The sequence below is a fragment of the Gossypium hirsutum genome, chromosome A05 (genome assembly GCF_007990345.1).
Source record: "Gossypium hirsutum isolate 1008001.06 chromosome A05, Gossypium_hirsutum_v2.1, whole genome shotgun sequence".
Taxonomy (NCBI): domain Eukaryota; kingdom Viridiplantae; phylum Streptophyta; class Magnoliopsida; order Malvales; family Malvaceae; genus Gossypium; species Gossypium hirsutum.
This window is the reverse complement of record NC_053428.1, coordinates 30,310,725-30,382,813: the sequence shown is the minus strand read 5'-3', so window position 1 is coordinate 30,382,813 and position 72,089 is coordinate 30,310,725. Positions and strand designations below refer to the sequence as shown.

Genomic DNA, 72,089 nt, shown 5'->3' with positions numbered 1-72,089 from the left:
CTGCTAAAAATCTGAAGGGTCGTCCTTTAGTCATGCCAAAGTCCGGCTTAGTGATCAGTAAGAGAGGCCGATGATCAGACTTGATACGGGTAAGATATTGGACTAAGGACTGCGGGAACGTTAGCATCCATTCATCATTTGCTAGAGCTCGGTCTAATCTTACAAAGGTACCACCTCGTTGCCAAGTGTAGGAGGGTCCATTAAACCTTAAATCCTGCAAGGCACAAGAATCAACGAAGTTACCTAATAATTTACAACGTTTACCTATTGAAAAGGGACTACACTTATCCGAAGGAGATAAAATGGTGTTGAAGTCTCCCATAATAAGCCAATGAGTGGACTGGACAGAGGAGACAGCTTTTAACCCTTCCCAAAGATGCTTTTGTTTCGACCTATCAGGGCTACCATAGACAAAAGAGATAAGACAAGGCTTATTTAAAATAAAATTATCAACATGAATAAGAATAAATTGAGGGTGGCTACTAATAATTTGAATTCGAGTAGAATCTTTCCATCCCACCCAAATACCACCTGAAAATCCAGCAGCTTCAACCCGATGAGAAGAATTAAAGCTCAGTTGACCAATAATAAAGTTAGCTTTTTTACCGCTTACTCTCCGTTCAACCAAACAAACTATGTCCGGACTATGTTCTGAATTGTATTCTCGAAATGCCCGAATAAAATTCCTGCTAGCACAACCTTGACAATTCCACGAGAAGATTTTTAAGGACGGTTCCATAGAAATATAAATAAATAAAAAGAAACAAGAAACTAATCAAAAGAAAAGTAACAAAACCCAAATAAATAAAAAGCAAAAAGGCCAGAAACCAAACATAAAAGCTTTACTGACTAGGGGTATTCAACCCCTCTATCTGCGCATCATTTTTGACAAAATTCTCAGCAATCAAAATCACCCGAAATGTTATTGACTAAAAGTTCCATGGATTTTTTTAACGAAATTCGTTGAGAGCCAGTATTCTTGAATCGCGCATTGCTGCCATGAAAGATTTTATTTTGTTTACTGATTTTGCCATTAAGTTTATTCCGTTTGCCCAATCCAGAGAACCTCACTGGAACCAAAGAGCCGTTTGAAGGCTGGACTTCTTTGTTTTCAAAGAAAACCACTGCCGAATGCTTGCCGGAATCAAGGCTGCCAACGTCCAAAATTACTTCGCCTCTGTCAACCCCCTTTAAAATCAGGTTTACCCGGTGCGTTGAAGGCTCTCCTTCGACATGCAGTGTCGCCCCATCGATAGTTTGCTTTGGCATATTCTCCGCCACTGAGGCTCGGCTACAGCTACTAGGAGCACCAGGGCTCTGTTGCATCCCTTCGATCTGGGCATTACAGTCCATCAAATTCCAGGCTTGTTTGGGCACAGCATCTTCTAAGCCCAAAGCTGTGGTAACCTTTTCATTAATCTGCACAATGTTATTAGTGTTCTTTTGGATCAAGCTAGGGTCCAATTGAGGTCCATTCCCATATTTGAAAACTGGTCCTAGAAGCATGTTTGAGCCTACCTCTTTGAATTTTCCTTTATTTATCATCTTATTAAAATCGGGCTGTCCGTTATTCTAGATTCCCAAATCTCCCCTGCAATCTTTCCCTTTAGTACGCCTAATATCTTCTACATCTCTGGCTTAATATTATTGATTTGAATCCCTATTCTTAAGGCCATTGAATCTGGAACCTACCTTTTCTTTCTCATAATTTGCAGTTAATTTTTACATATTCTCCATTGATTTACGCCTTGATTTCCTTTCTAATATCATCCAAGGTCTGGAATTTGCTTCTTTCTTCTCCGCTTCTTCAACGGTCATTTTTTGGTTCTCTGGTATCGACATAGATGAGTTAGCGTTCATCTCTACAAATGTTTTCCACATGCCCATACCTTCCACAATGAAAACAAATAGTAGAAAGAGATTCATATTCTACCTTTTGAATTCGCCCATTAATCAAGATTTGGGACACTAGTGGCTCTTCCAGGTTGACATAAACCGCCATTCTAGCAAATCGTCCCTGCGTTCTATTGTCAGTATTCATATCTAATTTAACCACCTTACCCACAAGTTCTCTAATTTCTGTGATTATTTTGCGGTTGTATAAATAGCTAGGTAACGCAAGGAATCTAATCCATGCCATTACAACACTTGGGAAAGCTTGTGTAGGATCAAAAGCCATTGTCCAAGGCTGAACGGTCAAATACTGACCAAAAATAGTCCACAGTCCTTCGGAGAGAACCTTATCACAATCCATCTTATTTTGGAATTTGACTAGAAAATAGCCATTTTCAATGTCCATCATATGAATAGGTGCTGATGGTCTCCACATTATGTAAAATTTATTCTGTAAAACTGAAAAACCAATGTTACGGCCTAGAAGTTTTACAATCACAGTATTATCCATACCTTGGATAAAGATTTGGTAAATCCGTTCTGAGAAAGTGATAGAAGGCACTCCATTCACAACAGTCCTCTGAATGTCTCCTTCCAAAATATCAAAAGCTTCCTTTTCATCCAAACCATTAGAACCATTCTTTGAGGATTGACTGACAAGCATGTCTCTCCATGAAGTAGGTTGATCTGAGGACAGCTCGATCATCATATCATTACTCGGTTCTTCCACCTTTTCTCTGAACCTAACCTTCTTAGGGATCAACTCTTCCCCAATGGGTTTTCCAAGACCATCGTTTTCACAGAGAGAACTCGACATATTGTCCCTCACCATCCTTTTAGTTTTCCCTAATGTATTTTCTATTGAGAATAATTTGGTTCATATTTTCCTGGCAAATCACGCAAGTAATATAGTAAAACTCGATTTGAGTTAAATAAATTGAATTATTCGAGTCAATTTAAATAAGTAGTTCGAGTTTTGAGTTTGAATTGAATTAAATTTTATAATTCGAAAAACTCGAATAATTCGAATAACAGATTGGTATAAATACCCTTTTGGTCCTTGTGAAGTTTGAAAATGAAAAAATTGGTCTCTCTCAACAAAAATTACAAAATAATTCAAAATAATTTTTGTAATTTAAAATTTTATAATTTTAAAAAACTATAAAAAAATTCTAAGAAATACATAAAAATTTTAAAAAATTAAAAATTTCTAGAATAATAATTTTGGGATCTAAATAAGTTAATTAATGATTCAAGTTTATCATACTAAAGTATTTTTTTTTATTTTTCTTTGAAAAAGTTTTCAAATATATATTGTTTTAATTTTATGTGTTATAACATGAAATTAGTTATACTGTAACAAGATTTTAGTTTGACATATTTAATTTTTAAATTTAACTCAAACAATTTCACTCGATTCGAAAAAAAATTCAAATCGAGTTAGGATGATAAAATAGGACTCGTCAACTCGAAATTTTTTCACTTAATTTGACTCAATTCAATTGAACGCTTACCCCCTAATTGTATGTGTTAAACTACTACAATTTTTACAAATTGGAGAAGGAACGTAATAGAGAGGACTTGAAACTTGGATCTTAGAGCATTAATCCAGCTTTAATTAAGGTATGGATGCATGCCTTGGTTAGTGGTTCGAACCTCCATGAGTGTAATATGTATAATTAATGTTTTGTATAACATTAACATTTTGTTCCTTGAATTTATAAATCATATCTTCACCAATCAAGATACTTTTTAAACTTAATAAACCTCTCTGAGTTCTCCTCAAAATACGGAAGATAAAAGCTCTTATAAAAACAATACCTTTTATTGAGGGAGTAAGACACTCCAAAGTAAATACTCACTCTCAATACATATGATAGCAATAATTTATATTTGTATTTATACGGTAAGAATAACATATTAAGTGAATGATGATAGTAGATTTAGAGAAAAGTTTATATTTAAGATTTCAACATTTATACTTTAATAAAATATTCCAATAATCAGAAACATATTTTAATTATGAACAATTTTTTTATAAATAATTATAAATTATGCTTTAGTGAATATTTCAAAAGTTAATTATTTGGTTAAAATTAAGAAAATTTAAAATATATATATTAAAAGTTTAAAGATCGATGTTATTAAATTTTTCTAAAAACAAATATTTCGCAACATTAAAAATATTCTTTAAAAATATATAAAAAATAATGTTATAAAATTTTTTAGATTATTTTTTTTACTTTTTAATATTGTTCAAATTTTAAAATTTTTATTGCTTAAAAATATAAAACTATTTATTTTGCAAGTACTATTAAATTGATTTAAATAAATATATAATATAATTTCTAAATAATATTATATTCATTTTAATATCAATTATTATTATTTTATGAAAAGTTGATTTGTTAATTATTATGTTTTCTAAATAATATTAGGGTAAATTACACCAACAGTCACCAAACTTTGGGGTAAATGACAAAACAGTCACCTAGATTTCATTTCAGTCACTTAACTTTCAAAAAGTAACAAAACGATCACTAACGTTATAAAAAAGTGACAAAACAGTCACTAACTAACAGCTACCGTTAGGGTATTAACGGGATTGTTGACGTGACAAGTTAACCGCTAATGTGGCAAGTTAACTTGCCACATTGGCGACGGCTGATGGGTTTGGGACGGGTTTAGGGAAAAAAAATTGAAGGGTTAATGGGTTAATGTTTTAGGGTTAGAAACAGATTAGCTTTAAGGGGATTGAGGGGGAAAGGAAAATCGATTTGGGAAATTTCGATCGTGATTTAGGGTTTTTTAGGCTTTAAACTGAATTGGGAATCGATTAAAAAGTTTTAGGGTTAAAAATGAGTTCAATAATCGATTAACAGGGTATAAGTTTTAGGGTTTAGGGTGGTTTATTTTGTTTAGGGAGAAAAGAAGACGAACCAGAAGTTTTTGATTGTCAGAGACAATAGGCAATAGAAGGGAAGCTACTAGTGTTGTTACATCCATTTTAACGGGTAAGTTCTTGCATTTAGTTTTAAATTTTTTGGATTTCAATGCTGTTATTTCGATTTAGGGTTAATTAGGGATATTTCGATTTCAAATTTAATTTTGATTTTGATTTCGATTTCTATTTCGATTTTGATTACAATTTTGAAACACTCACTGATTCTGATTTAGATTTTGATTTCAATTTCGATTTTGATCTCAATTTAGGATTAGAATTTGATTTTGATTTCGATTTAGATTTTGATTTAGGGTTATTTCGATTTTGATTTTATTTGTTATTAATGTGCATAACAGATTAAGGTTTGGTTTTTAAAGATTATGACATATAATGTGTAGTGTATTGTGTCTGCCATTGTTTAGGGTTATTTCGATTTTGATTTTGATGTTTATTGTTTGTATCTGCCATTGTATGAATGCCATTATCAAACTGATCTTTATTGTGTATATATGCCATTGTTTGTATCTGTCATTATATGAATGTCATTATCAAACTGATCTTTATTGTGTATATCTGCCATTGTATGAATGTCATTATCAAATTGATGTTTATTGTGTATATCTGTCATTGTTTGTATCTGCCATTGTATGAATGTCATTATCAAATTGATGTTTATTGTGTATATCTGCCATTGTTTGTATCTGCAATTAAATTATACATTATTAAATTGATGTTTATTGTGTATATCTGCCATTGTTTGTATCTGCGATTAAATTATACATTATTAAACTGATGTTTATTGTCTATATCTGTCATTGTTTGTATCCAAGCTCCTATTGTTATTTACCTTCTTTATTGTACTGGTTATTGCCTATTATTGTCTGCCATGTGCATGAGAAAAATGGTTGTGTTTGATTAAATTAATTTTTTTATTCGTTGTTGTCTGTCATGTGCATGACAGAAGTGTTTGTATTAAATTATTGGGTATTTTGTATTGGTTATTGTCTGAAAAAAATGGTTAAAGTGTTTGCCTATGTTGTCTGCCTTTATTGATGAGTACTTTGTTTGACAGGTTTAATTGATGACAATTTTAATGAGAATGAAGAAAACGTGTCTGGTAGTGATGTGTCTGGTAGTGATAGTGATGCATCTGAAAGAGTTACTTTAGATGGTTTAAACATGGATGGTATAGAAGTAGATGAACTGTATGATAGTGATGATTCTGGGAGGTTAGATAGTGCACATGGATCTGACTCAGATGGCCAAAATTGGCCTGAGTTCAACCTAGAGAATGACATGAGTAATCTTAGACTTAAGGTTGGAATGTTATTTAAGTCTAAACACAGTCTAAAAGAAGCTGCCAAGCAGTATGGTAGGTTGAATAGTTATTTTATTAAGTTTCCCAAAAATGATTTAAGAAGGTTAAAGGCAGTCTGCAATGAAAAATGTTCTTGGTTCACATGGGCTTCTAGACCAGACTTGGCAAATTAGGAGTTCAAACCCTAACGATACTTGTTCTAAAGTCAATAAAAATAGGAATGTAACCTCAGCTTGGATAGGTGAACAGTATAAAAAAATTCATTACCGATTTTGTAACACCCCTACCCGTATCCATTGCCGAAATAGGGTACGAGGCATTACCAGAGTTTACTGAACATTTTCAGATAATTCTGAGTCATTTATTATTCATATTTTGAAAATAATCATAACGTCTCTCTATTGGGCCCTCGAAGCCCCAAACATACATTAGAAACCAACCGGAATTAAATCGGGATTATAAAAAAAAATTCACAAAATCTTAAATTTTATTTTCATCTAAGTACTTACTATTTCAATGCTCCTTATAATTAAACATGTTACCATTCAATCAATAGTTTGGCACTTGTCTAAGCGTCAAACAACATCATTGTTAGTATACTTGCACATATTTCATCTAAATTCAACATTGATATACTTATTTTCTCTACATATCGCACTTGAGTTTAATAATAGTCTCAACTTACATAATTTCCTTGTATCAACATATCAAAGATAATCATATATGTACATGTCATGAAACATATCATGCTCTTACCATTTCTTCATAAGCATATATCATTCATTTCATTATATCAATATTTCATGCTCCATCATTTCCATATATTTTATGTATATTTATTCTGGTAATAGTTTATATCAAACTTAACATAAATTATATTCCATGTACTTATACTTATTTCGTTTATCTATCTTCATAATTATTTCATACAACTATTTTGTACATATATTTCCATATGACCAGTCCCTTTAAACATTTCACACAACCATTTCGTATAACCATTCGTCATCTGATACGTATTACCTGAATATCAATTGTTCAATAGATGTCATAGTGTCTCCCATCCACGGTATTATTTATCTTTGACATGATGCCATATTGTTTTTCAACTATGGTCTTACTCCTTTTCTGTCATGTTGCCATGGTATCTTTCAACCATGGTCTTATTCTTTTCATGTCACGTTGCCATGGTATCTTTCAACCATGGTCTTATTCATTTCATATTGCCATGGTATCTTTCAACTATGGTCTTACACATTTCATATCAGGTTGTCATGGTATCTTTCAACCATGGTCTTACACATTTCATATCAGGTTGCCATGGTATCTTTCAACCATGGTTTTACACATTTCATATCAGAGAGCACACTCCCGCGAACCTCATCCTTATAGTGGGATTACCAGTCCAGGCTAAATCCCCTGTAATATAAACTCATAAAGTATTGTCGGGATTACTAGTCCAGGCTAAATCCCTTGCAACGACAATTACTCTAATGAGCTTGGATCTGAATTACCAGTCTAAGTTCGAATTACCCGTCCGGGCTAAATCCATTTTACACGTATTCTTCGGGAGGGCTATATCAGGATAGGATCACCCGTCCGGGCTAGATCCTTTTTACCGTCAATTCCTTCTCAGAGATCCATCGAATTTTCCTTTCATTCAACCGAGATTTCTTCCCCTTTTTATCAAATATATCAATGTTTCATAAATTTTTTATATAATGAACATTCAAATCATATTCACATCAATAACATACATTTCAAGTATTTAAGAATATAATTCAAGTTACACGAACTTACCTCATTGCTTGTTTGTGTTTATAATTTCATTAATCTGATATCTTTTCTTTTCCACGATCAAGTCTCATATTTAAGTCGTCCGGATATTTATAAATAAATTTGATCATCATTTTCATTCATTTCATATTCTAATGCATTTAATTAATGCTCTAGGAAAAATTACCATTTTGCCCCTAAACTTTTAATTAATGACGATTTCATCCTGAAGGTCAGGAAAATAAAATTATTGCAATTTATTCCTTATTTCCAGATATTATTCTCATACATATTGATAACAATCCATGAATTCTATAAAATATCAGAATTTTCCATAATTTCAACACTTTTCAATTTAATCCCTAAAACATGTTTTCCCCCTATCTTGAACTAAATTAATAATTTCATTCAATTTTGTAATTTAAATAATAAAATTAATCTATTTCATGTAATTTGGTCATTTTTTACATTTTTACAAAATTACCCATAAAGTTTTACTTTTATTCAATTTAGTCTCTAAGCCTAAAATAAGAAAATTAGCCATGCTAAATGAATATTCATATATGTTTTCCTCCTCCTCCTCTCCATTCCACATCCTTAATGTATATAACACACTTGTAAGTAACATTATCTATATTTTTTTATTATTTACTTTTATGAATATTTAAGTTATCCATCTGTGTCATAGTCACTAAATTATTCATATCTGGAGCTATAGAACTCCAAATTAAGATCCTATAATTTTCCCTGAAACTAGACTCATATATATTCTTGCCATAAAATTTTCATAATTTTTTGTTCAGCCAATAAGTACAGTTTATTCTTTAAAGTTACCCCTGTTCTGCTGTCTGACAGTTCTGACCCTTCTTCACTAAAAATTAATTATCTCCTTGTACAGAATTCAAATGATGTTCTTATTGTTTCTATTAAAAATAGACTCATTCAGGATTCTAAAAATATAAATTTTAGCTCATAATTATTTTTATCCAATTTTTTGATGATTTTCCAAAGTTAGAATAGGGGAACCCGAAATCATTATGATCTTGTCTCATAAAATTTATTATATCTCATGATTTATAATTCCGTTGCTTACATAATTTATTCTATAAGAAACTAGACTCAATAAGTTTTAATTTCATATTTTATTCATCCTATAATTCGATTTATACAATTGTTGGTGATTTTTAAAAATTAGACTACTGCTGCTGTCCAAAACTATTTTAGTGCAAGATATTATTTACCATATTTATAACACCCTTATTTTCTTTCTCTACACTATTTCTCACCACTTTCTCTTGTTTTCTCTTCACTAACATATCAAGAACATAGGACCATATGTAAGGAAACTCTACATTAACATTAATCCCATACTTTTTCAATAATATCAAACTTAAAAATATATTGAAATCATGATGTTCTTACCTTGTTCTATTGATTTCAATCTTCATCTTGATTTTCTCTCTCCTTCAGCTTCCATTTCTTGAATCCAACTTGATATTCTAACTTCCCATAGTCTCCTTAACATTTTTCTCTCTTGGTAGCAATGGAAATTCTTTTGATTTTTGGGTGAAAATGGTGAATTTTTTGTAAAAGGACCAAATTGTAAAGAAAGTAAAATTTTCTTTCTTTCTCTCTTTCTCTCACGTTAATGCATGGGAAATATGGATAAGAATTTCTCATCATTCTTTCTTTATATACTAATAAAATAATAATAAAATAATAATAAAATATCTTATTAAAATATTAATAAAATAATATTTATCTAATTAAATAATTATAAAATATCAAAATATCTCTAGCATCATTATTACTTTCTAGATTTCTCTCTCTTCCAATTGACCATTTTGCCCTTCATTATCTTTTAAAATTCCATCCTTGAGTCATTATTTAATTTGGTAAAATTACAATTTAGTCCCTCATGGTTCTTCATCTATTCAATTTGGTCCTAATTCATCAATTTTCCTTAGTTTCTAGATCATTCCACCCTTAAAATATTTACACTATTGATCCTTCAAATTTTTCATATTTACACTTTAACCTCTCAAATTTTGAGTATTTACTCTTGTGCAATAAAACTTTTTCTCACTTTTACAATTTAATCCTTTCTTGAATTAATATACCATAATATACTTCCCAGTATTGTCATAACTCAAAATTTCCCTTTTTGTCACTTTATTTCCTTATTTTACTATATCACGGATAATATTTTACTGTAAAAATTTTCGAGATATTACAGATTCTGATTATTCTTTGAAATCATTACAGTAAGATGTCAAAAGATATTTTTGTTACTTGGTCTCATTAACCAAATGTAGGAGGGCTAAACTTAGGGCATTGGAATTAATTGAAGGAGCTCATAAGGCTCAATATGTGAGTACTTATTGGAGGTTAAGACCCAAAATGAGATAACAACAACAATCTGCTATTTGGATAACAGATTGTTTCAAAGGATGTATGTCTGTTTGCAAGCATGCAAAGATGCCTGCAAGGCTAGTTGTAGGAGGATAGTAGGTTTAGATGGATGTTTCTTAAAGGGCTACTATGGTGGCTACTTGCTTGCAGCTGTTGGGATAGATGCAAATAATGGCATCTATCCACTTGCATATGCTGTTGTCGAAAGTGAAAACCAAGCATCATGGCTTTGGTTCTTGGAGTTGCTTCCAATGGACTTGGAAATTGTGAGCTCGTACTACATATCTTTCATGTCTGACAAACAAAAGGTAAAACTCTATTTATGTATATATTTTTTATGTTGTTTCTATTTAAGGTTTGTCAAAGAATTAAATTATTTTTTTCCTAATTGCAGGGACTTTTGGAAGCAATATGTATGTTGTTTCCTAATGCAGAAACAAGACACTGTGATAGACACCTACATTCTAATTTCAAGAATGCTGGTTTCCGAACAAAGGAGTTGAAAGATTTGCTTTGGAAAGCTGCCAGAGCAAGCACTACAAGAGAGTTCGCTGATGCCATGGATGAACTGAGAAAAACCAATCACCATGCTTATGACTGGTTGAAGAAGGAAAACCCTGCTCACTGGTCAATGTCTCACTTGTCAATTAGGAGCCATTCTGACATGTTGGTGAATAATCTACCTGAATCATTTAACAAGGTAAATCCCTATGTTTTATGTTTCTTACTGATCATTAGCAATTCATTAATCATTTATGTGGTTTATGGACAGATGATGCTAGAAGCAAGAGGTAAACCTATTCTGACCATGATGGAAACAGTAAGGACCAAGATTATGTTACTTATTGTCAAGAAGAACGAAGAAGATGACAAATAGAAAGGAACTTTGCGTCCAAAGATCAAGAAAAAGCTGGATGTAAATATAAAAGATTCATTAAGGTAAAGATTCTTTCTAATGCCTATATTATGACTTAATGTTGCTGATTACATGCAGTGATTGTTGGAAAGCTATTGACTTCTTTTAATATGTATGCAATGATTATTGGAAAGTTGTTAACTATTTTTTAATATGCATGCAATGATTGTTGGAAAGCTGTTGACTATTTTTTAATATGCATGCAATGATTGTTGGTGTGTTGCCTATTTTTTAATATGCATGCAATGAGTTTTTTTTTATAATATGCATGTAGTGACTGCTTTTTTAGGGGGGTGTCATTGTATGTTTTAACCAAGCATGCTCACTGTTTTTTAGGCGTGTTCCATCACATGCTGGTGGGGACAAGTATCAGGTTGAATGTGGTCCAGGCAGCTAGTATGTGGTGGACTTAATTCAGAATTCCTGCTCCTGCAGGAATTGGGATCTCACTGGCATCCCTTGCATGCATGCATTAGCTGTCATTCATGTAAAAAATGAGTTCCTAGAGACCTATGTACAAACTTGGCACACCAAGCAATGTAAAACCCTGAAAATTTTTATAGTTATCGAAAAAGTGCATTTTCGGGTCTCCGTTTCTGAAAAATAGATTCGTAAATATTTATTAAAAATATTTACGAAGTTAAGAGAGTGATTAATTAAAGTTTAATAAAGGAAATTAGCTTAAATAAAGGATAATTAGATAAAAGGATTAAATTGAATGAAGTGTGAAAGTTTAATTATAGGATAAAGAAATTGAAAGGACTAAATAAATAAATAAGCCAAAAGAGTGCCAAGTGTATGGCAAAAATAAAATACATATGTAATAAGTATTATACATACATTTGTAATACATGTATGTATTTACTTATTATTTAAGTAAATAATTAATGTATTTATTATTATTAAATTGATATTATATGATGAATAGATTAAATAAAGACAAGTGTATGGTAATGATTTGGTACAAATGTATTAATAAAAAAATACATACATTTGTAATATATGTATTTGATATTAAATGGATATTTATTATTTAGTGAAAGATATTTATTAAATAAATAATTATATTATAATATATTTATATGATAAATAAATGTAAAATGACAAGTGTATGGTGAGGATGAAATACAAATGTAATAATATATGTGTGCCCAAGTGTAAAATAAATATTTGATATTAAGTAGATATTTAATAAAGTCATTATTATTATTGTTATTATATATTATATATATAAAGTAAAACAAAAGAAAAAGAAACAGAGAATGAGACGAAACAGGGGAAAGAAAGGAAGGAAAGAAAAATAAAAGGAAAATTGGGGTTTTTGAAGCCTTAAGCTTTACTAGGTAAGTCAATTTGATCCCTTTTCTTGCAATTTTGATGTTTATGGAACTCTAGAGAAGAGTACTAGATAAATTATATCAAAAGTTAGGAAGTTAATGAATTTTTATGTGTTGATTAAATTGAACAAAAAGATGAATTGAGGGCTAAATTGATAGAAATTCAAGTTAGAAATGAAATAAGGATTGAATTGTAAAGTGATTCATAAGTTTTATGCTTTAAGGATTGAATTGAAAGAATTTCAAAATTATGGTTTTATGATGAAAAATAGATAGTTATGTCTAAGTTTGGTTAAAAATTGAGTAGAAATAAAGTATGAATTAAGATAGAAAAGTAAGTGAATTTAGTTAGGATTAAATTGAAATTAAAAGTAGAGAATCAACATTTTGCACTAAGACTATTTTGGACAGCAGCAGTAGTCTAAGTTTGAAAAATCACCAAAAATTTTAGAAATTGAATTAGAGCATGAATAAAATATGGAATCAAAGCTTATTGAGTCTAGTTTCTTATAGAAGAAACGGTGTATAATTGAATTGTAAATTATGAGATATAATAAATTTTGTGAGACAATGTCAGAATGAATTCGGGTTCCCCTGTTCTGACTTTGGAAAATCACCAAAAATTGGAGAAAAATAATTAGAGGCTTAAAGTTATATTTTTAGAATCCATAATGAGTCTATTTTTAGTGAAGAAGGGTCGGAACTGTCAGACAGCAGAATAGGTGTGAATTTAAAGAATAAACTGTGATTATTGGCTAAACCAAAAATTCTGAAAATTATATGGTAAGAATATATATGAGTCTAGTTTCAGGGAAAATTATCGGATCTTAATTTGGAGTTCTATAGCTCCAGATATAAATAATTTAGTGACTATGACTCAGATAGACAGCTTGAATATTCATAAAAGTAAGTAATAAAAATTATGGATAATGTTACTTACAGGTGTGTTATCTACATTAAGGATGTGGAATGGAGAGGAGGAGGAAAAATATGTATGAATATTCATCTAGCATGACTAATTTGTATATTTTAGGCTTAAAGACTAAATTGAATAAAAGTAAAACTTTATGGGCAATTTTGTAAAAATGTCAGAAATGACCAAATTGCATGAAATGGATTATTTTATTATTTAAATTACAAAATTTAAATGAAATTATTAATTTAGTTCAAGATCGGGGGAAACATGTTTTAGGTATTAAATTGAAACGTGTTGAAATTATGGAAGATTCTGATATTTTATAGAATTCATGGATTGTTATCAATATATATGAGAATAATAGCTGGAAATAAGGATTAAATTGTAAAAATTTTATTTTCCTGACCTTAAGGATGAAATCATCATTAATTAAAAGTTTAGGGGCAAAATGGTAATTTTGCCTAGAGCATTAATTAAATGCATTAGAATATGAAATGAATGAAAATGATGATCAAATTTATTTATAAAGATCCGGACGACTCAAATATGAGACCTGATCGTGAAAAGGAAAAGATATCGGATTAATGAAATTATAAACACAAACAAGCAATGAGGTAAGTTCATGTAACTTGAATTATATTCATAAATGCTTGAAATGTATGTTATTGATGTGAATATGATTTGAATGTTCATTGTATGAAAATTGATAAAACATTGATATATTTAATAAAAAGGGGAAGAAATCCCGGTTGAATGAAAGGAAATTTCGATAGATCTCTGAAAAGGAATTGACGGTAAAAAAGATCAAGCCCGGACAGGTGACCCTATCCTGATATAGCCCTCCCGAAGAATATGTGGAAAATGGATTTAGTCCGGACGGGTAATCCGAATTAGGGTCTGAATTTAGCCTGGACTGGTAATTCAGATCCAAGCTCATTAGAGTAATTGTTGTTGCAGGGGATTTAGCCTGGACTGGTAATCCTGACAATACTTTATGAGTTTATATTACAGGGGATGTAGCCTGGACTGGTAATCCCACTGTAAGGATAAGGTTCGCGGGAGTGTGCTCTCTGATATGAAATGTGTAAGGCCATGGTTGATAGATACCATGGCAACCTGATATGAAATGTGTAAGACCATGGTTGAAAGATACCATGGCAACGTGATATGAAATGAACAAGACCATGGTTGAAAGATACCATGGTAACATGACAAAAAATGAGTAAGACCATAGTTGAAAGACACTATGGCATTATGTCAAAGATAAATAAGGCCGTTGATGGGAGACGCTATGACATCTGTTGAACAATTGATATTCAGGTAATATGTATCAGATGACAAATGATTATATGAAATGGTTGTGTGAAATGTTTACAAGAACTGGTCATATGGAAATATATGTACAAAATAGTTGTATGAAATAATTATGAAGATAGATAAATGAAATAAGTATAAGTACATGGAATATAATTTATGTTAAGATATAAGCTATTACCGGAATAAATATACATAAAATATATGGAAATGATGGAGCATGAAATATTGATATAATGAAATGAGTGATATATGCTTATGAAGAAACGGTAAGAGCATGATATGTTTCATGACATGTACATATATGATTATCTTTGATATGCTGATACAAAGCAATTATGTAAGTTGAGACTATTATTAAACTCAAGTGTGATATGTCGAGAAAATAGATATATCAATGTTGAATTTATATGAGATATGTGCAAGTATACTAACAATATTGTTGTTTGATGCTTATACAAGTGCCAAACTGTTGATTGAATGGTAATATATTTATTTATATGATCCATTGAATCGGTAAGTATTTAAATTTTTTTTAAGTGATCCGCAAATGGTAGTAATGCTCCGAAACCTTGTTCTGGCAGCGGATACGGGTTAGGGGTGTTACAAAGCAAACCTAGATTCAAATTTACTCCAACTTTGTAAGTCCAGTAAGGGGTCCTAAACAATGGGCCTCTTTGTCAAACATGCTACCAATACTACCTCCTCCACTAAGAAGGCCACCTGGCAGACCTACTAAAGTGAGAAGGAAAGAACCTGATGAACCACAAACAACAGAAAGGCTGAGCAAGAGAGGGGTAGAGATGAGGTGCAGCAAATGCAAAATAATAGGCCACAGTAAGAGGAGTTGCAAAGGGGAATTTGGCCAAAACATTCCAGTAAGTAATTTGCCTTAACTTATAGTATACTTCTATCTATGAATTTGTTTGTTTTTCACATTTCTTTTATTCTTGTAGGTTAAAAGACATCAAGTTGGTGTCCGAACCCAGCAACAGGCTACCCCAAGTCAGCAAGAAGGTACCCCAACTCAGTTACCTACTGCCCCAACTCAGATACCTACTACCCCAACTCATCAAGAAGTTGCCCCAAAATTAATGTTTTAAAAACAAAACATTTTATAAGGTGATCCAATCACACCTAAAAAGATTGGTGGCGACTCCCGCTTTCGTTTTTCTTAAAGTCGATTCCCCTTTTCCAATACTCTATTTAAAAAATAGTTTCGACAGCTTGGCGACTCCGCTGGGGAATAATAAGAGAGTCAAGCCGTATAATTGATTACCTTTTGTCTTAATGTCAAAATTTTGAAAAATTTTAAAATTCAATCCTCTTTGCATTACATGTGTTTGTATTACTACATATGTTGTATATTCTAATACGCATTGCATTTGCATGCCCGTTGTGGTCACACCCTTAAGTGGGAGTGAGAAACTACGCCTTCGTGAGGTTTTCGCCTCCGTGCAGGATAGTGGATCACTTTCGGGATACATCCGTACCCATGGTTTCGTGAGATTTTCATCTCCGTGTAGCCATAGGGAAATGTATTCCTCCGAACTGAACTCAATTCAAATGAGCCTATAATGGGTGAGAATCGGGGAATCTATTGGTTCGGGTACCTCAACTTTAGAACTGAAACCTCATATAGAAAAACTGTAAAAGCTTAACTTAGGTAGAATTATACATTAGATATTACCCTCACATATCATTCTTGAGTTTATTAATATTATATGATACTGATTGTTTCCTTTTTTTTTCATTGCATGTCATTTCGCATTTAAAAAGTATCGATTCACGTTCAGTTTCTAAGTTAGAAAGTTTTATTATGGAGAACAGACTTCTTGATAGAGTGGAGGACAACGCTAACATCCATAGATGGTCTGAGCAAACTCAGCTAGGAAAAGGGGATAGCATAACTGTGGGATATATGTCAGAGCTGTCAGACTACACTCGTATCAGTGTCACACAGAATAATCTGCAGGAGCTTAAGGCGATTTGGGATCAGTGGGGCAATGAGACCAAGCAATCATTCTACGGCAATTACGGAGATTTTCCCTATTTGTTTGATATTCAGGTTGATGAGCACTTGTTTCGAGCTCTCGCTCAGTTTTAGAACCCAACATACAGTTGTTTTACCTTTGGGGAGGTAGATTTAGTGCCTACGGTGGAGGAATACACAGCCTTTCTTCGGTGTCCTAGATTTCAGTGTGATAGGATTTTTTCTCGAGCTGCTTGTGTCCCAACCTTTGGTAAGAAGCTGATGACCATTACGGGGATGAGCGAGCAGTGGATCATGGCTAGTATTAAGGAAAAGGGTAAGAGTAAATGCATTCCATGGGGAGCTTTGAAAGATCTGATCCAGACACATCCAGACGAGGTAAAGAGGGTAGACATTTTTGCCTTAAGCTTATACGAATTGATAGTTTTCCTCAGGGTCTTGGGATATGTGGACGAGGCAACCACGGATCTCTTTCATTGACTTAGCAAACGAGTCACTCCTGTTCCTGCGATTTTGGCGGAGACATTCAGGTCCTTGAATGCATGTAGGAAGGCCAGTGCAGGCAGGTTTGTTGGTTGTGCTCAGTTACTTTTAGCTTGGATCTACAGTCACTTCCGATTGATAGATAATGTGGTTTTTCGGGTCTTCTTCGAGGATTACTCCCCGTTGAAGGACATAGCAGCTTCAACTAGGAAAGTTGATGTTCCTGAAAAAAATTGGATAGTGCTACTTCAGAATCTGCAATCAAAAGACGTACAGTGGAGGGCTCCATGGATGATTACTGGTGAGATTCTTTACCGATGCGGCAGTTTTGATTGGGTCCCTCTATTGGGAATTTGGGGTGCCATTGGTCATGCCCCTTTGCTTGTGCTGAGGCGACATGGATTGAGACAGTTCATACCGGCAACTTACGGTTTGGTTCAGAGTGAGTTCATGTATAGAGGAGCTGACTACAAGAGGAAGGTCAGTGAGATCTCTAGTGCTTAGAACAAGACTTGTCGATTAAAGGGAGTAGTCATTAGCTCTGCTACGACTTCGGAGTACATTGAGTGGAGAGGTAGAAGGATCAATAATAACATCCCTAAGCCAAGTGTGGAAGGAGCTCGACCGATAGAGGAATATTTGCAAGTGACGCCCTCAGAGTTAGAAATTATGAAGCAAGAGTTTGAGAGAAAGAACTTAGAGTTCGAGAAGAGGATAGCAAAGTTCAAAGAAGAAAAGATATATTTGAGCCTAGACGTCGACGTTCAAAAGATAGAGGTCGAGAAAGAGAGGAAAGAAAAAAGGAAGATCGAGGAGGACCGAGACGATTTAAAGGAGCACTATAAAAGGGCACAAATAACTTTGAAGAGAGCAGGACTATGAAGGTTTTCAGATCAGGGGCAGAAAGAGGTCCAAGAGGAAAAAACTAAAGCCGAATAGTGGGAGAAGAAGTTTCAAGAGATGCAATCGCGGAATTTGACCTTAGAAAAAGAAAATCAAGGTTTAAAGACTAAAGTAACTGAGCTCGGGCGATCCCTTCATCTACATCGAAGTCGTGATTCTACGGTTGAGGTAAAGAAATTAAAAGGCAAAGTTGAAGAGTTGGAATCAGCATTGCAGGATAGTAAGCTCCTAATCGAGCAGCTTGGGGTACGAGAAGAGCATTTGAAGGGAGAGCTTCATCAGTCTAGAGGACAGGTCAGAGAAAGGGATCACGTTATTGGAGAAGCCGTAGCCCAGATTCGAGAGGTCGCTGAACACGTGTAAGACTTAGCAATACGAGCAGATGTATTGAGTTTGATGTATGAGTCATCGTCGAATATAGGACGAGAGTTAGCCCTTTTATTAGATAGAGTTAAAACTTTGGACATTAGGGCGAAAGCGTATTTGTAATCCTCTTATATGTAAAGATATTCTTTCTCTAAATAAAGTTTTCTAAATGAGATTGAATCAGAATCGATGTCCTTTTGGCATTCATGCATTTACATCCCATAGCATTTCATCGCATCATTTGCATTCAAAATTATAGAAAAACCCTAATTAGTTAAAATTACCACAGAAGAAGTAGAAAAGAAAATCTGGAAACCACGCATCAGTACGAAACTCGTGCAAAATCTAGGAATATGGATCAAAGGTTTGAACAGCTACAAAAGGACATACGGGACTAATTGCAAGATCAATTGGCCAAGATGCAAAACGACATGAGGGAGAAAATGCTAGAGGCTCAGAGGAATATGATGACTGAGATGGCTCAGTTGCTAAGGGCCACTAATAAGGGAAAAGCCCCTATGGCAATCACTGGTGAGGAGGAAGAGGATCATCCTCTAGGCTTTACTCTGCCCCACGGGTCTACACAAATCGAGGCACTTCCTAGGAGGCCATCTGTCACTATAAGGCCTCAGCATGGACCGGTTGATGCTAGGATCCACATGAATAACCCAACTAGTTTGGGATTCAATTTGGGTGACAACCCTACCAATCCTCTCATTCCTGACTTAGACGTGGCTGAAAAGGAAGATTTGAGAGCCGAAGCTGCAAAACAGTTAGAGGAACGTTGTAGATGGTTGGAAGAGAAATTTAAAGCTCTAGAGAGTGCTGATGGGCATCATGGAGTTAATGCCAAAGACTTGAGTTTGGTCCCAGACCTGGTGCTTCCCCATAAATTCAAAATGCCGGAGTTTGAAAAGTACAACTGGACTACTTACCCAGAGGCCCACATTACGATGTTCTGTAGGAGGATGACCGGATATGTGAACAATGATCAACTGTTGATTCATTGTTTCCAATATAGCTTAGTGGGAGCAGCAGTCAGGTGGTACAATCAATTGAGCCGAGCCAGAATAAATTCATGGAGGGATCTTTCACAAGCCTTCATGCAACAGTACAATCATGTGACTAACATGACGCCGGATAGGATCACGCTGCAAAACATGGAGAAAAAGCCTAATGAGGATTTTAGGCAATATGCTCAAGGATGGAGAGAGGTTGCCATGCAAGTTCAACCACCATTGTTGGAGAAGGAGATCACCATGTTGTTCATCAACACTCTGAAGGCTCCATTCATTACTCACATGATTGGAAGCACTACCAAAAGTTTTCTGGACATAATCATGGCGGAAGAGATGATTGAGAACACCATAAGAGGTGGCAAAATTGAGGGGAAGCGGCCAAAAGATCGGCCCCAAGGAGAAAAGACAATGAGGTGAACAACACAAGTAGCTTCAACTCGAAGGCAGTCACAGTTGGTCAACCCAAAGTAGCTGCGGTTGGGCAACAGGGTTCTTAAAGGCAGGAATCGAGCACAAGGTACGAGAGGATGCAATTCACACCTATCCTTGTGACGTATCGTGAGCTTTATCAAAGCTTATACGATGCACATGCTATTACTTCTTTCCACTTGAAACCATTACAGCCTCCATATCCTAAATGGAATGATGCAAATGCCAGATGCGAGTACCACGCTGGAATATCAGGGCACTCAATTGAAAATTGTACCGGATTCAAGAAGGCCGTAGAGAGGTTGATCAAGATGGGGGTTGTGAAATTTGATAATACCCCAAATACTGAAAACCCTTTGCTAAATCATGACGATCAATGAGTGAATGCTATTGACGAAGCTAGTGAGAGAAGGATGAAGGAAAATGTTGCTGAGGTAAGGATGCCTATGAAGGTGATTTAGGAGGAGATAATGAAGAGAGAGATGATAACTTCTAGGAGAGAAAGAGAAAAAACAAGGAACTACTGTGAGTTCCATGGAAAAGAGGGTCATGAGACCCAAAATTGTGAAAAATTCAAAGCCTTGGTGCAAGGCTTTATAGATAATAAAGAGCTACAAATTTTTGAAGGTAGCTCTTATAAAAGAGAAATAAGTGTGTTGGAAGATGAACAAAAAGGAACCAACCAGCCAAGGATTTTTATTTCCTTGCAGGGGAATAATGAAGTAGAGACACAAACGGTGTCTGAGGTCATAATCCATAAACCTGTGTCCTTTCCTTATAAGGATAACAAGAGGGTACCTAAGAGTTATAATTGTCAAGTGTCAATGCCAGAGAAGGGGGATATAGCCAGCGCATCTAAAGACGTGCAAGTTGAAGGTTCCCACACGCGGAGTGGGAAGCGTTATGATACGGGGGGCGTCAGAGTGGAGCCCACAAAAACAAAATATGTCGAGGTTGAGAAAGAGAAAGAGACCGAAGTACCCATCAATGAACCGGTGAAGGAGGACGAGGCTAAGGAATTCCTAAAGTTCCTTAAACATAGCGAGTATAGCGTGGTCGAGCAATTGCGTAAGCAGTCGGCTCGCATATCAGTATTGACTCTACTTTTGAGTTCTGAAGTGCATAGGGATGCATTAATGAAAGTGCTTAATGAAACATATGTCACTCATGACATATCTGTTAACAAGTTGGATCGGTTAGTGAATAACATAAGTGCAGAAATGATGATGAAATCCCACTAGGGGGCAGGGGGTCAACTAAAGCCTTGCACATCACAACTCGATGCAAGGGGTACACACTCCCAAGCGTGCTTGTTGATAATGGATTGGCCTTGAATGTTCTACCGTTATCTACATTGAATAGATTACCCATTGACGATTCTCACATGAAAATATGTCAAAATGTGGTAAGCGTCTTTGACGATACAGAAAAGAAGGTGATGGGAAGAATTGACATTCCCTTGGAAATTGGGCCGAACATATGAAGTAGACTTCTTGGTAATGGATATCAAGCCTTCCTACAATTGCTTATTAGGTAGTCCATGGATACACTCAGCGGGAGCGGTGCCCTCGTCGTTGCACCAGAAATTGAAATTAGTAACTGATGGACGGTTAATAACCATCAATACGGAGGAGGACATTATAGCCGTAGTCACTAGCAAGGCCCCTTATGTCGAGACGAACGAAGAGTCTATTGAGTGCTCCTTCCGCTCTTTAGAATTTGTGAATGCGGCTTTCATTTCAGATGGGAGCGAGCTACTGATGCCAAGAATAGCAAGAGCTACGAGGATGGCTGTACAAATAATGGCCGGAAAGGGAGCCTTACCAAGAAGAGAGTTAAGAAAGTACCTGCAAGAAGGGACTTAAGTCCCAGAACTTAAAGAGAAGAGAGATCGCTTTGGTCTGGGCTTCAAACCAGACTATAAGTAAAGGAGGAAGGAAGTTGAGAAGCGCCATAAGGGAAGAAGGGCGTGCCTTAACAGAAGAGAAGTGGAGTGGGATCCGATGACATTCCCTCCAATATCCCAAACCTTCATATCAAGAGGGTTACCCACAGAAGGAAGTCATCAAATTAATGCTATACAAGACGAAGGATCGAAGAAAAGAAACCTTGAGGGCATTCGCCCTTACGAATCGGGAAGCTCTCTGAACAATTGGACTGCGGAGGAACTTCCTGTAGTCTTTAGGAATTTTTCAGAGTAATTCTCGAAAATTCTTGTTACTCTAGAGCCTAGGAGTAATAGAATTACATTTGTGAAATAGGCTTATGATCATCTATTATCTTTTTAATAAAACATAACTTTTATCAATTCAACGAGTATTGTTTCATTTTTATCAACCAATATTCCGTTAAAATTTTGACAATTCTTATTCTTTCATTCATAGTACATAAATAATCATTCTTAAATTCATTCATTCTTTGTATATTCTTTATACTTCACAGATCTCTAGATATCAATGACATGAGCACTGATATTACAAATCCTGATTTCTCTCATGAGCAAGACATGTGTTTAGAGGAATCTCAGGATTTTGAAGATGTCCAGGACTGTGATGTGTCTTTAGATCTTATGAGGATGGTAAAATAGGAGGAGAAACAAATTATGCCCCATGAGAAAGAGGCAATAGAGAATGTAGCCCTTGAGGAAGGGAAAGAGGTGAAAATTGGGACACTTATTACCAAGGACATAAGGTAGGGACTGATTGAGTTGCTACGTGAATTCAATGATATCTTCGCATGGTCCTATTAGGATATGCCAGGGTTAAATACCAATATTGTGGTGCATCGTCTTCCAATAAGACAGGATTGTAAGCCAGTCCAACAGAAGTTGCGAAGAATGAGGCAAGATATTATTCTAAAAATAAAAGACGAAGTTAAGAAGCAGTTCAATGCGGGTTTCTTACAAGAGGTAAAGTACTTAGAATGGGTAGCTAACATTATGCCCGTTCCTAAGAAGGATGGGAAGGTATGAATGTGCGTTGATTACAGAGATTTGAATAGAGCTAGCCCAAAGGACAATTTTCCTTTGCCATACATCGACACTTTAGTAGACAACACGGTAGGATATTCGTTGTTCTCTTTCATGGATGGCTTCTCGGGGTACAATTAGATAAAGATGCATCCAGAGGACATGGATAAAACTACCTTCATAACTTTGTGGGGTAGCTTTTGCTACAAAGTGATGCCGTTTGGGTTGAAGAATGCGGGGGCAACATACCAGCGGGCCATGGTAAACTTGTTCCACGACATGATGCATAAGGATATTGAGGTGTATGTTGATGATATGATTGCCAAGTCACGTACAGAAAAAGAGCATATTGAAGTCTTGAGAAGATTGTTCTTGAGATTGAGAAAGTTTCAGTTGAAGCTCAATCCAGCAAAGTGTACCTTTGAAGCTAGATCGGGAAAGTTATTAGGCTTTGTAGTCAGTGAAAAGGGAATTGAAATTGACGCAGACGAGGTCAGAGCCATACGAGAATTACCTCCACCACAAACTCAGAAGGAAGTTCGAGGATTTCTAGGAAGACTGAATTACATTGCTCGGTTTATTTCACAACTAACTGAGAGGTGTGATCCCATCTTTTGCCTCCTTAGAAAGCACAATCAAGGTACTTGGGATGAGAAATGCCAGAATGCTTTTGAAAAGGTCAAACAATACTTGTTGAATGCTCCGGTGTTTTCTCCGTCCAATCCAAATAGACCACTAATACTGTACTTATCATTATTCAGCAATTCCATGGGATGTGTGTTTGGCCAACATGATGAGTCAGGAAGAAAGAAGAAGGCGATATATTACCTCAGTAGGAAATTCACCGAATGTGAAATGAGATACTCACCTATCGAAAAATTGTGTTGCGCTCTGGCAGTACATGCTATATCATACTACTTGGCTTATTTCAAAACTTGACCCTTTGAAGTATATGATGGAGTCAATAGCGTTGAATAGGAGAATGACGAGATAGCAAATTTTGCTTTCAGAGTTTGACGTAGTCTATGTGAGTCAGAAAGCTATAAAAGGAAGTGCGATAGTGGAATTTCTGGCTAGTAGAGCTCTAGAAGACTACGAGTCGTTGAATTTTGATTTCCCAAATGAGGAGTTGATGTGTGTAGCAGCTACAGAGGATCATCTTTGGAAGTTGAACTTTGATGGGGCATCCAATGCAGTAGGAAATGGAATCGAGGCAGTCTTGATATCCTCAAATGGCGATTATTATCCATTCACGTGCAAGTTAGATTTTGATTGCACAAACAATATAGCTGAGTATGAAGCATGCATCATGGGACTCCGAGCGGCAATAGCGCGAGGAATAAGAACCTTGGAAGTATATGGAGAGTCTGCATTGGTAATTTATCAGCTTAGAGGTGAATGGGAGACAAGGGATCCTAAATTGATCAATTATCGAAAGATAGTTTCGGGGTTACTTGAGGAGTTCGATGACATCGCTTTCAATTATATCCTGCAAGACGAAAACCAGATGACAGACGCTCTAGTGACCTTGGCTTCAATGATTAGAGCTAATAAAGAGGAGGAGATGAGACCCATTCAGATGAGTATATTTGAGGCACCAGCTTGTTGTTGTAACATTGAGGAAGAAGAAAAGGATGATAACCCTTGGTATCAGGATATATTGCGATATGTGAGAGATCGTAAATACCCATAACAAGCAACTGAAAATGATAAATGAACTTTAAGGAGATTAGCTTGGGATTATGTTTTGGACGGGGACATCTTGTACAAAAGAAGAAAGGACCAAGTACTATTGAGATGTGTTGATGCCGTGGAGGCTAAGTTAATTTTAGAAGAAGTTCACGAGGGTGTTTGTGGGACACACGCTAATGGTTTCATGATGGCTAGACAAATCATGAGGTTTGGATATTATTGGTCTACCATGGAAGGGGATTGTATCAACTACACCAAGAAATGTCATAAATGTCAGATTTATAGAGACAAGATACATGTACCACATTCACCTCTACATGTTATGACTTCTTCATGGCCTTTTTCTATGTGGGGCATGGATGTCATTGGGCCAATATCACTAAAAGCTTCAAATGAACATTACTTTATTTTCATGGTCATTGATTACTTCACAAAGTGGGTAGAGGCTGCTTCTTACGCAAATGTTACTAAGTCGGCTGTAATTCGATTCTTGAAGAAAGAGATCATTTGTCGATATGGAATGCCTGAGAGAATCATATCAGACAATGCATTGAACTTGAACAACAGAACGATAGCAGAAGTTTGTAGTCAGTTCAAAATTAAGCATCATAACCCTTCTCCGTATCGCCCAAAAATGAATGAGGCAGTAGAAGCAACCAACAAGAACATCAAGAGGATAGTGGGGAAGATGACTGAGACTTATAGAGATTGGCATGAGAAACTACCATTTGCACTCCTAGCTTATCAAACGTCCGTCAGAACTTCTACAGGGGTAACTCCTTTCTCATTGGTTTATGGGATGGAAGCAGTGTTACCCATTGAAGTAGAGATACCATCTCTCCAAATCTTGTCAGAAATAAAGTTGGATGAGGCTGAATGGATACAATCGCGATATGATCAGTTGAACTTGATTGAGGAAAAGAGGATAAGGGCCATTCATCATGGTCAGATGTATCAGAAGCGAATGATGCGGGCTTACGACAAGAAAGTGCGACCAAGAGAATTCCATGAGGGGGATCTTGTGTTGAAAAAGATCCTTCCCATTCAGAAGGACTTTAGAGGAAAATGGATGCTGAATTAGGAAGGGCCGTATGTCATGAAAAAGGCCTTTTCTAGGGGTGCATTGATCTTAGCAGAAATAGATGGGAAGAGTTTGCCCAATCCAGTGAATTCAGATGCAGTCAAAAAGTACGTTGTCTAAAGGAGAGAAGAATTCAGGGTGAAAACCCACAAAGGGCGCCTTGAGTTTTCGAAAAAAAATGGAGAGGCCAAGGTGAAAACTCGCAAAGGGCGCCTTGTGACTAAAGGGGTTTTGAGTTGAAAACCAGAAAGGGCAGCTCAAATTTTAAAGAGCACACGGTAATCTTGCTATATCTGATTCAACGAAGAGTGAAGCGCGTTACATATTGGGGCATCAACAAAGTACTTTGGATCTTTTAAACCACGTTGAATTCAAGAAAGACTACATGGAGCTGGTGTATAGACGTTCAAGCGGCGATATCTAGGGCATCTAAATTTTGTCCTGTTTGTTATCTTTAGATTCTATTTCTTCTCAAAAATAAGCTTTCATATTAATTTCCCTTGTATTTTGACAAATTCATTCAAATCTAATTATTCTCAAGATTAATTCATCTTCCATTATTCTTAAAGTATGTTGCATTGAAATAGTAATAGATGAACTAAATAATTTTCAAAAATGAAGTTTTGCACATTACTCTGGAAATTTCTAGAGGATACAGGAAACTAAAGCAGAACAATTGTTCGAGAAATTTACGTAAGTGAGGGTTGAAAGAACTTGAAGAATTTCTTTCTTCCAGTCTGAAATGATGATTAGACAAATCAAATGATTCGATTCTGAGAAAAGATCATCTTACAGATATTCTCAGTGGGTCGTAGCATTTGAAGAATGATACAAGCCTACAGGCTGAGCTGGAATAATACTTTGAGATAAACGAAGGAATGAGTGGTGACGTCTAGAATAGAAGTCATATTCATAACATTTTGCATCACAGCATGTCTAATTAGGAGCATTTGACTCACTTCGATTATAGCATCCTAATCATTAGGCATGAACACATATACATTCTACAGGTTATGTGGATCAAAGATGATGCGCCTTAACCCCCTAAGCAGTAGGGTAACAGACCAAAGCATAGCAGATCTGGCCTTCACGTGTTTACACTAAAGCAGATCCAAGATAACAAGATTTGGCTTCTCTATCTTCGACGAGGAGTAAATCGAAGACATAGCAGATTTGACTTCCAGATGTTTTTCACATCAAAGTAGATCCAAGATAACAGATCTGGCTTCTCCATATTCGACGGAGGGTAGACACATAGCAGATCTAACCTTCAGGTGTTTATACTGAAGTAGATCCAAGATGATTTGGCATTCTTGTGTTTACAAGGAACAAATCGAAGACATAGCAGATTTGACTTTCGGATGTTCTCACACTAAAGCAGATCCAAGATAACAGATCTGGCATCTCTATTTCGACGGAGAGCAGATACATAGCAGATCTAACCTTCAGATGATTTTACTGAAGCAGATCCAAGATGACAGATTTGACGTCTCCATATTCGACGGAGAGCAGACACATAGCAGATCTAACCTTCAGATGTTTATACTGAAGCAAATCCAAGATGATTTGGCAACCTCGTGTTTACAAGGAGCAAATCGAAGACATAACAGATCTGACCTTCAGACGTTTACGCTGAAGCAGATCCAAGATGATTTGGTATTTCTGTATTGTCAGGGAACAAATCGAAGAAGCCGATTTGGCGTCTCTGTGTTCGATGAAGAGCAGATCGAAGATATCAAACATGACAGTCTTAAGTTTGCAATGAGCAAAGTAAGGACTATGATTTGATGAGACCGGACAAATTTGGTCTTTCTATAAGTCTTTGCTCGATTCCCGTAACACAGCAATGAGCAAAGAGGTAGCCCAAATTTGACCGCGCTCAAATAAAACAAAAGAAAATAAATAAATAAATATCTATTTATTAAACAGTCCATTAAAAGTCCAGGTTACAAAACCCAAACATTGGGGTCCAATGTCTAAACATAACAGACCGACCCAAACCCCACATCGGGCCCAAATTTTAAAACATGTTACACAGCAGACCCCTAAAAACACTTGATCCATCTATCAGGCTAACCCAAATCTAAAAGAAGCCCAAAAGGCCCAAATGACTTAAGAGAAACAAGAAACCCTAGGGTTTCCTGAAGACTGCAGCGCTGCAGTATCTTCTGGAAGCCTCGGGGAGCATCTATTCAACTCCTCAAATCGAGGCCATCAATGCACTGTTGACACGCCATTAATGCGCTGTCCAGAAGCTTGTCTTTCTCAAAACAGTCCAGCTCCTGAATCAAGGTCCGATCGACTCTGTTCCAGCGACCTTTTCGCTACCGAGGTCATTGCCCCCGATTGTGCCACCATCGGCGCTTTAGCATTCATCACGCCGGCGACCTTTGAATCACCGAGATCCTCGCGGTCACTTGCAGAAAAAGGAAAGAAATCAAAGTAAAATTGCAGCAAATAGATTAGAACAGGGTTTGGAAAGAAATCTTTCGATTTCTTTCCAAAATAGGCAGTAGATTAAGGCTATAAAGCCTTTTCTCAAATCTGTAAGAGGGGAAACAAGAAAAAACGTACACACGCATAGAGAAAAAAACACCAGAGAGATATACCAAAAATACTGTATACAGAATATTTTTGCAATAATACACCAGAGATTTTTACAGGAAACAGAGGTGATATATCTTTGCTTTTATTTTTTTTTCTCTTCTAAATAACATGCAAACATTATTAAAATAGATCAAGATAGAGTTTACCGTTGAAATCTCTTCGTGAAGTCGAAACGTTTCGAATTCTGGCCGCCGTACATGACGGCATTGACGGTGGCGCGTGGGCGCGTGAGCTCGCCCGAACCCCTGGACGGAGGTCTCGTGACACTCCGAGAGCCCCTCCCCAACTCTCTTTTAGAGAGTTTCTTTCCTTTTTTAAAAAAAAAAAAGACTTCAGAAATGATTTTTAAACTTAAAATTTGGCTTATATAGCCTAAACGGAATGGTGCCGTTTTGGTTTAATTAAATAAGCACAAAACGACATCGTTTTCAGACCAGGATCCACGTGTTGACCCGATTACCCAGGGAGGATCCGTGTGTTTTTGAAGATTGGGTTAATTACTCAATTGATCCTCCCACATTTTTTATATTTATAATTTTATTTTATTTATTTTTTAATTTAGCTCTAATATTTTAATTTTGTTTCAATTTAGTCCTCACAGTGATTTTAAAACAGTATTTGGGAAATGGTGTCGTTTTGTGATTAGGGCTAAATTGCCCAGTGAGTCCTCTGAATTTAACGCACATTTCAATCAGGCCCAGAATTTTTATTATTTTGCAAATTAACCCCCAAATTCATTAATTAAATTTAATTTTAATCCTTATATACCTTTAATTTAATTTATTTAAAATACTTTATATATATATTTTTAATAAACATTAGTTATGTATATAATAATTATATTATTCTATTTCTATTATTTGTAACATTATATATAAATTTTATTATATGTTATATATATTTTTTATATTACTTATTTTATTATATTTTTATATGTAAAATATTTGTTACATTATTATTATACATATTTCATATTATATTTCATTATATTTATTTAAGTTTTTCATCACATATATATTATCTATATTATTATCATGCATTATTAAATATTGTATTTTAATTATATATGTATATTTTTTAAATAATTACTCACTTTATTTTATATTTTAAATACGTATTAAATCTTTTATATATTGTTATATTTTATTAAATGCTAGTTTTATAATGTTATTAAGTGTTGTTTGTTTGATATATTTATGTTACTATATTATTATTTTTTTTATATTATTATCACATTTGATTTGTATATGTATTTATATGTCTAATTGTATATCATGCATCGTTTTTTTTAATTATTATTTTGTATGTTCGTATATTTTGCTTATCCATCTTCAATATATGCTATGTATATCTTAATATGTATGTTGTTATGTAACTAAGATTTGCTATATTTATGTATGTGTCTAGTATAGGACCTTTATATGCATGTTTTAGCTACCTATTATTGTAATATGCTATCTTACATGTTATAATGTATATATATGGTTCTTCATGCGTTAATTAAAAACGAGATTCAAAAGTTTTCAAAAAATAAAAAGGCAATACTAGGTATTTGGAAACTTCGAGAAAGGTAGTGCCCTAACTTACTGGGTTGCGACTTTTCTCGTTGAGTTCGAATAGTCAAGCACCCTTCTAAGTTTTTAAGGTTTTCTAAATACGAGCAACTGTCTTGGAATTTCAAAGCGTTGTGTCCTAACTTACTGGATATGTTGTTTTGTCGTTTTGAGATAGGGATTTTCAAAAAAGGGCTAGCTTAGCTTCGAATGTCTTAAAAATATTGCTTCCTAACTTATTGGATGTAATATTTTGATTCATTTGATACAAGTGAACCCTAATTTTCAAAATTAGAATATCCTAAAGAGGATTGCATCTTAAAACTTTCAAATTTCCGACATTAAAGACACTTGATAATCAATTAGGTACCAATTTTTGGGCGTTACGAGGGTGCTAACCCTTCCTCATACGTAACCGACTCCCGAATCCGTTTTCTCAACTTTCGTAGACCAAAATTAATGTTTTAAAAATAAAACATTTTATAATGTGATCCAATCACACCTAAAAAGATTGGTGGCGACTCCCGTTTTCGTTTTTCTTAAAGTCGATTCCCCTTTTCCAAAACTCGATTTAAAAAATGGTTTCGACAAGGACCATTTTGTTACTTTTTGAAAGTTAAGTAACTGAAATGAAACCTAGGTGACTGTTTTGTCATTTACCTCAAAGTTTAGAGACTGTTGATATAATTTACCCATAATATTATATAAAACACAAATATATCTGTCTACTTATAAAAAAAAAAATCACCCAAAAGCAGATTGGATTGCTTAACTCTAACATAGACATAATCTCTCCCCTATTCTCCGTCAGCTTAGAATCTTGAACCTGAATGGTTTACAAATATAAGTGCGTATTATATATAGTAAAGGTACAAGCAGTCAGTGGCGGAGCAGGGTGGCTCGGTAAAATGGAATGTTTTCATTTACATCTTTTATAATTTATAAAATATTAAATTAATAACAATAAAATTACGCTTTGACTCTATTAAAATAATAATTTAATTTAATTTTTTAAAAATTATAAAGATATAAATTATTAAAATAATAAATTTACTTTTTTATTATTTTAAAAATATATAATTTAATTTCGAAAGAAAAAATCTGACTCCCCCACTGCAAGCAATTTTAAGTTGTATTTAAAAAAGTGGTCTCGAATTCGATTAAGTTAGGCTTATAAAAATTCCAACACATCCTGTTTGATGGGTTTGGGCTTATACAAATCTTTCGAAATGCAAGTAGTATCGGCAGGTGACTCAAATCTGAAAATGATTGAGGAGGAGGGGGTAAGACTGAGGAAGGGGGACCACTAATCGACGATCAACGGGGATCGAAAATGAAAATGGCAACTAAGATACAAACAGAAGAGACGGACCACTGTCACATGGCAACCCCACCATCCTCTTTTGGAATTGGCACTCCCATTACCATCTTCTGTTGCTTAAATCCATGGTCTTATTGCACATATAGGTGCTTTAATTAATATTCCAAATATAATCATACAAAGGCTTAATACATATTTAGTACTTGAGTTTAACATAGTTTTTTTTAAACGTGGTACCTGAGTTGTTTTTTGATCCAATGTAATACATATATTTAACAAAAATCATACATTATGGTACCAAATTAGTAATTAGTTAATAATATTAGTAATTAACTATAATTAATTTTAAAATTTGAAATAAATACTAAAAAATTAACAGTATTACTTTTTACTACCAAAATATATAATTTTTGTTAGATACTGAAGCAAAAAATAATACAGACATTAAAAACCATGTTAAGAAATTCGAATATCAAGTAATATATTAAGCTTTACAAAAATTATATAAATAATTTTTTTTATTTTCTAATATTAAATAAAAAAGGAAATTGGGAATATTTAGATTAAATAGAATAAAAGCACACAATCACAATCTAAGATGAGAAATTGAAATTGAAATGTGATGGATGGATGGATGGATGGAGAAATGGGATAAAAAAAGGAGAAGCATCATAGATGACTTTTAACATTAACACAAAAATGGAATCTGAGCTTTTTTTATGAAGAAGAAAGGAAAGGTATGGGGTGGATGGCCGTCCCCTTTCAATATCTAAAGCTTCCAATGCAATCTCTCAAGTTGAGATATATGATAATATCATTCATCTAATTCTCTTTTAGAGAATCGGATGCAATCATTTTATAATTCATTCTCTTCCCATATCTCATTTTTTATTATGAAATCAATATAAATATTCGGTTTCATTTTTGTTCGTTGTTGTGTTAATCGCATTAAATTTGAATGTTAGTGGTGAAGGATAAGCTCCATCAACACAATGAAGGTTTCGGTCTTAGCATCAATTGAATATTACGGCATATTGATAATAGGCTTTGTCACAATTCAAACACAACATATTTTAAGTGATTCAAACAACTATCATGATAAGGAAATCAACCTCGAATGGTTCAAAGCAACGGGCAAAATCAGTAAAAGAACCGAACATCCACCAAATTGGGGAGGACGACGAGGAAATCTGCTAAAGTTACATACAAGACAATAAAAACTTTCGAAAGTGAAAACTTATTTAACAATGGAAAACAAACAAAAAAACATGTAAAACTTAAAGACAACACGGGTCCAAATTGACTCGTGAAATTACTTTTTATTTCAAAATAGAAGTATATTAAGAAGTCGATAAAGAACCATAATTCAAGTATCTACGACCAACACACTTTCCAAGAAAAATTACTGGTCGTTAGTGAAGGTTCAACAACAACATCATCATTTATCCATCACAACTTAGGAAGACAATGAAGATACCCACAAAATAAATCTATAAACTGAAAAACAAAATGAAGGCACGTAGAGTAAATGAAGAGCTTACAAAATTTATTTACAAACTAAAAAAATAGAAAGCACATGAAGTGAATAAAAAAAATAAGGGTTGGTGTAGAAAGAGAAAAAGGCAAATAGTAGTCAATACGGATGCTAGCATTGTGGCTGAGCAAAACAAAAAAGAGAAACAAATAGTTTAGAAAAAGGTAAAACAAATTCAACCATTTTTATTTAAGTAGATAATGTAAAAGAAAATAAAGAAATAAAGAAATGATGTTCCTTTCTCCTGCTTCAACCCAAACATCAGGTTGAGATATCTCATTTATTTTATAAAAAATTATATAAATGGAAAATATTGTTATAATAAATCATTTCTTTTTGTCTTTTCATAAGTTACCAAAAGAAAAAGAAAAAGAAAGCTTGAGGTACCTCATTTACTTTAATTTCTTTTATTAATTTTAATTATTCAAATAATATATAAATTTTCTTTTACCTTTATAATTATTTATCAAACATAATGTTTGAGTGATTTGCATGCAAGTTTTTTAAATTTTAAAAGTTTTAAAATACTAATAGTTTAAAATGAATCATTTCAAAATGCTAATATTTGTGATTGTTGTACTTGGATAAATATTTTTTTTATAAAATTTACTCATTAAAATTTCTTTGATAAAAAAGTTAATTATAAAAGAAAGAAAGATGAAAATCGAAGGTTGATAATGATAATGAATCGTAAAGAAATAGAAAAAAAATAGAATACACAGATTTTATTATGTGAAACCCTTTCGAGAAAAAATTATATATGAAATTTACTTGTGCAATCTATACCATATCGTAGGGGCTTCCGCTCACACAGATCTCACTATCTTATTATTTTTTTAACAAGAATTTAGATTATACAATTTTAACACTTATCATACATTTAAAATTTTGAACTGATCTATTATTTGTATCATATAGATAGAAAAAAGTGTGTATATATTAAAATTAAATAAAAACCATGCTTAAAGTTTCAAGCTTTTTACTGATAATGTTAGTATTACCGTTGTACTAACTGAGAGCTATTTAGATGAAATAAAAAGAATGAATTTGAGTCACTCAAATTACATATAAAAATTGAAATTTGTATTTACATAAATAAATTGAAAAATTAATAAAAGAAATTCATTTTTGGAGGTCTTATTCCAACCTGAACCCATTTACAATCCAAATAAAATTTATTCTCAAAATCAATCATTTAAATTTGAGAATAATAAAATCTGATTCAAATTAAGAATGGTGAAAATGAGTTTTGAATATCTTGAAATTACAAAGTATATGATACAGAAATAAAGCGAAGGAAATAATTAGAGTGGTGGGTGGGTTTTTGTTTTTGTTGCAAAGGATAAACAGTAAATTGAAAATCTTGAATAAAAATAAAAATAAAAAAAGTTGTGGCTGCAAATTGCCTATCAATTTTCTTGTGTGTCCCCCCATTTCCATTAACCAATCCTCTTCACTCAGGCTTCATATATAGAAGATATTCAATAAAAAAAAACAGAGGGAATAATCTTTACAAAATAATTAGTCATTTGCACTATTATCCTCCATTAATAATGCTTAAAACCTCCTTTGGTTGACAAAATAGCCAGAAAGATAAAACTTTACACTTAGAAACCAAGAATTCCGAGCCTTATGGTATATAGTTAAGCAAAGATAAAATCTGGGTTTTTGTTTCGGGAGTTATGTCGAGCATAGTTTGGTTTAGAAGGGATCTTAGAGTTGAAGATAATCCAGCACTCTTAGCTGGAGTTAGGGCAGGCCCTGTTTTTGCAGTTTTCATATGGGCACCTGAAGAAGAAGGCCATTATCAACCTGGAAGGGTTTCAAGATGGTGGCTTAAACATAGTTTGGCTCTTCTTGATTCTTCTTTGAGGAGCCTGGGAACTTGTCTCATCACAAAGAGATCAACTGATAGTGTTTCATCTCTTCTCCAGATTGTTAAATCCACTGGTGCCACTCAGCTCTTCTTCAATCACTTGTATGGTTAGTTCCCCCCCCCCCCTTTTTCTTGTAAAACTGAACAAAACTATGATTATATATAACAATCGAGGCTTGCATCAATCCAGAGATAGATTCTTATAATTGTGATTGTTCATTAATTTTGTGTTTCTCAGTATGTTCCCAGTAGTTCTCATTGATGGTTTCCACTTTCTTTATTTGTTAGTTTCGATACAAAAAGATGATTATATCAATATCTAATATATAGATATAGTAATTGAGTGTTATGAGGTTCGCATCAATGGAGAAATAGATTCTTATAATTGTGGTTTAAATATGCCTTGGCTTTCTGCAATCTTTGGTTTCTGATTATGTTCCATTTTAGTAAGCAATGGAAAATGAAAGTCTATGTTTAACATAAGTGGAAACTTACTGCCTTTTTCTTTGGGGTTCAGATCCTATATCTCTGGTTAGGGATCATCGAGCAAAGGAAGTATTGACGGCCCATGGCGTAGCAGTTCGATCGTTCAATGCAGATTTGCTTTATGAACCTTGGGATGTAAATGATGATAATGGCCGCCCTTTCACTACTTTTAATGCTTTCTGGGAAAAATGCCTTAACATGCCATTTGACCCTGAGGCTCCTCTTCTTCCACCTAAAAGAATAACTTCAGGTTATTCTCCTTTGAATGCCCCTTCCTTTCGTCATGCATATCTGGTTATGGGTACAGGATAATGATCCCTCAAAGACCTTACAAATAAACCATGTTGATTAATATAGCTTTTCCATATTGTTAATGCATTACAGTGGTCTAATATAATTGATTTATACTTGTATTGCAACTGAGGCTGACCTTAAAACTGTACATGTTTATTGTTCAATCTGTGTGTAGGTGATGTGTTAACTTGCACTACGGATGTGTTGGTGTTCGAAGATGAATTGGAGAAGGGAAGCAATGCGCTTTTAGCTCGAGCATGGTCACCAGGGTGGAGCAATGCGGATAAAGCTTTGACAACGTTCATTAATGGACCTTTAATTGAGTACTCGAAGAACAGAAGAAAAGCTGATAGTGCAACAACTTCATTTCTTTCCCCCCATTTGCATTTTGGGGAGGTTAGTGTCCGAAAAGTCTTTCATCTCGTCCGAATGAAGCAGGTTTTATGGGCTAATGAAGGGAACAAAGCTGGTGAAGAGAGTGTAAACTTGTTTCTGAAGTCGATTGGCTTGAGGGAATACTCAAGATACTTGAGTTTTAACCATCCTTACAGCCATGAAAGGCCTCTTCTCGGACATCTTAAGTTTTTCCCTTGGGTTGTCAATGAGGGTTATTTCAAGGCATGGAGACAAGGAAGAACAGGTTATCCATTGGTGGATGCTGGCATGAGAGAGTTATGGGCCACTGGTTGGCTGCATGATCGTATTCGAGTTGTTGTATCGAGTTTTTTTGTCAAAGTTTTGCAGCTCCCATGGAGATGGGGTATGAAGTATTTCTGGGATACTCTCTTGGATGCAGATTTAGAAAGCGATGCTCTCGGTTGGCAGTATATATCCGGTACTCTCCCGGATGGTCGTGAGTTCGACCGCATCGATAATCCGCAGGTTTGGCTGCAGTTGTTTTTAGCTCGCTTTCATCAAGTGTTTGATATCTAGTGTATGCATTCTCATCTAGTTAAAAGTATTTTACAGTTTGAAGGTTACAAATTCGATCCGAATGGAGAATATGTCCGTCGGTGGCTTCCAGAACTTGCAAGACTACCAACTGATTGGATTCACCATCCATGGAATGCTCCTGAATCTGTACTCCAAGCTGCTGGCATCGAGCTCGGGTCAAATTACCCTCTGCCTATTGTAGGAATAGATGCTGCAAAATCCAGGTTGCAAGAAGCACTTTCAGAGATGTGGCAACTAGAAGCAGCTTCAAGAGCTGCAATCGAGAATGGAACTGAGGAAGGCCTCGGAGACTCTTCCGAGTCAGTGCCATTTGCATTTCCGCAAGACATACAAATGGAGGAAAACATTGAACCAGCTAGGAACAATGCTCCAGCTACAACACGGAGATATGAGGATCAGATGGTTCCTAGCATCACTTCTTCCTTGTTGAGAGGTGAACATGAAGAGTCTTCTTTGTATCTTAGAACTTCAGCAGAAGATAGCAGAGCAGAAGTTCCAGGAACTGTAAATATAAATCGAGAACAACGGAGAGACATTTTAAACCAAGCGATTCCAGAAACAGCACGCAACCTGCAACTTAACTTCCCGATCGGGTTGAGAAATGCTGAGGATTCCACAGCAGAATCATCTAGTAGTAGTAGGAGAGAAAGGGATGGCGGAGTTGTTCCAGTTTGGTCCCCGCCATCTTCGAGTTACCCCGAGCAATTTATAAGTGAGGAAAGTGGTATCGGTGCAAGCTCATCTTTTCTTCAAGGGCATCCACAGTCCCACCAAATCATAAATTGGAGGCGATTATCTCAAACCGGGTAAATTCCTCTGAATCATCGTTCCATATCGAATCCATATCAAACCGATCAATAATCAATCCAATACCTGTGTAACCATGACTACTTCCACAATATGATTTACAGGTAAAACGAATGCACGCCAAAGGCAGGGACCTAGTACTTGCAGAACGCTCAGTCTAGTGGCCGGATTGGACGATAACATGGCATGTTATCAACCCCATGTATTGTCCACCAATCTAACTCGATCTGCAGCCAACTCGGGAGTTGGGTGAATGATCAGCTATCCAATGTTCTACCATACGCATAGCTCTGCTGTATAGTGTTTTGTCTCCTTTATATAAAAGGGTAGATGAGATTCATGGTAGAAATGTTGTAATCCTGGAATAAAAACAGGCTTCTGTGTATTTACTTTTTAACTGACTAGGAAGTTGTATTGTATAACTCATTCCTAGTGCTCCCTCTTTTTCTTTTCTTTTTATTTAATTACTTATGTTTGTCATTTTTACCGTCAAATTTTCGGATATAAATTTAAAAGGAGTTAGGGCTTTCCAAGAATATTAAATGATCGATGTTGTCTTTTGTATTCTGATGCTTTTGAGTCTCGAAACCATGTTTTTTAGTGTGCGTAATCTAGAGGCTTATGGCAACTTGTTCTAGGTTTGTGTGGTATCAGAAGGTCAGTTGGTACGTGGCTTTAAGAATTTAACTGGGCAACTTCTTGTTTAAAAGGTAAGTCATTCCTTGTCTGCTTGCTTAAATTGGCATGGAATGCAATTGTGTATTTTATTTGGTGTGAAAAGAATAGTAGGCTATTTGGGAATTTTTCTAATTCTGTTGAAGAAAATTAAAGATATTGTACGTTTTCGTCTCAGTGGTAGATGTCTCATTGAGTAATATCTTGTCAATAACCGATTATGTTTGCAATGAAGTTTGAGGAATGTATAGAGTAGGCTTCTGGTTTTGATTGTTGTAATCCGTTGTGTTTATAGGTTTTGTATAGGTTCTTTTGATTGTTGTGGATTGCTAGATGTAACATGTTTCCTTTTTCTGCTTCTTGGATAATACAATTTACTTATAAAATTAAATCCTCCTAAATTTTTTTATTTAAAAATTTCAATTAAATCATTAATATTATTAATAATTTCCATCAAAATTTATCAACTTAACATGTTCATGAGAATATCATTCATCTTTAAAGTTCTTTTTGTTTTAAGTTATGTTCTTTCAACGAGAAAACAAGATAAATGGTTAGATATAATATTTATCAACCATTAAGATATAAACACAATAAATTTTATTAAATGTATTGAATATTTTACACATGTATTAAACACTTGTGTCGATAGTTGTTTAAATGTATCATTTCATATTATAACTTTATATTGGGTTAAAGTGCAAATTTGCCATCACACTACAGGTAAATATTGAAAATTTCCATTATATTTTGTTTTCTTTGATATTTGTCACTATATTTTGAAAATATGAGTAAATCTGTCATTAAACTCTTATGCGATTTAATTTTACTACTCAATATTTGTAACACCCCAAACCCAGTCTAGACGTTAAGGTCAAATTTGAAGAGTTACATTAACGATATTAAAACTCCACATTTATGCTCGCAGATAAAAAGAAAATCATTCAACACGTTATAGCAATCATAGAATCAACCAACATTCAATCGTCATCAAATATCGTATTACTAGAGAATACTGAAATTTACTAATAGTATAATTAAAGGGTGATAAAGTGATTGACCGAGCTTCCACTATGCCGACCTGATAGTCTACGACCCACCTGAAATTCAATCAACACAAAATGAGTTGTAAACCCAACACATAACAATAATGGATTTAACTAAAGCACAATGATAAAAGTAGGTATCGGATAATTAGAAGACATTCAATATGGATTTATTGTATCAATCTTATAATCGAATAGTTCTAGTTCAGATACAGAACATATTAGAAACAAATGCAGTTATTCCTACCCCAATCCTTTACACACCATCTCCGTCTATCAAAACACACCATTTAGGATATAGAATACCCATCCACCCCTACACACCGCTTAGTGTCGATACGACACTTTTCAAAATGTTTGCAGCCTAGCTGCCAGATCAATAGCCTACCCGTGTGGCTCGAATTTGGTAAGCAGTGTGTTACACGGTCTGCCACACGGCCGTGTGGCATTGACAACCATATTTTCTGACTTTCGAAATTCACAAATTTGAGGTTTTCGGTATGCACCTGAAGAGATTTCGAAGCAATAACAATGTAGAGGATCTCCGAAGCCTAAAATGATCATCCAATAACTTAGTCAACCAGTTTTATCGACAATGATGCACACTTATACACAGAATACTTTATGTTGAAGATTTCGACACGAAACCTTCCAACAAAATCAAATGTACCGGAAGGTCAATAACGGTCACTTGAATTGTCGAATTGAGGTCCGCTACTCTCGATATCGCCGCCTAAGAGGAAACCAAACGAGTAATTATCAGAAATTACACAATGCGCTCAAGATGCCCAATTCAAAACATTTTACGAAAACAAGAAAAAAAGCTGCAGAATTTAGTGAATTGATGGTGAAACTTACTCAATAACCTTTCGATCGATACAATTAACGGCGTATAACTTCGTCTAGACCCATACTTACTTATGACCATGATCAAAATAAAGAAGAAAAATAGAAGAATCAAAAAGAGACAAGAAAATGAAGGAAAAGAAAAGAACAACAAAAAGAAAGAAACGAATAGAAGATGACGACAAATTTTAAATCTTTATAACTTCCAACAAGATTTGAGCGCTTAGCAAAAAAAAAATGTTTCCTATCATGTACCCCGAGATTAAAATATAGGCCCAAACACAATATAAAAACTTAACCAATGAACCAGTAAATTTATTCTTGACATAGGTTTAAATTGAATTAAACTTATTTTTGTCATTCAAGGATAGAGGTTATCTTTAAAATAAAATAGTAAAACTTCTAAAAATATGACCCAAACTCCTGACCTCAACTACATAAACAAAGCACGAAACCACAAATACAAAGACTCAATTACGATGGGAATCCAACAGTCAAACATTAAAATTTTTGAGGCATTTCAATATTAATTTTGATTATTTGAAAATAGAAAAAATTCTTTCAAATATTTTATTTTAATAATTTAACTTATAAATATTAATAATAAATTAAATTAAAATTTCTATTTAATGAAATAAAAACTTGAAATACATATATCATAAAATAAAAAATAAGTTTATTTTTTTATAAAATGATCATTTTTATTTGATTTCAATATTATATTAATTAACTTATTATTTCTAAATATTGAAAGTATAAAAAAATATTTTTATTAAATTTTGTCTAGAAATTATTTTAAAGTAAAATTGAATAGAAAAATCCAATGTGGCAAAACTTTTAAAGCAACAAAATTAAAAATAAAATTAAAGTATAATGGTAAATTTTTTTATAAAAATAATAATAAATATCAATTAAAATGAGGTATAGTAACAAATTTTAATTTTCACTTAAAATATAGTGACAATTTACATATTAACCCTTTTATATTCAAAATTACCTTCGAATAATCAATTCTTAGAATATCAAACTTTTCATTCAATTATTTTTCCCTTCACCACATTAATTTTGACTCTTATTGTTTTTTTTTAATTAAATTGTAATTAATTTTTTCAAAAAAGTTAAATTATTTTTAATAGAAATATTGAATAAAACATTAATTTTCTAATGATATTAGTGTGGCAACATGCATGACAATTCACGTATATTTCATGTTAACATAACACTATTTGTTTTATATATCACTACTACAAATAATTTTAAATTTATAAAATATTCAAAAAAAATTAAAAATCTTATAAAAAGTTCATAAAAATTTAAAAGAAATAGAGTACATGTGGATAGTTATGCGGCTTACCATTTTTAAAAAGTTTAACATTTTAGTCATTATTCCCTTTAAAAAAATAATTTGAATATTTTTAAGGGTTAAAATCAAGTTCAACTCTTTTAAAAGATTCAGAGTCAAATTTACTTTAAAAATTTTAAAGGCCAAAAAGATAAAAAATAATGTATACGTTGAAAACTAAGGGTGTGCTTGATACACCATTGAAAATAAAAAATTTTAACATTAATTATTTTAAATGTGTTTGATTTTTTTTACTTAATATAAAATTTTCAAGTAGGTAATTTTATAAAATATTAAATCGATTTTATTTTATTAAAAAATTAAAATAAATGATTTTTTTTAAAATGAGATATTCAAATTACCACATTAATCTTTTATCTAAAAATATCTAAAATAAGAATATTAATAAGATTAAATTAAAAAATAAATAATATTTTAAAATCAATATTTATTTATACTGAACAACATAATTATATTCTGTATTTATATTTACTAATTTACCGAATAATTTTTAATATACATTTAGCACTTATAAAATTTAACAGTAAAAATTCATTACTTAATTTTTTAACACTTAAATTTTCAATTTATTAAATACGCCCTAAATTTGATATTATGCCTTCCAACTATTAAAAAATTACATATTTGAAAGTTAAATTGCTAAAAGATAATTTTTAACAAAAAAAAATATCTAATTTAATCCAACCTTTTTTGATTTTTTATTGATTGATTTTTATTTTACCTAAATTGATGAGTTTTGCTATTCTAAAAGATTTGCAAGACTAAACATAAAATTTACTCTCAATTAAAGCAATCCAATAGTAGACTAAATATAGCATTAATTATCGATTAAAGTAAAATTATTTATAGCCCTCTCCAATGCATAAATAGGAGGATAATGAACTTTAATGCACTTAAACCCATATCCCTTTACATTAACATCACTATCCATACTAATTGAATTAAGATTCAATCAACATTAATTACATATCTTTCTTATTTCCTCGTTTAAAGATAAAACCAAAAAGGCATGAAGGTATCAAAATAGAATGCAAGTCACTTTTCATCTTTGCTCTTAATAAAGGCCATTGAATGTAAAGTAAACATCTTTGTGTACATCATTCATTCATCAAAAACCTACCAAAATATAGTACATCTACTTTGCCATTTCTATGTATTACTCAAATTTCATTGTAAATTTAAATATGAATTAATTTTCGATATCACATGCGTTGGACGTAAATATATAAATTTATATTATTTTTATTACAATATTAAACAAATATGCATTATATTTTATTTTTTTCAATTTAAAACTAAATAATAATGTTATTAATTAAAAAATAAATTCAAATTGTGTTAAACATAATCAAATTAAACTTTACAAATTGATAATATACTTTTTAATTTTCTAAAAATTTATTTTCATAAGTGAAACAATTATTGAGATTACATAATTTAATTGTATTACAAAAAATACCAATGGAATAAATTAAAGATAATTTAAAAATTCAACTTCTTAAAAGGTTAAAAAAAAGTCTATATTAAAAATAAATACTAATAATATTACAAATATATCAAAAAATTCTCGTTATCATCTTCCATTCTGATCTTCTTTTTCAATCTATCATCATTGTCATTTTCTTCAATCAACATTGAATTCCGGATGCAATTAATTGCTTTAGAGTTGCAAATTACTTAAACAATAATAACAAATAAATTATTTGTATAAAAGTATAATTATAATACTAATTAGAAAAATAGTATAAAATAAAATTAAAATTGATAGAAACGTACAATTATAAAGTGAAGCTTTCATAATGAAAAAGTGAATAAGGGTGAGTTAAAAATAAAATTAGTATGATATTTATTAACTAAATAAATGTATGATAATGATGAACGAATATTATAATTTTACATTATCGCTGATTAAAATGATCTTTTATATTTTTCCGATGCCATTGTCATTTGATTATGTATTGAAATTTTCTATTCAAAAACCATTACTTTGATACTCAGTTATTTTAAAGATACTTCAAACTTACCAATGTTAATAATTTCCATTTGTTGAATGATATTTATAATGATAAATCTTTAAATTTAATTGGTATACAATTGTAATACTAAGTAAATAATAATTTATTTAAAATAATATATTCAATTGTGTAGTTCAAACCAATAAAAACCCTTTTATACAAAAATTTTTATTGATATGATTTTATCTAGTATTTTTAACTGTATAATTCAGACGTTTAAAAGCTCTATTTTTTTTAAATGATTTATTTAATGTTTATTTAGTAATTCAAAAGTTTCTCTTTAACTTGATTTTTATATATAGGTTAAAATGTGCTAGAAATCTCTATATTTTTATTCATAGAATTTAGTTACTCTATTTTTTTAGAATTCAAAATTTTGGTCCAATTGTTAACCTTTTTGTTGTTAAATTCAAGTTAACTACAAAGTCATTTTTTTAATTACATGATTACCAACTAAATATTTTTTTTATTTGAAAAATATCGCAACAACCAATTTAACAAAAAAAATTAACAGTTTTAACAGTTGGACCTAAATATTAAAATATAAAAAATAGAATGACTAAATTCCATGAAATAAAAGTACAGAGACTTGTGATTATATATATCATTGTTGATACAAGTCCCATCAAGGGAAAAAGTAGGGAGGAGAAGGTGGTGGTGCAAAGGAGGTCGGTTCATATAAATAGGTTAAGAGTAGGAGAAAGGTAAGAAGATGAGGTAGATTGTTGAGGGCCAAGAAGGTTGTTTGTTGAGAATAAGTGCTCAAAGTCACTTGAGGAGGAATAAGATCTCTTTCTCTTCAAATAGGAGGATACCATTTGGTGCCATGGCAGGGTGGTTACTATCACGAAGTCTGTGAGAGACATGCACATTAAGACCCATTTTGTTATGCCTTTTGAAGGAGTACAAACTTATTACGCGCAAGTTATCTTTAATAATCCCTGAAGAAAGTGTTTACACATACTTACCCATTTATTACGATGAGTTTAAGTGTGCATGTCTCTCACATACTTCGCCATAGTTATTAAAAATTATTAAATGTTATAAAAAATTAAAAATACTTCTTCTTTTATAAATTTTATTATTTGTATAATTTTGAGGGAATTTTATATAACTCTTAAAATCCAATTAAGCCTTTTTTATAATTTAAAAATCACTTAAGCCCTATACAACAATATTTTTCCATCTAATACCATGTCAGTTGCTATGTCATTAAAATTTTCACGTCAATCATCATGTTATCACTTAACGGTCCGTCGAGGGTTCTAATGAAAATCAATATTACAAAGGCTCAATTTATTGCTAATTTTTTTTATTAAAAGTTCAATTGATTGCACTTTTCAACTAGGATATTTTTTTAAAATACCTAAGCCTTATATAAATATTTGAATGTATTAAAATATAAATATAAATATTATAATGTTGAATATTAATATAATAAATTATTTAAATTTAAATTTTATTTTAATAGTAAATTTTAACAATAATAATTTTAAATAATATTCACAAATCTATTATTGAGAAATATTTATATTAACATTTTAATAATAAATAATATTACAACCTATAAATATTTAATAAATATATTTTATAGTATAAAATATGAATATTTTAATTATATAAATATGAGTATTTGTTTAAATGATGCTTAGCTTCATTTTTCATTCCCAACTCTAACATGTCACTATCCACTCTCATAATTGTAATATATGTGTTTTAAATTAAGTTTTAATTATGTGTTGTTCATTATTGAGTTTATATAAGATATTAATTATCATAAAATATTTTTTTTGTTTCCCAAGGTATCTGCTAAAACTAGCCCATTGACTAATTGTCTATGTTCTATAGGCTCATTAAAGGGTAGGCACTGACCACAAGTTTTAAAGTTACTTCATACCCAAGGCGAGGATTGAACCCAAGGCGAGGATTGAACCCTCGACCACTAGTTAAGGTAGGAAATAAATGCTTTCAAAAAAAAATTTAAACTCATGGCCACTGGTAGACTTGTCCATGGGTCGAGCCACCCGGCCTGGTCCGAAGACCCACGCAAAAAGTGTGAGGGTTTGGAAAATAATATAGGCTCGAAAAATGGGCTTAGGTAAAAAAATAAGGCATGTTTAGAGAGTGGGTCAAGCATCGGGTAAGATTTTTTCTTGTCCTAGCCCGGCCCGAATTTACAAAAAAAATTATGCTATTTTGCTGTCGTTTTCCTACTGTTTTCCCACTCTTTTGCTACCATTTCACTATTATGTTGTTACTATTTTGTTGTTATTATTTGAATATTGTATATTCTTGTTTTATCGTTAATTTTGCTACTATTTTAGAAGCATTTACTTGTTAAATTGCACTTATCTTAGTGTTATTCAAGTATAAAGATTTTTTAAATTTTATTTTCAGTTTGTTGGGAAATATTTATTTTAATGTGTTTAGTGTCTTTGATTAATTATATTTTTAATGTTTTATATATAAAAAATAAATAAGAAATTTTAATACGGGCAGACCGGGCCAAGTTTTAATATTTTTATCTGGATATAGCTTGGGTAAAAATTTAGGCACATTTTTTGGGCGAGGCTGAGCTCGAGTGTAGAACTTTGTTAGAGCCTAGCCCGAACTCGGCCCATAGACAACTCTAACCACTAGTTAACATAGAAAATATTATATTATTATAAAATAAAATTCGATTTACAAAAAGGAATATTACAATAATATTTTGTAACAAATATATTTTTATTGTGTTTGTTTGACTAAAAACAACGTTTAAAAAATGATTTCAGTAAAATTAGTCAAACAAAGGAAAATATTTTAAGCAAAATCATTTAAACACAAGAAAATTATAAATTATTTTTTAGAAAGTTATTTTCAGTGAAACAAACGCAGTCTAAATACAAATATTAAACATGAGGAAGAGATCCACTTATACCCTTTTATATATTTTTGTACAATCAATATTCTAATGATCTAAAACTATCATATTTAATATTATATTCATATAAATCATACATGTCAAATTTAACGTAAATTAAAATTCTTTATTTGTTTTGCATAAAAAAAAACTTTCAATCGTTCACTAAATATCAATATATATAATATTTTAAATTATTATGATAGAAATATTACATTGATTTAGAAATTTATTTGCATAACAAATATAATTTTATTGATAAATTTAATGATTAAATCGTTAAATATTAATCGTATAAAAATATATAATTAATTTTACACCAATGTATATCCTCTCTAAAACATGAATATTTAAGTAAAATGAAGGGAGGGGATGGCATTTACTTACACCATTCAACATCATGGATATTTTCAACTAAATTTCTCAGTCCAAATGCATGACCTCATTGGAATGATTGGTCCAAGTCCCCATCTATTACTGCATTCTAACTTGTCATCAAAACTCAATCACATGTCTTCACTTTATGAATTTAATTGCTCTGCCCCATTGGCATATATGTAAATTGCCCCCATAAATTCATTCAATCAATTTTGAATATTTAGGTTTTAATTATATTGAATTTAAATTATTTCGAATTTAAATTTGATTTAAATTGAGATTAAATAATTATGTATGACAAGTAAAAGCATGATTTTTGGAAAAAAAATGGAAATAAAAACGAAAAATGATTGGATTGAGTTTGGGATTCAGATTAATGAATGAATTTTCTTCCATTGAATATGAATGATATGAAAAAAAAAAATCATCATCAATGGCAACTGCCGAGGAATTCTATATTTTTCCCCTATATAAATATTTCGCAGCTTACTGCTTTTGCTTATTCTTTAGATCATCATCACAATTTTAATCATGTGGGTTGTATAGTTTATAATGAGACATTACCATGAAATTTTAAATCTAATGCAATACTTGTTATCCACTTGCAATGGTGCCTCAGATTGAGTACTTACAAGGTCCTACGTATGCCTTACGGATCCGTAGGAGTCAGGTTGTTGGTTCCGTCGACTTTCGTTCTCGTTTTTCCTCCTTTTATCTTTCTGCTTTCTCATTTCCATTCTAAATATATAGTATCCCCCATTCATGGTGAAGCTTTTATGAAGATTACTTAAACATGCACAAAACACCACGGCTCGAACTTCGGGTTTCATGAGAAACTGTTCTTAGCTTGGTTGTCTCTTGAAAAAGGGTTTCTGACAGATAAGGAGTCTCTCGTCGTTGTTACTTTCGATTTCTATGACACGGGCTTCCCATTTCAACCGCCTAGTTAGAACTCTAGCTGAGTCAATAAGCAGAGCCGCATCGCGGATTATTATCCAACCCTGCAACAACCATCAAATGAATCACATCTTAAAACGTAGCAAAAGATAACAACACCATTGGAAGTATTCGAAACCATATTTGATAGTTGATAGCTTGGTATTAGTACCTCGGGACGAAGCATCCGGTCTATCTCAGTGAATATATCAAGCATGGTGCACCTCCAATGTTGACTAGACTCAAGAGATAGAAGTCCTTCTGCATGTACCATATCGTAAGTTCTAGGATATGTTGGAAATGCTTCACACCTGAAAGTGATCACGAAACAAATTAAGCACGAAACAAAAAAGGAAGACATATGTTGCTCATATTTTAGCGAACACAATCTAACAAGTAAACAGAATAGACATCCTCAGGTAGAGTTTGCTTCGGTTTAAGTCTTATGAATGTCGCAGGACGCATGCATTTTAAAAATAAACCGCACATTAGTTCATTGCCCATAATTTTGTTTACCCGAGGGAAAGCATATTAATTGCAAAACTCATTATACGGAAAATGCATGTATTAAAACAACACAACAAAAGGAATAAAGAAAAGTTTAGCTTGAGAAGAGAATCACCAATCATGTAATACACCGAAATAGCCCCGGTCAAGAATCAGGGGAAGGTACTTAGGTCCAGTTGTTGGGACTACATTCATTACCCAAACAGATTTCCTCGCTTCCAGTAATGCAGCATTTAAACCACCATAGCGAGCATTCATGTCTAACACATTCCTGAGCATGTTATAAGGTGGAGAAGGATCCTCGTCGCCAGGTCTCTTCGGATGGTCAGAGAATATTAGCGGTGATAGAAGAGACCAGTAATTACGAACAATTATCCTATAGTTTGCGGTATCCTCATTGAGTTCATCCAAATGTAAACCTGATAAAATACGAAATGATTAGAAAATAGATGATTGGAGTGGTAGTCAGAAATTTCTTTAATCATCGTCTTATCATGATGGAATTGTTACTTGTAACATAAGCATGAGAAGAACATGAAATTACCATATAAAGCTAGTTCACTTGGGTTTAAGTTGGATCTAGAAGGCCAAGTTGCCCTCTCCTCAATAGGGACCCATCGGCGGCTATGCATTCCGCCTATACAGTTCTGAAGGGGTCGATAATACGGAAATTCAACATCTTGTACTTTGCTACAGATAGAAGGACCCGAACCAGAGATCCTGGTAAAAATTATTCACATAGTCAAAATAAATTCATTTTTGAAGAAAATGGACGTAAATCGAGAAAACAGCCTTACCGGGAGTTATAACAGGTTTTTTTACTGGTCTTTTTCCACACAACAGTTTCATCTTGTTGCGACATCAATTCCCAGCATAGGTTTTCTGCAAAATCACGAACAAAGTTCCACCTTTTCTGTTTCTCTTTGTTCCGAAGAGAACTCTGAACATTGATAAGAGGTGAAGTCCACACAAAGTACCCACCCGGCCTTAGAACTCTATCAACTTCAATCAAGAAGGAACCGTCTGCAGCGCACATTTAACATAAAAGTTTAATTATGACCAGCTCAAACACAAAAACGAAGTAAACAATGTTGAAAAAGTCATATATATGAGTAGAAATATGTTTACAAATTATAATTAGCAAATACTATTGAGAGTTTGGCTAGGAAAAAGTGAAGTTGACCATGGTTTTAGTGTATTCCTTCAAATTATTCATTGGTTGGCAGGTGTGAACTTAGCAGTCAAAACGAACTTTTGGCTACGAATTTATCATCTAGAGAGCGTTTAACATTTTAAATAAGCACAGTTGGAAACTGTTAACTGATACCATTTTTATCCCAGTCAATACCACAGCGCGCACAATGCAGCAAATCAAAAGAAAGAGATGGATGCGGTAACTGTTTTGAACTGAAAGAACCAATCATTGCAGGAAGGCCCCTTTCGAGAGTGAGTTGGACTTGACTGCCCGAGGACTCATAATTCGCAATGCAAATGGTTAAGATCTGTTCGGAAAAGAGATGTGCTCCAAAGCTACCATATCCACATCCTATATCCAAGATGGTCCGGATCTGCACAAGTAGCCTTATGGATTATGCGAAAGAAAACTAATGGAATCATGGCACCGTGAAATACCAGTCTTGTTCATAGTAGCTTGTTAAGAACATTTTAAGTTAATTCAGCTTATATAGACAAAATCACAATGTGCAAGCCAAAAGGTAGCAATTAAATAAGAAATGATAACTTCAAAAAGTATGTCAACTGGGAAGCTAAACAGATATGATGTTACTACAGGAAGTAAAAATCATTGAGCAATGGAGAAGTACAAGCTCAACATTTATGTTCCGGGAAAATTCTGATTACCCCAGCTTGTATGAAGTTAGATTCATTTCTCAGTCCAATCATCTCAGCAATCTGATGGGAATAGTCTTCCACACCATCAAACATGAGTGATGCTGAACGGAAGGAAATCTGTTCTTCCTCCAACATCATCATCCTGAAATTGCATAAATCGAGTTTTAAACTACTTCTATAAGAAGAAAGTTAACTGACAAGTGAAACACTCGCTCACCTCTTGGTTAAACTGCCTGAAGTAAACACCTCTTGACCAGTGATTTTAACATTTGCAACCCAAATGATATATCTCCCAGTTGGCCACCTAAGAGGAATTTTATAGTTCATAGGTGGAAGAACTAGACAATTTTGTCTAGACCCTTGTCTGCATACTCGATCATACTCATTGCCATCCGAAAAACCCGAATCAAGATTCTCCGAAACATTAAAGCAGGGAATATAGTTCTCCAACTCTCCAGGACAAAATTCTATTTCTTTCATCCTTGAAGTACCAAAAGAAAGCTCCCCTATATCCCACAAATCAGAAACAAGCTGCTCTTGGAGTCTCCTAGAACTATGAAATATATGACCTCTGGATGATGTTGAAATGGAAAGTGTCCACCAAAATGAACCAGTAAGAGCAAGAATCACAATCACAACTAAACTTGACTTCAAAAGTAGAATTGTTAACCTATGGCGACTTCTTGGGGTTCCAACAATGAAAGGATCAGATGCAAAACCATTGTCAGTGGCATCGTATTTAGTAAGAGGAGAATTATCTGAAAAAAGTGACCAAAAAGGAAACCTGTGGGAAGATTGGTTTCTATCCAATTCTTCCTTTTCTATTTGTTCTTTCACTTGGGAGTCCAAAAGACCATTGCTGCTGCTTGTGACCCGTATTGCAGGTACACCTCGGTGCAGAGGCCTTGACATTTTTATAACCTGAAATCACCAACACTTTTAGATACTAGATCTATAAACACTGCTGAAAGTGAAATTCAAAGAAAGCAAATATTGAAGAAGTGGCTTTTGAGGAAAGTAAAGTAGACACATTGAGTTTCACAACCTGAAAGTAATGAAGGGTGAGCTCATTACCATTCAAAATCACTTGTTTTCCATTAAAATATAATTCTCTTCACTACCCAATTCTTAAATCTAATGAAAACCCAGATTAAAATGATCAAAACCCAATTTGGATCAACCATTTGAAAAACCAAGTCATAAAAATAAAAGAAATAAAAAAAAAAAAAAAAACAAACAAACAAAGTTTGTGAGATACCTTTTTGCTCGTAAGAACTGAGCTGGAAATTGAAAGATAACGTAATACAAGTTGCCTTCGATACAGTAAGAGTGTTGAGTAAACGACTTTTCTATCGATCCAATCACGACTAAGCTCGTGAAAAAATAAAAACTCTTCATATGATCGTAATAACCATTCAAAAACAAAGAAATGGTATGGTTTAAATACATGCCAATGTATTTAATAAAATAAGATAGACATTTTTTGAAAATTTTGAAACTTTTACTCATCCAAAATTTTATCTTCAGACAGTGTTCTCTGCTATAAACGCGGTAAAGCGCCACCAGTACCGCTCGAGCGGCCACCCCAACTGTAAATTATTTTATTTTACTTCCATCATATTAATCAAGTCTCATTTTAAAGTGTTTTTTTTATTTAAGTTATTTAATAATTTAGGGAACAGATAAGTCTAATTACAAATAAGGGACGGAATTTAGATTATTATTTTTTTATGGATTTGTGTTTAGGTCGGTTCAAGTCATATATTTAAATTATTGTTTAGGTTCAGATTTTTTTAATTTATTTTAATTAATTCTATTCGTATTTATTTTTATTTAAATATATTTTTATTTTAATTTATATAATGTAAAGAATTAATCACAAGCTTATCATTAGATTAAGAGATTGTTGATTAATAATATTAATTATTTTGATTATAATTATAATTATTATAGCAATACTTATATATTTTTATCGTTAAATTTAAATAAAAAAACTTAATAATTAGATAATAATCGAAAGAAATTGGTATACTAAAACAGACCAACCGTAGAGTTGAAGTTGGTGTGGGCGTAGATCTAACTGAAAAAACGACAACGCTTTTATTTTTGTTTATTGTGAAATCGAGTTTGACTTATGTTGGAAGACCTAAATTCGGACAAATCCGCCCTTGCTATTCTGTACATATGTATGAATACTATCATCGAAAAATTAATTAAATCCAAATCTTATGTTAGTATGATGATTAAAGTGTTTATCATTTTAGGTGTGATTTGGATTCGAACCACGCTAATCGTATTGTTGTTGAAATTTTTTATAAAAAAATTTAAATCTTGAAAAATAAATACATCCATTTAGATTTTTAGTGATTAAAAGATTAATAAAAACCGTCATTATTTTACCATAAACTAATGTTGACATGGTGGATGAAAATAATAAGAAGCTGACACGTGATATATTTTATAGAAGCATGCTCATATTATTTTATTTTTTAAAAAAATTTGAAAAATTAATAAAAGTTTTAGAAAATATATTTCAAGGTCATTTAAATTTAAACATTTATTAGTCTATATTTATTATAGATGTGATTATTAAAAAAAGATAAAATATCATTTGAAAATTATAAAATATTTTTTTAATTATAAAATTTATAAAGTTAGTTAAAAATATGATAAAAAAATTATTAAAAATTCAAACAAATATAAAATTACTTCAATTTTTATAAAACATAAAAAAAATAAATTATAAAAATCATAAGAATTACTACTTCTCAAAAATTACAAAAAAGAATCTAAAAATCCTCCAATTCAAAATTTGTAATATATATTTAAAAGCATGGAGTTTGAATTTTTTTTTTTTTGAATTATAGAGGATATCTTTTATTTTCCATTACATTACCAAATTCACAATTAAAAATAATTATAATTTAATAGAAGTTGTTAATGATTATCCATTTAAAAAATAATTATTCGTTTTAAAAAGTTGTGATAGTTTTAAAATAAATTTATTACTTAAATAAATCTCTAAACATTTTAATTATCACTTACTTAATATTAAAATTAGTTATCTTAATTAATTATTGTTTCGAAAAATGTTATTTTGTTTTGATTACATAAAGTAAAACTATATTTTATATTTAATATGTTAAAAAAAATTAATTATAATAAAACCAAACACATCTTCGTTATCATTTTATTCAAAATCTTATTTCTACTGAAGAAATTGTTTTGAAAGCTCTGATTCAAATGAGCAAGCTACAGACATTTTTACCAAATTGCTTCCGCAAGCAAAGCATGAACTTTTCAAGGAACAACTTGGTGTTTGTAGCTTTGAATCAAGAGGGTATTGAACGTTGATTCACCTTGATTCAAAGCATTAATGGCAACCATCACTTTTCCATCGTCGACTCAATCACTCCTACTAACAGTATTATAAAAATATAGAGAGCAAATTAAAATATAAGAATTAAAATTTAATTATAAATATATTAAAAGGATTAAAATTGAAAATTACTCATTGTTAAAATGCCAAAAAAAATAAAAATATTTGAAAACTTTTAATAAGTGTTTTTCAAAAAGAAATTGAAATATTTGAGAGAGAAAAAATGACGTTAAATAAAATGGTTTCGGGTTTATGAATGAAAATGGGTTATTTTTTTAATTATGAAAAATATGATGGGTTTAACATTATTAATGATTTGTTCTAATGTTTTGGGATGACAACAAAATAATCATCCAATTTTGTGATTAAAATAAGAAAATAATATGAATGAAATCGAATCCAACTTTCGTTTAGAGCATAATATGTTATTATCACATCTTTATGTTTCTCCACGTGGTTGCTTTTTCCTTTATTAAACCAAAATAGGTAGGAAAAAATTGTGGCCAACAATACTCAACTATTAATATTATTATTATAACAATTAAAACTTAAGAAATTAAAAGGTTTATAAATTATTTAACATTGTGTAAAAAAATATTAAATACTTTATTTTTATATATATTTTTTATGAATAATAAATCAATGATGTCAGACATGTTAATCAATTTCATTGAAAGTTACATGCATGAACACTTCCATACTTCATAGAAGGAATCTACATTTTTATAACAAAGTATACGACAACCGTATTACATAAATGAATAAATAACGATTTTCTTGATATTTGTATTAAATTATCCATAATCTTTTCCTAATCTATAAATAGTAAGATAATGCGTTTCAAGATATTTGAATTCACGTCCTTTTGTATTGATAACAATATTTATAATTGACCTAACTCAATTAGCAAAAAAATATATATATATTTGAAATAAATTTAAAAAAAGAAGAAGGTTTTTTTATGGAAAAAACAATGCAATTAGTAGACTATATATGTCTAAATGAAAGGGACAAGCAATAATTTTCAAACCAAGGTTTTTGTATTTATACGCCGACAATCGACATACGCTTTTCAAGGGAAAAAATACATGTGTAGGTCATTTGATGTCTTAAAGCTCAGATCCAAACTTATGTAATATCACAGTAGAATTCGTGATAACTGTGGGCGAAGGAATAAAATCGTATAATTTTTTATATTTTCAAATAATAAAATCTATAAAACTTGTTTTTAAACAATTACTTAAATACTAAATAATTTAGAAAATGTGAGATGGAATGTGCTTAAATGTAAATTTTTATATTTTTTTAATTTCTAAAATTTTCTAATTCTTTCGGGTTTTTTTAGTATATTAACAATATTTTATAATTTTTCTATTTTTTTAATTTATATAATTTCTATGTTTTTTCATTTTTTTCACAATACATTAATACTATTTTATACTACTTAACTTTTTTAAAAAATTAAATAAAATATATTTTTCTATAATTTTTATAATTTTCTAATTTTATTATAATATTTTAATAATTATTACGTTTAATTAATTAAAAATTTAATTAAACTCTCAAAAATAATTTAAAAAATTAATTAAACTCTTCCCATCAAATATCACATCAGCCACCATATTATATTCATAACAACTGTCATTTTAACTATTACATTATCACTTAATGATCCATCAAAAGTTACGAAAAAAATTATATTTTAGTTCTCAACTAATTACTACTTTTCAATTAAAAAAATTAATTTATTGTAATTTTTATTAAGAATTTAATTACTTTTTGAGAATTTTTTTTAACATCTAAGCTTTATTAATAATTGGATGACGTGTATATGATTTCAGTTTAAGCCAATGGTCTCACCTTTTAAAAAAAGTTATTTTTCTCTTAAAATTACAGTTGAAGCAATAAGGTTATTATTTATTAACATTAATGATTACAGTTTAAGGTTTGGCAGTTCATTCTCTTGCCTAAGTTAACCCCACTTTACCATTTCATAGAAGTGGTGTTATAAAATATTAACAAAACATCCACATTTATTATTTATATATTTATCGGTGACTTAAAATTAAACAAATGCTTCTATAAAATTATAAATCTAGATTGATGAAGTAGTAAAATTCCATTAAAGTTTGTACTATTAAATTTTTAATTTAGTTTTTTTATGTGTAAGGGATAATAACAAATTTAATCTCAATTTTTATATTTTTCCTCAATTTGATCCCTACTCTTTTATTTGTAGTAAATTAGTTCTCAATCATTCATTACTAACATGATACTATTTTGTCTACTATATCATATTAGTAAATAATTTAAATTTTTTAAATAATAAAAAAATCATAATATTTGAATAAAGACTAAATTGATAAAAAAAAATATAAATGTTAATAAAGAGGGATCAAATATTTATGAAATTCGAATTTTCAATATACTCAATGTCATCCTTCGATAGCAAGTAGTAGAATAAACCCCCATAGTTTTTTCTGTTAATCTTTTGATTAGAATCAATCAAGCACCAAGCAATGGATAAAAAGTAGGTGAAACGGGGGCCCACACTCAACAAATCTTGGTGGAAAAACTGGCTATTATTATTATTAGGCGGATGACCACTTTATAGCATGCTAGGTATATGTAAAAATGGCCCAATCAAATGGCGAACAATAATTGCGAAAATTGAAAAACATTCATTTACCTCTATGACCTATTTTAAGCCTCTCAAACAAATTCCCCCATTGCATGTGATGTGCTCGTATAAAAAACTGGGTGCTTAGGGAAATGTCAGAAAGTTATTTCATTACTCTATCCCAATAAATTTTGCATGTGAGGATGTGGATCTCTGGGTTCCTTTTTATCCCTTTTAAGCCCACTTACACTAAAAATTTAAATTTACATGTCACGCCCCGACCTATGGGTTAAATTTCAAATTAAAATTGCGAACTGTTGAATTTATTTTAATTTTTTATTTGAGCGTGCAATTGGGCTTCTGTTTGGGCTTAATCTGTCTAAATGATGAAAACCTGGCGCATTTTTTAGTGTACAAAACCTTAGTGTGCCGAAACTCTAGGTATTTCTTCCTCCTTGCCGAATCACACCTTGCTTGTTCGGATTCTATTGACGTGTAGGTCTGTCGACAATTGTACCGTTTCCAATTGCTGTAGACTGGTAAGCAAGATCCCTTAGATTGGTTAGGCTCTGTTTTCGAATGCGCAACTAAGTTGCGTTTTACTTCTTCCCGTTTTGCTTAATTGGTCTCTTTCGGATCTTGCCGAAGACTTATGTTGCCGATTCTAATGTTATGTATTTGCGCGTGCTTGCCGTTTGAAGAACCAAATCTAGGTGAACTGGATCGAAATTAAACTAAAAGAGTGTGCCGAAATAGTGAAAGTGTCGCACGGGCGTGTGGAGTGAAGTTGTGTGTTCTAACTGTGTTATGCCGTGTGGGGGTGGGGGGCTTAGGTCAAATGTGTGGGTGCTTAGAGCATGTTTAGTTGCTTTTTATTATTATTATGATTACTAAACAACCTTGATTCATGATTCTGAATGCACTAGAAACATCATATCTGAAAGGGGTACATCCTTTGTTAAGTTGTTGAAAAACTGTGAGCATTGTTTGGTTGAAAACTCAATTGTGTGACGTAAGTATGGTCGTACTATGCTGCCATTTTTATGAAATGATGTTGTTGAGTATGTATGATGATGTTTCAGTGATATTTCTGCTCATACAATTGATGCATGCCTACTGTTACTGCTTACACAAATAATTGTTACTATTCGCATGATAGTCGCATAATTAATACTGCTACTGTCACTGTTTCATGTCACTGATAGTATGTCATACTGTTGCATAGGGGTTGGGTCGTTGAAGGAGGATGTTCAGGCTTTAAAAGTTAGATTGGTTCACCAATCAAATTTACTGATTTACTGATATACTGGCGGCTCATTCGCAAAAATTTTGGTGTGTAGAGCTGGATGAGTTTTGAAGAACTCTTACCCTGGTGCGCAGAGATGGATTGGGTGATGGACTGCACTGTCATTCATGAGTTTGACATTGGATACTGTGAATTTTGTAGATATCATGATTTTGATTTGTACTTTGCATTGCATGTTTGTATGCTATTATTCATTTCTTTATATGTTAAGACCACATTGAGCTTCATAGCTCACCTTTTAATTTTTTCATCCTTTCAGATAATTCGTCAGGTTAGGACTTGGACTCGGTATTCGAAGAACCATTGTTGGATTTTATTGAAAATAAAATAAAAACGTATTTGTTTTACTTATTTCATAAACTCTATTCGATTTTGTTTTGTTTATACAGGCTGTGACATGAACTCGGTTAATCGTTTGATTTTGGAATTTATAGTACACTTTAATTCAAAAAAACCGAATAAGATTAATTATATAATTTTGGGCATGAAAAATTAATATCTTTTTTATTTATTTAACGAATAAAACTTTGGGCATCAATTTTCAATAATAAAATACGAGGTAGAGAAAATTTTTCTATTTAAACCTAAAATAAATCATGTTTATAAATGGCAAACCAACTCCGAACAAAAAAGATAACGATTTTGGTAAATTTTGATAGAAGCATATTCTGGTTGTTGAAAGATAGACAAATTGATTGAAGTAAAAATGGGTTCCTTAACTCTTATTGAAATTGAATGTTTTACTGAGTCATTTTAGTGGTTACTGTAACTTTTATAACTCGACCATAAAGTCTGGATCTGGGAGGTTACATTACAAATATTTATCGGTGAAGTGATAATTATGATTTTAATGTTTTTGGTAAAGATGTTAAATGAGAGGTGCTTTAATGGTGGGGAGCAAGCAACCAATACAGGGATAACGTGGAAATACTGGGGGATTCATGAATACTTATGCATGGGGCACCATAAGATTCAAAGTAACCCCTTCTCAACCATTTTTTCTGTATTTAGTACTTATTTATTTGCTACTCAAAAGAAATAACAAAACAAAAGTTGAACTGATTGGATCTTAATCCTGGATCTTGTGATGTAGTAATAAATTTTGGTGGATAAATGGGAGTATCTTGTTCAATTCCTTAGGGCCCAAGCTTTTAGTTATGGTTGAGATTAAGGACAATTGATGATGGCATAAAAGCTAAAGCACTTGCCGTAAGTGCATGAAGATGAGATATGGAAGAGAAGATAGTGGAGATTGGAAAGCAAATTTAGGTTATGTGAAAGAGAAATATTGGCTGTCGGATACCATAGGTCTTAGACCCCAAAAAGAAGAAACTGCAAATTTTCTAACAAGATTAGAGAATTGCTATAAGCATTCAATTTTCCATTAATAACAAAATAAGGATACCTAAAATGCAAGATTAATTTCTAAAATCTAGTTTGAAAGAATTTTTTTTTTTTTAAATGATGCCAAGCAGTGACCTATTACGTAGTCTAACGACAGTGAAGCATAACCACCTGTTTTTTTCTTGATTAATTTTAAAATGGAAAAAGATAAATGGGGTGAGAGAGGCTCGAACTCTCGACCTCAGGATAACTCAGAAGCTATGAGACCTACGCGCTAGCCAACTGCGCCACCACCCCTTGATGTCCAAGCTTTACTATAATATTTTATAACTCTTTATGAAGGAGGACCGTATCAAAAAAATTAGAAAATTACCTGAATCGTGTTGTTTTATTGCATATATGTGACACCCACGAGAGCACAAGAGAAGAAACTAAAAGGCATATTTTTTAAAATTAATAGTAATTTTTAAAAATGAATGACAATTTTCTTGTAGAAGTGGCTTTTTTCTGAATCATTTGAATTATTTTATTTAAATATATTATATAAAAAATTTAAAAGATAAAATACACTTAAAATACTATCCATAGCTCATCTTCAATCCATAAATAAGACGATAATATGTTTCAACACACTCGAATCCACATTCTCCTGTGTTAAATATGACTCCTATTTTCAGTCAAATTTGAAAAATAGTCTTTCAGTTAAACTCTATTTACTTGTTTCAATCAAACACTGATTAGTTTAGATTATTTTATTATTGTTTGATCTATGAATTTAGCCTATAAATAGGCTCTTTTACAACCTTAGAAAATACACCCATTAGAGATTAGAACTCATAACATATTTAGAGAATTTTGTGTTTACGTTTTGTGGGTTCTTTGTTTTCGGGTTTTCGGGGTTTAGTTTTTATCTCCATCTTTTGTACTCTTCGTTCTTTTGCCATTATAGTAAAATTATCTTTGCCCGTGATTTTTCATCCTCTTTGGAGGGGTTTTTCCACGTTAAATTTGTGTGTTCAATTTCTCAATTTATTCTGCTATTTTCTTGTTCGTTACTTAATCGGGTTAAAATCCTAACAAGTGGTATCAGAGCTAATTCAATTTTCATAGATCAGCCCGTTCAGAGATGGCAACAACAAGGTTTAAAATTGAGAAGTTCGATGGTGAGACAAATTTTAATCTGTGGCAAGTTCGGATGATGGCAATTCTAGTTCAATCAGGCTTGAAAAAGGTTGTTATGGAGAAAAAGCCTGAGAATCTAAATAAAACAGAATAGGAAGAGCTTGATGAAAAGGCTTTATCTGCAATCCAGTTGTGCCTCACGAATACGGTATTGCAGGAGGTATTGATGGAGAAGATCTCATCTGCCTTGTGGAAAATGTTAGAAACTCTTTATGCTACTAAGTCTCTAGCTAACCGTTTAGTGTTGAAACAACGTCTATTTACGTTTCGCATGAACGAAGGTGAGCTTCTTAGAGATCGCATTAGTCAATTCATTACTCTTTTAAATGATTTAAAGAATGTTGAGGTTCATATTGACGATGAAGATCAAGCTATGCTATTATTGTGCTCTTTACCCCCTTCATACAAGTCTTTCAGGGAGACCTTGATTTATGGCAGAGACAAACTCTCGTTCGAAGATGTGAAGGGTCATTTGTTGAGTATAGACAAACTCGACAATGAGCTTCATTTGGATAGTAAGACAGATAGGCAAGCTTCCGTTTTGGTAGCATCAAAGAAACGATATAAAAGGTGTCGCTATTGTAAAAAGTTAGGTCACGTCAAAGCAGATTGTTATAAACTGCGAAATAAAAGAGCTGCTGAGAGTAACGAGGAAGATGTAGCTGGTGCTAATTTGGCCGATGAAAATGGGGATGATTTCTTGTTAGTGTCAACAAGTGATAACATCAAGCTCACGTCCGAGTGGATCCTAGATTCAGGATGTTCTTTCCACATGTGTCCTAATAGAGAATGGCTCTCCACATCCAGTTCGATTGAAGGTGGAGTTGTGCGCATGGGAAACGATTCATCTAGTAAGGTAATTGGTATTAGTACTGTTAAAATTAAGATGCACGATGGGATGATTAGGACACTCTCAGATGTCAGATATGTACCTGATTTACGAAAGAATCTCATCTCCTTAAGTATTTTAGACTTGAAAGGATGCAAAATCAACATCGAGTCGAGCGGTATTAAAGTATCTCGTGGAGCTCTCGTTTTGTTAAAAGGCAAAAGAACCGGCAGTCTTTATATTCTGGAAGGTTATACAGTGACCGGTGAAATCGGACATCCCTCGTCCGTTACAGAGTTGAAGTCAACTTGTTTGGAGCGGAGGCAACTTGGTCTTAGGAGGGAAAAAGGTATGACTGTTTCGTTGAAGAGAGGTTCTCTTTTAGATACAGGTTTTGAAAAGTTAGAGCACTGTGTTCATGAAAATCAGACCCGGGTTAGTTTTGATTTGGCAATGTTCAAGTCGAAGGCTAGAAGTCTTCCAGTTTCTAAGCACAAATTCAACTCAGTTAATTCCCTGCATAGTTCAAGATAGGCTCGTGGCGGGCTTTGGCAAAGATGGCGTTGTGGAAATATGAGTCAAGGTGGAGATTTGTTAAATATGACTCATATTTTCAGTCAAATTTGAAAAATAGTCTTTCAGTTAAACTATATTTACTTGTTTCAATCAAACACTGATTAGTTTAGATTATTTTATTATTATTTGATCTATGAATTTAGCCTATAAATAGGCTCTTTTACAACCTTAGAAAATACACCCATTAAAGATTAGAACTCATAACACATTTAGATAATTTTGTGTTTACGTTTTGTGGGTTCTTTGTTTTCAGGTTTTCGGGGTTTAATTTTTATCTCCATTCTTTTGTACTCTTCGTTCTTTTGCCATTATAGTAAAATTATCTTTGCCCGTGGTTTTTGATCCTCTTTGGAGGGGTTTTTCCACGTTAAATTTGTGTGTTCAATTTCTCAATTTATTTTGCTATTTTCTTGTTCGTTACTTAATCGGATTAAAATCCTAACATCCTGCATTGACAATATTATCTATAGCAATGGAATTAAAACTCAATTAACCTAAAAAATAGTTTTACAAAACTTTTTGATTTAGCACACGTTTAAAAATTGATTTTATAGTTATTTTACATCTTTACTAGTCCTTATCATTTAATTTGGGTATAAGTAATCAGAAATTTAAAGTACAAAATTAATTTATGTCTAATATGTCCTTAGATATAAATTAAAGGAGTGGCATATTAAAGTATTAAGTTAAAAGTTAAGGATTCAGTGATCAACTTTGTTGATTTTGATATTGTTGTTAATGTAAGAAGATTTTGGTTCAAGTAGACTGAAACGTGTTTATCCTCTTATTGAAGGGTTCAGACAATCAGTCGCGAATGACTTGAAAATAAATTTCAAGTTGAAGTGACTAGTCCGATCTATTTTTCACATTCATAAGAGTTCTTCTATGTTTCTACTTTACAAATATGATATTTTTTGGGCATTTTTAATAATATCAAGTGCTATTCCTATTTTGACATTTCTAATTTTTGGAGTTTTAGTCCCGATTAGAAAGGGTCCAGAAAAACTTTTTAGTTATGAATCAAGTATAGAACAAATGGACGATGCTTGGTCACAATTTCGAATCCATTATTTTATGTTTGCTCTAGTTTTTGTTGTTTTTTTATATTGAAACGGTTTTTCTTTATCCATTGGCAATGAGTTTCAATGTATTGAAGGTACTCGTATTCATAGAAGCTTTCATTTTTTTGCTTCTCCTAATTGTTAGTTCAATTTGTGCATGGTGAAATGGAATATTAGAGTGGTCTCGGTAATTTGAATATCTAATTTTTTAGTAAAAAAATATAATTTATTTCAATTTTTAATAAAATAAAATCAAACTTAAACTTTTTTACATTACTTTTTTGTAAATAAGTAGTAGTTGCTCTTTAACCATTTTATTTCCCTTAAAATGATTGTGTAAAGTAATAGTTGAAGGCTTTTCTGAGGTTTTAGATCTGCCAAATGTAGGCCCAATCAAATATCCATGAAGCCTATCTTTGGTTTAAACTTAGAACATATTTTATGAATACATACCCCAAAACCTTGACAGGCCATACATCTCCGCGCCGCATCCTTCATCTACTCGTTATACGAGGTGATCATTGATCAAATTGAGTTCGAGCCAATTGTAATAAAATTGTAGGCCTATTTTATAGGCTTGGCCCTGACATAGTGCAAAAAATATGTCTAAAATTTTTTCTCAAATAAAAAGCTAAAATTCGAGTTTAGCGTAGCTTATCCGTATTAAAAAATTTATATTATTATTTTTATATAAAACTAAATTTTAAAAAATATGATACATCAAATACACTGAAAATATTAAATAAATGTTTCTCAACAAATTAAAAATAAATTAAAAAAAGTTTTTGTACTTAAATAATACTAATATAGGTGCAACTTAATAAGTAAATGACTCTAAAATGTAGCAAAATTAATAATAAAACAAGAGTTATATAATATCCAAATAATAACAACAAAATAGTAACAAGATATTAGTGAAATCACAGCAAAACAGTGAAAAAATAACAAAAAGTTTTTTTTTTGCAAATTTGGGTCGGGCAAAAAAAAGCTTACTCAAGGCCGGTCCATTTTCTAAACGGACCTTATTTTTTTACCCAAACCTATTTCTCAAGCTTATATTTTTTCTCAAACCCTTCCACTTTTCAGGCAGACCTTTGACCTTGGCTGGACGGCCCGACCCATGATTAAGTCTAGTCATATATTCTCCAATATAATATTACTTATACTATTATTTAAGTGTTTTACTAAATTTGTGTTACCCTTAATTGAGTTAGGAAATTACAGTAAAATAAATAATATTATCTGAGGGTATTAATCTTTCCACTTTAAAAAAATCAATAAAAATATGCATATGGTGAGATTTGAACTCACACTAATTACATTAATAAAACCTTTAATTTATTGTGAAGCTAAAGCTTTTTTAAATATATTTTTATAAATTTTAATTTTATTATGCACATTTTATTACTTTCATCCATTGTAAATCTATACTATTATTTAAGCTCTTGTGTCACCCTCAATCGGGTCACCAACTTGGTTAGAAAGTTACGGGAATGCACTTCCGTAATTAAAATAAGTAATATTATTCAAGAATATTTTAGCCTTTTTAACTTAAAAACCCATTAAAAATATGTATATGGTGAGATTTGAACACACACCAATTGCATAAATAAAATATTTAATTTACTATTCAATTAAAGTTTTTTAAAATATTTTCATACATTTTAATTTTATTATGCACATTTTATTACATTTATCAGTTAACTCGGCACTAGCTCAAGATTGATAACAACACCATGATAAATAATTTAATCTATATTTTTCCATTTTAATAACGTACATATTTCATGTGTTATTATTAATTAATTTTAAACCATACATTTCATTATTTATTATATGTAATTTTTAAATAGACATTTATATTTTAAATTTATGGTTTCCAGACGATGAACTTTTTAATTTTTAAAAATCAAATTCCATCAGCAAATATCTATTAATTTATATATATATATATATATATTCAACTTAAGCTATTGGTGAGAAGCAAACAATAAAAAATAACCATCCATAAGGAAGAACAAACATCTAAAAGAGATGATCCTTCTCGTTGAGTCATGAATTAGATTTTGAGTCAAATTTAGATTTATAAGTTAAAAAATAATTAATCTAATTGAATTTTATTTTTATTTAGATTTTTAATTTCAAAAAGATAATTAATCTAATAGAATTTCATTTTTATTTATTTAGCTTTTTATAAGAATAAGTATTTTATTTATAACTTAGTGAAAAGGACTTAAAATATCATTAAAAAGTCATTTTTTTTAAAAAATTGATGAATCTCGAATGGGTGGAATTCAATTTAAATAAGTTTGATTTTTTTTTAAAAAAAGCTAAAGTATAATAATAGTTATTTAACTATATATTTAGTTCTATTTTAGTTATCTAATTCATATTTTTTTTCGATTTAAACACTCATTTTCTCGAAATTGAATATTTCTGTCACTTTCCATTAGTTGTGGTTAACTGAGGGATGAAAAGTTAATGTGGGCTTTTTTTATTGATCTAATAATAAATTTAGTCTTTCAATATTTACATATTCAGTCAATTTAATCTGAAATCTAAAACAAGTTTCACCAAATTCTATCAAGAAACAATTAGTATTAATATTAATATTAATATTAATATTAATATTAATATTAATTTAATATTTATCTAGATAGTATTTTATTAATTTAATACTAATATATATGATATATTTAATTTAATTTAATATTTATCTTGATAATATTTTTTAATTTAATAATAATGTGATTAATTTTAATCTTAATTGAAGAAAAAATTCTCTGAAGAAATTATTTTAGAAAATTTCTAGAGATATTCTTATTATTTATAATTTGATCCCAAAAGTTTAGAGAAATTACAAAATTACCTCACTGGTAAATTTTTGAAAAATTTCCTGATTTGAAGTGAGCCCATACTCGACAAGCGTGAGCTTAAGGATAGGGGAGAAGACTACTTGATCAAATCGCTCATCCTAAATTAATTATAAAGGTACGATTTTGATTAAGTGTTTATTAATTTAGATAACACAACCAATTTCTTATTTTTGGAAAAAAAAATTAAAACTCTGGTTTTGCCTTAAACCTATTTTTCACTGTATTTTCCAAATCCGATTTTCTAATATTATGTTCATTTGAATCTAGCCTTTGTGGCATGTACATAAGGATCTTTGTTGTGCAAATGGTCAAATTGGTGTTAATGTTATGTGATAAATTAATAATGGTTGGAACTTATGTAATTGACTTGCAATGTGATCAAATTGATGCATGTTTTGATTTTGTGTGATACTTGTATGCATAATGATCTTAACCGATAGGTGTTGGCATGGTAAAGATTATAAGTATGCTAGTTCGAATGGTTAGGTTGCTAAATGGCATGTAAATTGGTAAAAATGATAGTCATGCTTGAAATATAGGTTACGTGCATGGTTGATTTGGTTCTTTCCATTATCATTTGCAAACTAGATACTCAAAATGATTAGTTATATATATATTGATTTAAAGTAAGTAAAAATTTCATGGTTAGATAAGTAAATGGGGAAATTGAACTTGAATGAATGATATGAATTGTTTGTTAAGTCAAATGGTTAATTTCAAATTGTTACAAGTTTATTTTGGCATGTTTTATTAGGTTTGGCATAAGTGAAATGGTCAAATGAATGTTGGTTACAATATTTTTTAGGTTGAAAACATGTAATTTAGGTATCAAGATAAGCTAAGTAGCTAAAAACAAGGGCAACGTCACAACCTTTGACTCTTGACATTATAACATTGTTATCTCAAAGAGTGAGTGATGTCGCAACGAGCATATGCATATTGTCACGACATGACATATTGATATGACCATTTCGCAATGAGGAAATGACGAAGTTGTGATGTCATCCAATAAATTTTATAAACTTCACAATTTGGTTCTAGTTCAAATGTGGATTGATATAAGAGTATTCATAAGCCCATGTAAGTCTCAGAATTGATTGTATATCATATCATATGCTTGTTTTGCTTGTATTTAAATGTATAACAACATAAATTGGAATCTTTATTTGATCGTTGTTGCTCAGGTAACTAGTATAGCATTCTATAGCTCATATCTGACGATCGGGTCGAGCAAGGGGTGTTACAACCACAAACCTCACGAATTCACCATCTTGCTTGTTTGCCTAATATTATCACCATCACTATTTCCCTCTCAACTCTTAAGTACCACTCTCAACCAATTATTTACCAAAGACCTACCGTGCACCAAACCTTACCCATCTCTTACCATCTAGCTTTTGACCCCTGACCCAAATATTTTGAAATTCCAATATCCACAACACTTTTTAATACTTGATAGTCATGAAACACCCAATAAACTAACACCACCAAGATAAGATATTAGAATTAGAAGAAGATGTAACACCCCTATACCATGTTTGACTTAAGGAACCTGATATAGGAATATTACATTTGACGTCAAAGTAATTCTTGGCTAATTACTATTATGTTTGAACGTAAAAACGAACAAATAATAAATTTTAATAATTTATATTTAAATCAATTACTACTACTTGGGACATACTAAATTTTTCCTAAGTACATGCCATTCTATTCAAAATTTTAAAGCGTACCCTCTTGTTGCTTAAAGATATGATGAAATGAAGACTCGTAATCTCAAATACAACTCTTCAAAATTTCTGTACTTAATCTACGCACAAAAACAAACTATACACTGAGTATACACCTAGTGGTATTATTATAATTCAAATAGTTAAGGTAAAAACAATATATATACACATTAAATCTTATCACTATTTTACCTTCAATAAATCATTCATGCATTTAAACTTTAAATTTATTCTAATAATATGTATCTTAAATAGCTTTTCTTTATTTTAATTTATATATCTTCTTATTATATCAATATCCATTTCATGCATTTCATCAATAATCATTTCATTAAAACATTATTTCATATATTTCATTTCTATATCCTAATTCAATAACTTATTCTATTCCATATCTAAAACCTTACAACATTAGTCTTTCAATAATTATTTAAACCAACATTTTTCAATAAAAATAATTATAATTAATTCATAAGATTATATTCAACTAACTCATACACTATTTCATTATTTCCAATTCATTCTATTTTCACTTCTTATTTCGATATCTAAATTTCAATTCACATTTCAATTTATAATTTCACTTTCTCATACTTTCAATAGTTCAATCAATCTATTCATTTGATTTTCTCATTTCATTTATTCAATTGATTTCAATATCAATAATTTGATATTTTAGCAAATTCATGAACCTTAAGTTCATGCTTCAAATCTCACATCTTAATTCCTTCATTCAACTTATAATTTCTTTCTCATATTTTTAATAGTACGATCAATCAAATTTATTTAATTTTCTCATTTCAATTGTTCACCCTATTAACAAACCTAGACTTTGACGAATATACGGATTCCAACCCAAACACACCAGTACGGCACATTGTGCTTAAAACGGTACATAGTACTTGATCAGTATACGACAAATAAGTGCCTGAAACGACACACGAGGTGCCTGATACGACACATGAGGTGCCTGATATACGACACATAAAGTGCTTAATCGGCAAAGCCGATATATCGTACCTTTCCAAATCCTATGGCATGTCAATTATATCCGACTAAGCACGACTAGTTAATAGGGTATTTTAATTCTTAATTCACTTTCATTTCCAATTCAAGATCACTTTTCAATTACAATTTCACATCCAAATCAACATACAGTTCAATTATACATACACATTCACCATTCAATTCAATTCTCATTCAATTCAAATTCACTTTTCCACTTTCTAATCAATAAGCAATTCAATACTAATACATATTTCAGATAATCACATATAATCATATTTCGATTCAATTCAAACCACTTTTCAATCAATACACAATTCACATATTCACACATATTCATAAATTAATTCACTTTTATTTAATTCATATTTTTAATTCATTTTCCAATCAAATTCAAATCACTAATTACTTTTCAATCAATATACATTTCAAATACTCACATATTTTCTTCATTCAATTCAAATCACTTTTAGTTTCCAATCAATATACTTTCAAATATTCACATAGTTCATAATTCAATTACTTAATTCAAATCACTTTTAATTTCCAAGTTGTTCACATTCAATTTCAATAGCCATAAACATTTTTGAATCAATTTCATTCAAATCAATATCATCATTTCAATTGCTTAACTAATTTTACTTGCCATGCATTTTAATTAAAATATAACAATTAATAATAAATATATTTTAATTATAGTAATACAAACCCGGATTTGTTCGATTACTCCTTAATAACTTTTCCTTTTCTTTCGGTGCCGATGCCTCGGGTTCTTTGCTAACCACGAAAATAATAATAATAATTTACACTTATTAATTACAGCACTAATTTATAATAAATGATTGAATTTCTATTCAATTTATACCCTAATTCCAATTTAATCCTAATTAACTCATTTACTTTTATAATTCAATTCATACTTCATTTCTATTCAATTTCCTTTCATATTTCACTTAACTATCTAATGTTCATAATAAAATTATAATTTAAAATTTCTTTCAATTTAGTCCTTTAAACACAAACTTATAGCTTCTTTTACAATTCAATTCCTTACTAAATCTAACTTGAAATTCATTCAATTAAATCCCTAATTCATCTTTTTGTTCTACATGAACTATACTTATAAAAACCTATAAACTTTTAGAGTATCAACTTAATTTCATCAAAACCTTGTTCTGAAGCTTCTAAGTAAAAAAGGACTTAATTAACTTATCTATTAAAGCTTTAAACCTTCAAACCCTAGTTTTTCCCTTTTTTTTTTCTTTCCCTTTTCTTTCTTCTTGTTTTCCTATGGCTTCTGCTGTTCTTTCTTTTGCTTTCTTTTTCTATTTCATTTCTTTTATATCTTTTATTAATATATATGTATATATATTAGTTAATAATGATAATAATTATAATAATAATTATAATAAATATCTTTTAATAAACACATATTTACATTACATTTGTTACCACTTAATTTGTTTATCATAGACGAAAATCTCATAATTAATTATTTAATTAATAACTATCTTTTACATAATTTTCAAGTAAATAAATAGGTATAATGCAAATGTATATATTTACATTATTACAATTGTCACTATCCAATTTATTTTTTATACGAAATCTCACAATTTAATTATTTATCTGATAAATATCTTTTACTTAGTAATAATAAATAATAAATATATATTTACTAATTAAATATAAGTATTATAAATGTACATATATATTTTTTTACAATTGTACAACATCATCACCATCAATTTGATAAATTTTTGATTTATTCATATAATATAATATTTTTTAATTTATAACTAATATAAATTACCATATAATAAAATAATTATATACATTATAACTTAATAATAATTAAACAATAAAAATATTAGATTTTTATCAACATTTGCCGCCTCATTTATGGTGAATGGTATATTTTCCATTTTGGTCCCCCTTTCTTTTTATTAATCTATAATTCTACTTTTATCCCTTATTCAATTTAGCCCTTTTTCCTAATTTCTCTTAATTAAGCTAAATTCACTTAATTAAAGCCTAATTAAACACACAAATAGCCTCACAAATATTCCTAATAAATATTTACGAACTCGATTCACTAAGACGAAGGTCCTATAACTCGCTTTTCCGGTGCCCGTGAATTTTGGCTCATTACAGAAGAAGAAAAAAAAAAAGAAAATAATAGAAAAGAGAATCGGGAAAAAAAATAAAAAGAACTCATCTTAGCTTAGTCTGGTTCAAGTGGTTCGGGTTCATCTCTTGATGATCTCAATAGTCAAAAGTTAGCCATTGACTAGGGAAGTAAGATGAGGTTGAAAACATCAATGGCCAAAGAAGACAACCTGAACTCATTGAAGAAGTAGTAGCGGTTGGTGATGGCTAAAGGTTTTTTAAAAAGAAAAAAGAAAAAATAAAGAAAAGAATAGAAGTGATAAAGAAGTAGAGAAAGTGAAATAGTAAGTAGAAAAGAGATCACCTTTGGTACCAGTGGCATGTGAGGGTGAGTTGAAGATGGTGAAACATTGTGTATGGTTATTGATGAGGGGGTTAAAGGGTGTACTGCTGAGAGTGAGAGAGGGTCCAATTGTTTCTTAATAGAATTTGTTGAATTTTTTAGTTTTATGATCAAGTCGATAGAATATGTAAAAATTTGAGGGCTAAATTTATTATTAGGCCAAAAAAAAAGTCCACATCAACTTTCTAACTCTTAGCTAACGAAAACCGACGAGAGAGTGACTATAATAGTTAATTTCAAAGAGTTGAATGACTAAATTGAAAAAATTATTTGTTGAACGACCAAAGCAGAACAAAATATATAATTGAGTGACTATTTTTATACTTTATCCTAAAAAATCAAATAATATGCATTAACATAGCAAAAATCAATTAAATTAAACCATAAATTTGAACCTCATTAGTGATCTACGTTTTTTAACCCAACATAATGATAAGAGGGTCCATCCAAATAATTAAAGCCCATAATATAATTTCCCCTAAAATGGGCAATTTAGGGTTTTAAACTCCCCGAAGTTGTTAGGCCTTTTAATGCCATTTTAGGAGGGGATTTAAAAGCTAGGTCTTGAATGGTACCACCTTGAAGTTCAATTTAGAAAAAAATTTCAGACCAATTTACAAAACAGTAATTACTTTAGTTAATGTTTTGTCGCTCTTTTTTCTTTTTTGTATAATTGGCGACAATGGGTTGATCATGATCGAGATTTGGTCGGATTCTTTTTTTGTGGACTCAAGGGCATGTACTGCATTCCCTACAAGTAACTGTTTTTTAACCACAAATAGATATATCATATATGAACCAGGTAAGTTGAAAATGTGGATTTAAATATCTTCAAATATTATTTTATTTATAAAATAAATTCAAATAATATTTAATTTTGGATATTTACAAAATATTCAAATATTATAAAAAAAATGCTGATATTGACTCGCTAATCCGACATCAAAATACTAGTTACGTATGTAAAATAAAGAAAAATGAGCCTAAGATATTGGCAACATGTTTGGTTGGGAGGCTTATAAATAGATTCCAGCCCAATTCGGTGGACCAACCACCAAACATTAATTTGGTTGCCCTTTTCAATTTTTGCCCTCACCACTACCTAGAGAATGAAGAACCACTACAACCATCATCTTCTCCCTCGGTTCATGGGTAAATTTTTTTTTCAAGCTCAGCTCTTATTTTTCCATTTTGTGTTAGTGCCGGCGCCATTTTTGGTTTCATTTTCTCCCAAATTACAGTTCTTGTGTTAGTGCCGACACCGTTTGTGGTTTTATTTTCAAGCTAAGCTCTTGTTTTTCCATTTTGCATAGATTCAAGATATGGGTAAGCTTCCTCCTTCTTTTATTCTTCGTTCAGTTGTTAATGGTGGAAGCCATCTTTCTAATTTCCACTCTTTTTCTTCTTCTTCTTCAAACAACATTGCTACCCACATCAAAGGCTTAAGTAAGAAACCCATGCCTGTTAGAGGAAAGGGAAAAAAAGATGATCGCTTCGATATTGTTGATGATGCTTTAATTTTGTTCAATAAGATGATAGTCAAGTACTCAAAACCTTCAATTGTGTAATTTAATAAATTATTAGGAGCCATTTTTAGGATGAAACATTATGCCATTGTTGTTTCTATGCATAGACAGATCGATTTATTGGGCGTTTCCTATAATTTCTATTCTTTGAACATCTTAATTAATTGCTTTTTTCAATTAGGTCAATTGATTTTGGGTTTTCTGTTTTGGGGAAAATACTGAAGTTAGGTGTTGAACCTAGTGCTGTAACTTTTTCAAATTTGATTAATGGGTTTTGTAATCAAAGTAAGATTTCTGAGGCAGTTAGTATATTCGATGAAATGACTGAAAGAGGGTATCAACCTCATTTGATTGTTTACAGTACAATACTTAAGGGGTTGTGTAAGAGCGGTAATACTGATAGAGCTGTTGGGTTTCTAAGGCTGATGGAAG

The 72,089-nt window shown here is 31.7% G+C and overlaps 3 protein-coding genes, 2 long non-coding RNA genes and 1 other non-coding gene across 14 annotated transcripts in view; 2 read left to right on the top strand and 4 right to left on the bottom strand.

Moving 5' to 3' along the window:
* Nucleotides 1-1,849: 1,849 nt before the first annotated feature.
* LOC107960623 (uncharacterized) lies at nt 1,850-2,725 on the bottom strand. Its single transcript, XM_016896939.1, has one exon. It carries the CDS (start codon nt 2,723-2,725, stop codon nt 1,850-1,852), a length of 876 nt encoding a protein of 291 aa, XP_016752428.1.
* A 31,459-nt stretch (nt 2,726-34,184) lies between these two features.
* On the top strand, nt 34,185-37,728 carry LOC107900827 (cryptochrome-1). 2 transcript variants are annotated; one of them, XM_016826554.2, is made up of 5 exons: nt 34,185-34,758; nt 35,169-35,387; nt 35,607-36,313; nt 36,401-37,191; nt 37,297-37,728. In XM_016826554.2, exons 1-5 carry the CDS (start codon nt 34,458-34,460, stop codon nt 37,298-37,300), a joined length of 2,022 nt encoding a protein of 673 aa, XP_016682043.2. In that variant the 5' UTR covers nt 34,185-34,457; the 3' UTR covers nt 37,301-37,728. The 2 variants fall into 2 exon arrangements, with proteins under 2 accessions (XP_016682043.2, XP_016682051.2); XM_016826562.2 differs by lacking the exon at nt 37,297-37,728 and having other exon boundaries at nt 34,236-34,758; nt 36,401-37,196.
* Nucleotides 37,729-38,796: 1,068 nt separating this feature from the next.
* Nucleotides 38,797-39,986, bottom strand: LOC121229037 (uncharacterized). Its single transcript, XR_005926470.1, has 3 exons — nt 39,772-39,986; nt 39,420-39,646; nt 38,797-38,967 (listed from the first exon to the last, which is right to left on the bottom strand). It is a non-coding gene; the product is annotated as an uncharacterized lncRNA (long non-coding RNA).
* Nucleotides 39,987-46,790: 6,804 nt separating this feature from the next.
* LOC107900805 (probable pectin methyltransferase QUA2) lies at nt 46,791-51,297 on the bottom strand. Of its 7 annotated transcripts, none has more exons than XM_016826535.2 (10): nt 50,970-51,276; nt 50,496-50,632; nt 49,929-50,393; nt 49,721-49,853; nt 49,188-49,428; nt 48,658-48,883; nt 48,405-48,580; nt 47,976-48,279; nt 47,526-47,664; nt 46,791-47,418 (listed from the first exon to the last, which is right to left on the bottom strand). In XM_016826535.2, exons 2-10 carry the CDS (start codon nt 50,621-50,623, stop codon nt 47,260-47,262), a joined length of 1,971 nt encoding a protein of 656 aa, XP_016682024.2. In that variant the 5' UTR covers nt 50,624-50,632; nt 50,970-51,276; the 3' UTR covers nt 46,791-47,259. The 7 variants fall into 7 exon arrangements, with proteins under 7 accessions (XP_016682024.2, XP_016682034.2, XP_040968101.1 ...); XM_016826545.2 differs by having other exon boundaries at nt 49,929-50,390; XM_041112167.1 differs by having other exon boundaries at nt 50,786-50,983.
* Nucleotides 51,298-58,572: 7,275 nt separating this feature from the next.
* On the bottom strand, nt 58,573-58,657 carry TRNAM-CAU (transfer RNA methionine (anticodon CAU)). The gene is given in 2 exon segments: nt 58,573-58,608; nt 58,620-58,657. It is a non-coding gene; the product is annotated as a tRNA-Met (tRNA).
* Nucleotides 58,658-71,122: 12,465 nt separating this feature from the next.
* The window catches only part of LOC121229036 (uncharacterized), a 2,146-nt gene continuing 1,179 nt past the window's right edge, over nt 71,123-72,089 (top strand). For both annotated transcript variants that reach the window (XR_005926467.1, XR_005926468.1), the window contains exon 1: nt 71,123-72,089. This exon is cut by the window's right edge. This is a non-coding gene — a long non-coding RNA (uncharacterized lncRNA).

What these genes read in the sequence shown, in the direction of transcription:
- LOC107960623 (XM_016896939.1), bottom strand. Translation starts at nt 2,725, where the DNA reads ATGGTGAGGGACAATATGTCGAGTTCTCTCTGTGAAAACGATGGTCTT.
- LOC107900827 (XM_016826554.2), top strand. Translation starts at nt 34,458, where the DNA reads ATGTCGAGCATAGTTTGGTTTAGAAGGGATCTTAGAGTTGAAGATAAT. An exon ending in ACCTAAAAGAATAACTTCAG is followed by an intron (nt 35,388 to 35,606) that starts GTTATTCTCCTT and finishes ATCTGTGTGTAG; the next exon opens with GTGATGTGTTAACTTGCACT. An exon ending in ACCGCATCGATAATCCGCAG is followed by an intron (nt 36,314 to 36,400) that starts GTTTGGCTGCAG and finishes AGTATTTTACAG; the next exon opens with TTTGAAGGTTACAAATTCGA.
- LOC107900805 (XM_041112166.1), bottom strand. An exon ending in TATTGACTGGGATAAAAATG is followed by an intron (nt 48,884 to 49,187) that starts GTATCAGTTAAC and finishes TGTGCGCTGCAG; the next exon opens with ACGGTTCCTTCTTGATTGAA. An exon ending in ACCGGATGCTTCGTCCCGAG is followed by an intron (nt 47,419 to 47,525) that starts GTACTAATACCA and finishes TGGTTGTTGCAG; the next exon opens with GGTTGGATAATAATCCGCGA.